General features: G+C 32.1%; 5 protein-coding genes, 2 long non-coding RNA genes and 1 pseudogene across 18 annotated transcripts in view; 4 read left to right on the plus strand and 4 right to left on the minus strand.

Annotated features, from left to right (window-relative positions):
- Positions 1-1,519, plus strand: part of LOC137820631 (outer envelope pore protein 21, chloroplastic) — a 1,949-nt gene extending 430 nt beyond the window's left edge. Inside the window, exons 3-5 of the mRNA XM_068624804.2 lie at positions 1-111; positions 185-283; positions 1,236-1,519. The exon at positions 1-111 is cut by the window's left edge and continues 42 nt beyond it. Of these exons, the coding sequence (XP_068480905.2) occupies positions 1-111; positions 185-283; positions 1,236-1,319 (294 nt within the window). The 3' untranslated portion in view covers positions 1,320-1,519. The remainder of the gene's footprint in view (positions 112-184; positions 284-1,235) is intronic.
- A 780-nt stretch (positions 1,520-2,299) lies between these two features.
- Positions 2,300-3,230, plus strand: LOC137820630 (RING-H2 finger protein ATL80). Its single transcript, XM_068624803.2, has one exon. The coding sequence runs from the start codon at positions 2,396-2,398 to the stop codon at positions 2,951-2,953; it is 558 nt and encodes a 185-aa protein (XP_068480904.1). The 5' UTR covers positions 2,300-2,395; the 3' UTR covers positions 2,954-3,230.
- Positions 3,231-22,399: 19,169 nt separating this feature from the next.
- MCD1 (multiple chloroplast division site 1) lies at positions 22,400-25,311 on the plus strand. 2 transcript variants are annotated; one of them, XM_068626162.1, is made up of 6 exons: positions 22,400-22,586; positions 22,671-22,853; positions 22,946-23,103; positions 23,355-23,742; positions 24,594-24,710; positions 24,824-25,311. In XM_068626162.1, exons 1-6 carry the CDS (start codon positions 22,542-22,544, stop codon positions 25,019-25,021), a joined length of 1,089 nt encoding a protein of 362 aa, XP_068482263.1. In that variant the 5' UTR covers positions 22,400-22,541; the 3' UTR covers positions 25,022-25,311. The 2 variants fall into 2 exon arrangements, with proteins under 2 accessions (XP_068482263.1, XP_090151710.1); XM_090295584.1 differs by having other exon boundaries at positions 22,447-22,586; positions 22,946-23,099.
- Positions 25,312-27,472: 2,161 nt separating this feature from the next.
- Positions 27,473-33,029, minus strand: TMT1 (tonoplast monosaccharide transporter1). Its single transcript, XM_068624805.2, has 6 exons — positions 32,541-33,029; positions 32,295-32,409; positions 31,446-32,006; positions 29,369-30,306; positions 28,561-28,748; positions 27,473-28,085 (listed from the first exon to the last, which is right to left on the minus strand). Exons 2-6 carry the CDS (start codon positions 32,371-32,373, stop codon positions 27,641-27,643), a joined length of 2,211 nt encoding a protein of 736 aa, XP_068480906.1. The 5' UTR covers positions 32,374-32,409; positions 32,541-33,029; the 3' UTR covers positions 27,473-27,640.
- Positions 33,030-39,841: 6,812 nt separating this feature from the next.
- LOC137820442 (calmodulin-like protein 2) lies at positions 39,842-40,399 on the plus strand (annotated as a pseudogene).
- A 122-nt stretch (positions 40,400-40,521) lies between these two features.
- On the minus strand, positions 40,522-44,106 carry LOC137820445 (uncharacterized). Of its 2 annotated transcripts, XR_011082634.2 has the most exons (4): positions 43,774-44,103; positions 43,509-43,660; positions 41,157-41,238; positions 40,522-40,852 (listed from the first exon to the last, which is right to left on the minus strand). It is a non-coding gene; the product is annotated as an uncharacterized LOC137820445 (long non-coding RNA). The 2 variants fall into 2 exon arrangements; XR_016515569.1 differs by lacking the exon at positions 41,157-41,238 and having other exon boundaries at positions 43,774-44,106.
- Positions 44,107-46,474: 2,368 nt separating this feature from the next.
- Positions 46,475-53,694, minus strand: LOC137820443 (uncharacterized). Of its 10 annotated transcripts, none has more exons than XR_011082631.2 (10): positions 53,184-53,634; positions 52,842-52,953; positions 50,025-50,109; positions 49,583-49,720; positions 49,421-49,501; positions 49,010-49,348; positions 48,284-48,445; positions 47,675-47,762; positions 46,991-47,104; positions 46,475-46,904 (listed from the first exon to the last, which is right to left on the minus strand). It is a non-coding gene; the product is annotated as an uncharacterized LOC137820443 (long non-coding RNA). The 10 variants fall into 10 exon arrangements; XR_016515564.1 differs by having other exon boundaries at positions 47,675-47,786; positions 52,842-52,976; positions 53,184-53,607; XR_011082629.2 differs by having other exon boundaries at positions 52,842-52,964; positions 53,184-53,590.
- Positions 53,695-69,373: 15,679 nt separating this feature from the next.
- CUC3 (NAC (No Apical Meristem) domain transcriptional regulator superfamily protein) overlaps positions 69,374-72,089 on the minus strand; it is a 2,774-nt gene continuing 58 nt past the window's right edge. Inside the window, exons 1-3 of the mRNA XM_068625815.2 lie at positions 71,634-72,089; positions 70,622-70,911; positions 69,374-70,133 (exon numbers count right to left, since the gene is read on the minus strand). The exon at positions 71,634-72,089 is cut by the window's right edge and continues 58 nt beyond it. Coding sequence (XP_068481916.1) covers positions 69,498-70,133; positions 70,622-70,911; positions 71,634-71,838 — 1,131 coding nt within the window. The 5' untranslated portion in view covers positions 71,839-72,089 and the 3' untranslated portion in view covers positions 69,374-69,497. The remainder of the gene's footprint in view (positions 70,134-70,621; positions 70,912-71,633) is intronic.

Consider the following 72,089-nt stretch of genomic DNA (forward strand, 5'->3'; position numbering starts at 1 on the left):
GAAAAGTTGCGCTACACAGTCAATGCCAAGAAAACCTTTCCTGTCACACTTGACGGCTTTCTCAATTTTAAAATCAAAGGAGGATGCGATGTTGACAAGGACTTTAAAGAGGTTTTCTCTAATCTTACCTTTCAATTCCTCATTTCCTTTTTCCTTCAAATGCTTAATTCTTTTTCTTTTCCAGCGCAAGTCCAGAGGAGCTGCCGAGTTTTCCTGGAACCTCTTCAATTTTCAGAAGGATCAAGATATTAGACTTAGACTTGGATACGAAATTTTTGAACAGGTTCTCCTTTCTCCTTCCAATTACTTTCCTCATGTCATTATGTTTTCTGTCTGTCTTCAGGGATTTTTTTTGTGAGCCCAATGAATTCACTTAACATTTTCCCTTCCCCACCCCTAGATGAAGAGAAATCCCTTTTCTGCCACTATTTTTTTTCCATCATTCTCTCAATCTCATTGCAGTTATTGTTGGATTTGGGTTTCTTGATTCTGTATGAAACTGATGAGTTGGAACTGGATTGAACTGTATTTAGTAAAAATAATTAGCTGCAAGGCCCATGATATTGACACTGCAGCCCAATTAAGGAGGCCTGCCTTCACCTATATGTCTAGAATATTCTCACTGCATTGATATCTAGAATATCAACACTAGTTTGTTAGAACTGGCATTCGTTTACGATTATTCCTTTTTCCTATATCTCCTTAGTTACCTACAAGCGCAAAAGGCATTGTATTGAATCCATGTGTTCTGTCGAGATTGAATGGAAAGGGGAAGAATCATTTTATTAGAATTTGTTCTGTTCTGTTAGTTAAGTAACCATGATTTAAGCCTAGATATCAAATGTGACTGCAGCTGTGTGTTAGTGCTTAAGCATTTTACCAAAAGCCAACAAGTGTATTAAAGTCGAAGTCATGTCCAATTTATACGGAACAATGGATGCATGTGTTTTAGTGGGAAATAGGTTTATTTAACTCCCATTAATTTAGTTCGGGTACAAAAATAGTAAAATTACTGTAGTTTGTTGTTGATGTTTCATCTGGTAGCAACCCAATGGTTTTCTGGAATTAGAAAGTTAGCATAATCCGTGAAGCTGCAATTGGTGTCATTTTGTCAAAGATATTTTTGATATTTAATGATGTAGTTCTGTGTACCATTCCCCAATTTTGGCATGCTGTTATATTATTCATGATGCCTTTTCTTAATGCTACATTCCATGTTGAAACTCTTGTTTCAGGTTCCTTACCTGCAGATTAGGGAGAATAATTGGACAATAAATGCCGATTACAAAGGTAGATGGAACGTGAGATATGACTTGTGAGAAGTGCAGAGAGCTTTTTCTGTATTCATCTTCTGCTTGTCATTTTTTGTAGACGTGTTCTGTTTCTCGCCCTAACCTTAAGCCTGCCTTATAAAAGGGACCATTCATAAATTTATGTTTAGTCATGCGCATTACTTTGCAGGAACTAAAGTGATTTGTTGAATATGAAGTTCGCGTATTATTTAATATTTATTTTACAATTTGTGTTGAAATTAAATTCTTCACTGCGTCTGTAAGATGTCATCAGCTGAAATTGGATGAGTTCACCTGTATTATTAAAGCGATAAAGAAATAGATGTATAAATTGATAAAGACTTTTAGGGAAAAAAGTTGGGAAATAAATCAAAATTCTTTCTTTAAGATTATTTTATATACTTCTAACATTTAAAAGTTGAGATGTAAAGTAGATTTATCTCGTAATGATTAATTTTGCTTTTTAATTTTTTTTCTGCAACTTTTTTGACAAAATGCTAAATTAGATTATCCAATAGTGATTTCCAGGGTGACATAAGATGATTGTGCCTTAAAGTCAAAGTCATTTATGCGTTTTTGCCGTGGGATTGCTGTTAAAGAATTGAAAAGGAGAGGGTGTGTAACACAGTACGAGTTCAAAATAAAAATTATTGCTAATGAGATTTTTAAGATGATTATTATAAAGGTTAATAAAGTTATGATATATGGTTTTTATGATTATATGAGTGTAATCATATTATAGGGTAAAATTATGTTATATTATTATTATATAATTTATTTTCTCGTCCCAATATAATTTTATTCATAAATTTTATCAATTTAATTGTTGTTAATGCAGGTTTCTTGTATGTACTTAATTTATATATAATATTTTTAATTCAGTCTTTATGTTTGAATGGAGGTAATTTGAAGTGGTAATGAAATTGAAATGAATTGGTGAAGTAAAAATAAAGGAGTGGGAGGAATAAGAATAGTTGGAAGGGAATATAGTTATAAATACGATACGAAGAGAGGTGTAGCGCAGTAGTAGTTAGTTATAGTGTAAGTCCAACCAAAGAAACCCAAAACTTGAAACGCACTCTTTTCCGTCTCTCTCCAAACACATGACTCGTCCCTTCAGATATTTAGGCGAGAGCAAGTCGTCTGACGACTCCTCCGCCGTTGTCGACTCCGACTTCGTCGTTATCCTCGCCGCCCTCCTCTGCGCGCTCATCTGCGTCCTTGGCCTCGTCGCCGTCGCGCGCTGCGGCTGTCTCCGCCGCCTCCGCTTCTCTTCTGCCTCCACTCCCCAGCCTCCTCCCGCCGCCGCCAACAAAGGCGTCAAGAAGAAGGTTCTCCGCTCCCTCCCCAAGCTCACCGCCAACGCCGAATCCGCCGTTAAATTCGCCGATTGCGCTATATGCCTCTCGGAGTTCGCCGCCGGAGACGAAATCCGAGTGCTGCCTCAGTGCGGACATGGATTCCACGTCAGCTGCATCGACGGCTGGCTCAGATCGCACTCTTCGTGTCCGTCGTGCCGTCAGATTCTGGTGATTTCTCGGTGTGACAAGTGCGGTGGGATCCCTGCTCCGTCGAGCTCAAGCTCCGCTCCCCCGCCGCAGCCGGAATCTGAGGCCAGATTCAAGGTAAGGGAGGATAACGGCAATAGGTTCTTGCCTTAAGTTAATTCTATTAACTCTAAATTCATGGATCCTTTTCTTATAAAATATATATAATATATATTGTCTATATATATAGTATGTATAATGTATAATATGAAATAGCTGCTCGTGTGTAGTTTTTTTAAATTCTGTTAGGAATTAGTTCAGTAGTGTCAGATTGATATGGTTAGGACTGTAACTATCAGTTGTATTATTGCATTTGTGCGCTCCCAGGGCAATTGTGTGATATCTTATTCTCTGCAACCTGCATCAGTATAGTTGAATCCGGTTTTTTAAATTTTCCCTGGTTAGATCGGACTTCGTTATCTCCTACATGTTATGGCACAGTCGTTGTCTCATTTTTTCTCCATGAAAATGTAGAGAAAACTGGTTCCAGAAGGCGTCAATTCCTCCGTGACGCCATTTTATCTTTTCAACTAACAGACCTCTGGTGTTGTGTTCAATTTTTTTATATACCGTGTTTTGTGAGTGTGTGAACTAGAACGTGGTATTTTTTTAATTTTTCAAAAACACTATAAAAAACTTAGCTAGAAGAGAGATTTCAAAAGGTGAAATGTTCATTTTTAATATAATTAAAATTAATAATAAATATATTTGAATCAGAAAATGAGGACAGAGAGAGTTTCTTTAACACATGTATTTTAATTGAAAAATAATACTTTACGTTATATAAAATAAATATTTGCTTTATTTAATTAAATTTTATAATAAATAAATTGGTAGTCTTAGCCTCAAGTACAAGTAAGAATAATGATAAAATATTCAAAAACATAGAAATAGGGAAATAGGTTGTTTGAAAGGTATTTTATTTTGCTGCATACTAAATTTTATGATTTAGTGATCGAGGAAGAAAATTATATGATTTATAAAAAGACAATATCTAAATGTATCCATTTTAAATTATAGAGATGTTGATACTTTTTCTTTATTAATTTGAGTGTAATATAATTATAAAAAAATAAATGAGGTAATTTGAAATGAAATAAAGTGAATAATGAAATTAGTTTTGATGTGTTTAAGTAGTGATCCAAAATAAGGGTTGGGTGGGATGAGAAAAGAAATGAAATTAATTAGAGAAGAGAATAGAAGAAAATGTGAGGTGTGAAGTGGAAAGGAAAGGTATGGAAAGTGGAACATAAAGCACACATGTTTAATAATGCCAATGCCCTCACTCCACTCTTATTTACATTCTTTTCTACTTTTCTTTCCTCTTTTCTCTTTTCACCCTACCACTTTCACCACCCAAACCCATTTTCATACCAAACGTTCTGCTACTAATTCATTTTAAACAACATTACATATAATCTTAAAATTAATGTTATTCATAATTTTATCATATAGTTCTTTTTTCACATACCAGACTATTTAAATTAATCGTATAAAATATATTGGTTGGGTTTATCTTCCCTATAAAATAAAATGTTAACAGAAACACAAATACTTTCGAGTTTGTGTATCCCTATTTTTTACTTTTTTTTATTATTATTATTATAATTATATTATGTGTATTTGTATTTTTTAAATATCACTAAGAAAAAAATAAGATAGAAACATTTTTTCTAGTAAATCACTAGTTTTGATTTTTTACTAATATAAAACTAAAAAAGAAGAATATAATAATGAAAATAAAAATAAGATGAGAAACTCCACCAACAAATCCTAAGAAAATATCTATTTTCTACTCATTTTCCTATTCTCCACAACAATATCATATTCGGAACACATTCATCTTCTCCGTCGACGTCCACATCAGCAATGACATTAAGATAACTCTACTTGTGCAAAAATCTGAATGTTATGTATTCAAGTAACAGTTTGGGATATTCTGCTATTTTATCTTCTTTCTCTTCTGTAAATAATTTTTACGGTTTACATTCATTTTTTGATGTTTCTTTCTTCTTGTTTGTGGAGTTAAAGTAACGGTCATTAAACCACCTTTCAATTCAAAGTTTTATTTGACTCATTCTTTTCAAATAAATGTAGTGCAAAACAGTTTCTTTCAAAATCAATATTAACTCTTTTTTTAGTTTTAAATTTAAGTAATTATAAAATGATGAAACAATCAAAATAAAATAATAAAATGAAATATTGATATAAGGATAAAATAGAAATAAATTTGTGTAGAACCAAAAATCGTTATAATGAAAAATCTTTTTATATATAGATATAGATTAACTGAATTTAAACTACGTATTTTATAATATATATTTAATTTTATTCTAATTTTAATTTGTTGATTTTTAATCAACAATTATAACTGTACTTTATCTCTTAATTACGTTTAGGGGTGATAAAGTGAGGCGGGTCGTGCGGGTTGACCTACACTAAAAAATGTGGGGCGGGTTGACGTTTTCAACCCGCTGACCCGAATTAGTTTGCCCCGCATAACTCGCGGCCCATGCGGGCCAGCAGCGGGGCGAGCTGGCACGCTAGTCTGCAAATAAAAAATAAAAAATAAAAAAATTAATTGACTTGACAACAATGATCCAGTAGAGGAGTGACAACTTTAAGTGAAAGAAAATTAAGTTTTCACTCAAAACACGAAGCAGTTACGTTGTTCCAAAAAACGCACATAATACATGACGCACTCTCCTTTGCAGCATCGCCACTCGCTCCGCTTGCGATTCTGCTACTGTCGATCTGCTGCTGCCACCGATACTGCCTCCACTCCTCCTCTACATTAAAAAAAAAAAGCAGGCCGCCTCGCAAGTCCGCATTTTGTATGCGGGACGGGCCAACCCAACCACATTTTGTGGACCTAAGCGGGACGGAGGGACGGGCCGACCCGCTTTGTCACCCCTAATTACTTTAGTTATTTTACCACTTGGTGATCTAATTATTGTAAATTTTATATAAATTTATTAAATTGCGATGATTTTCTTTTAATATTAAATATTGGAATATGTTGTAACATTAGTGTCAGTCTATTATCAATTAATTAATAATATCTATAAGTTTGAACTTGAATGTGATATGTGGAATTAATTGAATTCCGAGGATTCATGGCCACTAAGGACTTAAGACGAATGAATTAATGAATGTGTTATTTAAAATCACACACAATAGGAATAGGTATCACAATAATCCTCGTTTTGTGGGTTGCATTCAATATTCAGATATATGATAAAGATGCAATTAATTGCACATTGGTTGGACCAAAATTGGTCAAGTCTACTACCCACCACATGCTCCCAACTTTTTTTTTATTTCTAATCAATTTCTTAATTTTATTTATAACTATAAAACTAAAAACTGAAAATAAGAAACCAGTTTAATAATCACGTATTGTCATAATAACGAGTTTATTATATTTTTATCAAATAAAAAAGATTATTATTGTAATTATTATAAAAAATGAGCAGACTTATTAGAGAAAGCAGTGCTTGTTTGACTCTGTAATGTAAAGGAAATATTGTTCATGGTATGAACTAGACAGATAACATTTTTTATTACATGAATCCATACATATCTTAACTTTAACCATGTTTATGGGTGTGTTTGTGTTATTTTAAATTTATGGAGATTGTGGTGGTGGTTTTGCACACACCACACTTCCACAACCAGAGGTCACAAAAGACCTCTCTGGTAAATGAAAGGCCACAAGTGGATGGAGTGAAGATTGAGGCAAAGTCAATTCCATGCAGGAAAATTCTTGAGTGCTATTTTAGTGCTACCTTAGCCTACCAAATCAGACTCCTTTCGGTTGACTTTTTCTTTTATGCCATTGAAATTAGACCACCACATTATAGATGGATGTAATGGTGAATGTTTCTAAAACAGATTCAACACCCAAATCCATGTGTGGAACAGTTTCTGCACCATTTATGTTCACCTCTTCACTCCATAATGCAACTCATTCTTGTGTCTTTTTATCAAATGTCTAAAGTTTTTTTACATTGTTATAACTCATTATCAGTAAGACTAATTCAAATGTCTAATAATGTAATCTTTGGTTCTTTGATTATATTAATGTTCAATATGATGTAAAGGTAGAACACAGCAACAACATGAATACTCGGTGTGTCTTGTATATCAAGAATCATTATTGTTCTTACTAGGAAAATGAGACCTAGAGAACTATTGAAAGATTTTGTCTTCTTCTTTTCTTCGAGCAGGTTGTTAGAGTCTCGTTGTGATTCTTCTCGCCAGGTGTCGGTCTCTCAGTCTCATGGGGATGCCGAATGGAAGATACCTGCAGAAGACACTCTGACGCTCAAGTCAACAAAAAAGGGTATTTGGTACTCGGAGGTGTACACTATTTATATTATTTTAATGAGCTTACCTTATTGGGTATGATTAGTGGAATGGTAGTTTAACTTCACTGACCTTGGTTTGAACATTAAATGAATTTAAGTATGTCGATCAGGAAGATCGAACTATGGTAATGACCGGTCAGTCCATACTAGTAAAATTATATTTTTTCTTTCAATATAAAAAAAGAAAGAAAAAAAAATGCATAAGAGAAAAAGTAAAATTCTTGTTATTAATGTGTTGACAACATTGCATTATATTAGGACTAAAAAAAAAAATTAAAGTAAAATAATTTTAAATCAAATCACAATGGTAAATTGATGTTTTTAAATATGCAGTTACCAAATTAATATTTTTTTAAAAAATATTATTAGAATTTTAACTTTGATGAATTAAAAAAAAACAATATAACATACGTTAAAGAAAGGTTTTACTTGATGTGTCATATATATTCCTTTTCTTATTTTCGTTCACCTTTTTCTTTAACATTTCGTTCTCAAACACTTCCACTGCCGTGATTGCTTTCACATCATAACACTCCTTGTCAAGAATATATATGTTGAAATTTATCAACAAAGATTTTATATTAGAATCACAACACTCGAATCTTATAAGTCTGCTAATAAAATATAATATTTAAAATTGAGTTCAATTTTTTCAATAATTAAAAGAAATATGAATTAAATTATAAATTTGGATAGTAGAAGTGTGTGTTGAAGAGGGTGTAGTTTGGTTTTGTTCCAATTAGAGGATTGGAAATTTGATGCTCTTCCAACAGCACTATGCACTAGAAAAATAGAGAATAATTATAAGTTTTGAGAAGAGTATTATAAAGCAATTATGGTAATGAGAAGTTGATATCCCAGTTGGAATCAATAATTGGGGAATTAGGACAAAAAAGAGAGTTTCTAAGACTCCATGCATCGTTAAATAATTGCTTCACCTTTCTTAAAAGTGATTCCATCTCTGTCAGTGTACCTAACAAAACATCATCTTCCATTTCCTTTATTCACAACCATACATTTTCTTACTTTTTATTTTATTATATATTATTATAATAACTATCATTATTTTAAAAATAGGATCGAATATAGAAGTATATTTTTCCCCTATTACAGGTTATCGGGATTTTTTCTACAATATACAATAGTTTTGAACTTTTAAAAAAATTATAAATGAAACAAAATTTAAAATGGTAAATAAGTTTAATCATGGAAAACCATATTTATTGATGGTGTTTAAAAATTAAAATTAGGATTGGTTAGAATTATGATATTTAAATTTAAGTTATTGTTTAAAAGAAGAAAAATAGGTTGAATGTGTCATGATAAAGAAGTTTTAAAAATTAAATAATAGTAATTAAGATGAATAATATATTATCTATAACTATATATATTATCTATATCTATATATAAAGGAGATTCTCCTCTTAACTGCTCTTAATTTTTTTCCTATTTTATCCTTATATTAATATTTAATTTTATTATTGTATTATGGTCATTGTGTCATTTCTTATTTTTTCTACAATATTTGGTATACGTAGTGCGGCGATTTTGAATTGAAAGAGAGGTGGAAAAGCGGTTTTGAATTGAAAGAGAGGTGGAGAAGTGATTATGAATTGAAAGAGATAATTTATTTTGAAAATTAATTGCATAATGAGAGGGAGCGTCTGTTTTATGAGAGAGAAATAAATATTAGGAAATGTTAGTAGTGTAGGAACTAATTGAAGGAAATAAAATGATGAGGACATCCAAACCAAAGGGCATAGTGAGGAGGAACTTGACCAAGCCATTCTTAAAAAGACTTCGTTGATTACATGCACAACATGTTTGGATCCTTAAAAATATAAGGATATTATTATTTTTGCCTCAAGTAGGATTTGAACCCATAACCAAATGGAAAGTATCAACTTAACCACTGGGACAAATAATCCTTCTTGAAATATAAGGATTGTAGTTTCGTCTTATGTTCTTACAAACAAGAAAAGACCTTTGTAATTTATACACTGTTGAACCTCAGAATAGGAACGAATATTTTGATAATTTTAGAGAGTGTTTCTCTGCTAGGGTTTTTCCCTGTATCTTGCGATCTTATCAAGAATCCACTAATTCTTGTGGCGATCATCCTTAGGCTTATCAAACTTTGTTTGTGGCGCCTTCCTTTATCCAGGTTTTTATTGTTACTGTTTTGAATTTATTCCGTTCCGTAACCCTAAATTCCCAATTTTATTGTCATGTCTATTTGGATTCATATCATAAAAGAAGGCAAAAGGTTGTAGCAACTGATTGAACGTAATTGCACAAAATTGCAAATCTGATCTTATTCATTTTGATTTACTCAATCATATATATAATAAAATTACAATTACTGGAAGCTATAAAATAGGAATACTAACAGGCATGTAAACTAACCATTAATGCAATATAACGGTAAAATAGTTTAAGGATAATAAAATCAGAATTAATAATAATAAAATCTGAATAACTAACATCCTCCCTTAATTCTGATTTGGAACAACCTTCCCAATTTGAGTTATGATATTGTTTTTCTCAATCGCCATCAATTCTTCATTCATATCCTTTTGCCATTTGGGGTGTTGAATGGCATCGGCAAGTCTCACAGGTTCTGATTCTGCAAGAAAAACAAAGTGAACCAAATCTCCATTGTCATCAACTTCATCATCAAGATTTACTTCGCAATCTTGAAGATGTACAGGTTGTCGCTGCTGCCTTCTTGGTCGCTCCATCATAGTTGCAATTGGAGTTGCAACTTCAGGTTGAATTACAACTTCAAGTTGACCTGCAGCTTCAGGTTGAACTGCAGGTGCTTCAAGAGAGACTCCATCTTCTATATCATCGTTCAAAACATAAAAATATCATTTTTTCGAATCTATTTCAGCTGCTGCATTCCATTGCCACTCGGCAAATGTAACATCACGACTAACAATCACTTTCTTTGTCATTGGATTGTACAGTTTGTATCCCCATGCTTATATCCAATGAAAATGGTTTTCACTGCGTTATCACCCAACTTTGATCTTGCTGCCTTGGGGACATGAGCATAAGTAATTGACCCAAATACCTTCAAGTGTTGCACATTGGGTTTGATTCCACTCCATGCCTCAATCGGAGTTGTGTTAGGAACACTTTGAGTGGGTGATCTGTTTATCAAATATACCGCACATGTTACGGCCTCAGCCCAAAAATAATTTGGCATACCTTTCGCTTTAAGCATGCTCCTCGCCATGTCCATGATTGTTCTATTCTTTCTCTCAGCAACTCCGTTGTGTTGAGGTGTGTAGGGGCAAGTTATGTTATGTTGCAACCCAAGTTCTTCACAGTGCCTCTTGAATTCATTAGACTTGCACTCACCTCCTCCATCACTACGCACCATCTTGATTTGTCTGCGACTCTCTCTTTCAACAAATGCTTTAAATATTTTAAAGCAGTGGAATACCTCATCCTTGCTTTTCAATACATAAATCCAGGTTTTCCTTGAAAAATCATCAATAAAGGTTAAAAAATACTTATTACCTCCAACTATCGGGCCACAAACATCTGTATGAACAAGCTCCAAAGGAAATTTTGCACGCCAAGGCTCCTTAACAAATGGTGTCCTGTGATTCTTTCCAAAAATGCAAGCCTTACACAATTGATGAGGGTGATGAATATGGGGTAAACCATTCACTAAATTTCTTTTGGAAAGATTTTTCAAACTCTGAAAATTTAAGTGTCCAAAGCGTAAATGTCATAACCACGATTCATTATTCACTATTGCATTCTAGCACTTGAAATCACCCATTTGAATATCTACTGGAAACATGCGGTTTTTTGATAAAAAGGTTTTAAGAATCAAATTACCTTTTTTTATCAAAAATTGATAATTTATTTTCAACTATGTGCATCTCATAACCCTTCTCAGCCAGTTGTCTCATACTCAACAAATTACTTTTCATATCAGGTACATAGAAAACATCATAGATGTACCTATGATCACCATTCTTCAATGTGATAAGAATTCGCCCTTTTCCAGTCACCGGAACGAACCTGCCATCACCGAATTTCACTTTTGTGCGAAATAAGTCATCCAAATCTGCAAACAACTCCTTCTGACCACACATATGATTTGTGCAACCTGTATCCAAATACCAAGTCTGATTGTTTGGGGTTTCATTTGATGTGGCTGTTATTAGTATTGTATGATCCTCTTCATATTGTACGTGATTATTGTTTTCTTGAGCACAATTGGCAGCATGATTATCACCTTTTAATCTGCACTCATTTGCATAATGGCCACGTTTATGACAATTATAACACTCAACATTTGATTTATTATAAATGTCTCCTCGTCCTCCGTGTCCACGTTCACCACACCAAGAGTTATTTGAACTTGGATTGTGATTGGAACCAATGCTATTTTGCTCAGCGCCTGCATGATTCTGGCCACCACGACCTTTACTACAATAAGTACCATGTTTATGATAGGATCTACCAATTGAGACTTGTGCTTGTAAAGCCTGTTCAATTGGTTTTTCAATGTTATTGTTATTCATCCGCTGCTCATGCGCTCGTAGGGAACCAGACAATAACCTTACTGTCATTTTTGAAATGTCATTGGCTTCTTCAATTGCGGCAACAACATGTTCAATCTGGGAGTTAAAGATCTCAAAATCTTTTCCACCTTTGTCTGCTCCGAATGTGTTTCACCATTGGTCTTCATCTGATTTGTCAAGCAAGAACTTTATTTATATAGACATCAATAGTCTCTGTGGTTTCCATCTGCAGCAATTCATATTAGCGTCTTAGGGTTTGAAGACGCACCCTTTTGATCTTATCATCACCTTTATAATTGGTTGACAAAATTGTCCAAGCCTCACTGGCAGTTGTTGCTCCTTTTATTTGCTCAAACGTCTCGTCATTCATCCCTTGATGGATGAGATACAAAGCCTTATTGTCCTTCTTCTTCTGATCACGATGCGCTACTCGTTGCGCCTCAGTTGCATTATCACCTAATGCAGACACTCCACTCTCAACAACATCCCATAACTCATGATAATCAAACAAAACTCTCATTTACACACACCACCGATTGTAATTTTTTCCATCAAGGATAGGGACTGATAATTGGGTAGAGTTCATGATAACAGACTAGCTCTTGATACCAGTTGTAGGAACTAATTGAAGGAAATAAGAGAAGGCAAAAGGTTGTAGCAACTGATTGAACGTAATTGCACAAAATTGCAAATCTAATCTTATTCATTTTGATTTACTCAATCATATATATAATAAAATTACAATTATTGGAAGCTATAAAATAGGAATACTAACATGTTGAACCAAGTGGTGTTCAATGTTTTGAAGAATCCAAATCCTTTGAAGAATGATGAAGCCTCTGCTTTGCTTGATGCTGTTGTGCTGGTTTAAGCTTTGGTCTGGGGTAGTTCAATGTTGTAATCAACCCTTAGATTAAATCTTAAAGCAATTAGCATCTCAATTTTATCAAAGCAAAATGTTTTTCAAACTAAGTTGAAACAACCGATTGTTTTGTCGAAACAACCGATTGTTTACACTTAGATGTTTTTGAGAAAGTTTGAAAACTGTTTTTGAATGGTGAATTTTTTTAAGTAACAAAACAACCGATTGATTCGAGGAAACAATCGATTGTTTGTTTTGAAACCATAACAGAAAAAACTATTTTCTTTGACTGAGCTTTAAATGCTTTAAATGAATACGCTCCAGTCATTAAATGCTTTGACCAATCTGTTTTAAATGCAATTAAGAGTTTGTTAAGATTGGATAACAAACTATATTCTTAGATATATTCTGAAAAACTGTTTTTATGTTTTAAGAATCTTGAAACAAAGTTTTGATCTAAGAGTTTTTAAAAGAGTTCTGAGATTACTTAAGAGTAGAGAGATTGATCAAGGTGCTGAATAGGATTTTACTTGTATTGATTTCAGATATTCATCTGTAACAAGTGTAATCTTTGTAAACTGTTGAACAATTCGTGTGTTTTTTTTGCTGAGATTGGCTGTGTGTTCTTGAGGTGTTCAAGATCAGCAATCTTAGTGTTGGCCAAGGAGAGTGTGTTTCTTGAGGTGTTCAAGGTCATTCTCTTGGTTGTGGTGTAAGTGATCAAGTGGTGATTGCTTAGTGGATATCCTCAGGGTTTCTGAGAAGACTGGATGTAGCTCTTGTTTGGAGTGAACCAGTATAAACAACTGTGTACAATTTCTCTATCCCTATCTCTTTAATTCAGTTTTGTTATTTTGGAACTGGTATAAATAACCGATTGTTTCGCTAAAACAACCGATTGTTTTTCCAGCTTTGTGCTTTTGCTGTTTGCTTTGGAAAAACTGAATCCTTAATCAAGGTTCTTTCAAAGTATTTTCATTCTAAGGTTAAAAGTTTGCGAAAATCTTTCTTAAACAATTCACCCCCCTCTCGTTTAAGGCCATATATTCTAACAATTGGCATCAAGAGCTTGGGTCTTGAAAGTTATTCAAGTTGATCTAAAAATCTTTTTTTCTATGGCTGGAAAACTATCTTTTGAGGAGGGTGCTTCAATCTACAAACCACCTTTATTCTGTGGATTGAATTATAAGTTTTGGGAAGCAAGAATGAAAATCTTTATTGAATCCATTGATCAAAGAATTTGAGACTCCATTGAGAATGGTCCTTACATTCCAAAATTCAAAAAGGAAAATGCTTTCTTTACAAAACCTTTGTCCAAATGGACAGACGATGAATGTAAGATGGCTCAGCTTGATAAGTCTGCTCAAAATATTATAGCTTCTGCACTAGAAACTAATGAATTTTTCAGAATATCAAAGTGCAAAACTGCTAAGGAAATGTGGGAGACACTCAAAGCTGTTCATGAACCAAAGGAAGCAATGACAAAGACTCAAGCAAGAAGAAAGAAAAGGCAAAACAAGAAAAGCCTCAATCTTTGCTTAATGGCCAGAAGGGAGGATGACTCATGTAGTGTAAGTTCATCAAACTCTTCAAACTCTGAAAATTATGGACAATTGCTTCAAGCCTTTCAAGAAACTCATGAAGAAGCCAACCGATTGGCTCTCTTGAACAATCGATTGAAAGAAAAGAATAGCTGGCTTGAAAACAGAGTAAAGGCACTGGAAGAGGATTTAGAAAATTCAAAAATGGATTTTGAAAATATGGAAATCATTTACAAAAACTCCTCTTGCAAGTGTGATACTCTAGTTTGTGAAAATTGCGAAAATCTTGAAAAGAAGGTCCACTATCTTGTTAAAACAGTGGATAAGCTTTCTAAAGGCCAATCTAACTTTGAGAGTGTGCTAGCATCTCAAAATTGTGTTTTTGGAAAATCTGGATTGGGCTTTAATCCACAAAACAAGCAAGATAGATTTTCAAAATCTTTTTCGAAAATGCCAGAAAAACAATCGATTGGACCATCGAAACAACCGATTGTTACATGCTTCTATTGCATGAAAAGAGGTCATTCTGTGCGATTCTGTAAAATCAGAAAACATGTTGTTCCTAAAGGGCTTATGAAGTGGATTCCCAAGAAAAATAAAGCTTGTATTGATGAGTATAAACCAGATGGACCCACATTCATAAGGGGACCAAACCTATGTACTTGAAAATCTTTTTTGTAGGATATCTTGGAGGAAAGAAAACAACTTTGGTACTTGGACAGTGGATTCTCCAAGCATATGACAGGGGACAAATCAAAGTTCTTGAGAATATCCTTCAAGCAAGAGGGTCATGTCACCTATGGAGACAACAACAAAGGAAGAATTCTTGGAAGAGGATCCATAGGAGATGAAAGCATCTTGGTGATTCATGATGTGCTCTTTGTTGAAGGCTTAAAGCATAATCTTCTGAGTATTAGCCAACTATGTGACAAGGGGTATCAAGTGATGTTCAAGACAAACACATGTGAAATCTGTCTACCCAACACCAAAGAGGTAATGTTGGTAGGTAAGAGAGTTAATAATGTGTATCTTCTAGATATCTCTTCACCATGTTCAATTGGATGTCTTTTATCCAAGCAAGATGAATCTTGGCTTTGGCATAGAAGAATTGCTCATATTCACATGACTCATTTGAACAAGCTAATATCAAAAGATCTTGTGATTGGGCTGCCAAAACTCAAGTTTGAGAGGGATCACATTTGTGAAGCTTGCCAAAAAGGGAAACAAGTGAAAAGTTCTTTTAAAACCAAAAATATTGTCTCTTCATTGAGACCTCTTGAACTCCTTCACATGGATCTCTTTGGACCCTCTAGAACTATGAGTCTTGGTGGAAATTATTATGCTCTTGTTATTGTTGATGATTTCTCTAGGTACACTTGGACTTTGTTCTTGGAATCAAAGAGTGATGTCTTTGCTGCATTCAAAAAGCTAGCAAGAAGGCTTCAAAACACAAAGAACAACAACATAGGCTCCATAAGAAGTGACCATGGAGGAGAATTCCAAAATGAGAAGTTTGCAAAGTTCTGTGAGAAGTTGGGGATTCTACATAATTTCTCTGCTCCAAGAACACCACAGCAAAATGGAGTTGTAGAGAGGAAGAACATATCTCTTGAAGAGCTTGCAAGGACAATGCTTAGTGAGTCATCACTTCCTAAGTATTTTTGGGCAGATGCAATGAGCACCTCTTGTTATGTGATGAATAGGGTGCTTATAAGTCCCATCTTGAAGAAAACTCCATATGAACTTTTCAGTGGAAGGAAGCCTAACATCAGTCACCTCAAAGTCTTTGGTTGTAGCTGTTTCGTTCTTAACAATGGAAAGGAAAGCTTGGGAAAGTTTGATGAGAAAGCTGACCTTGCATTTTCATTGGTTATTCTCTCACAAGCCATGCATATAGAGTCTACAACAAAAGATTGATGAGGTAGATCGCAGAATCAGTGAGAACCCAAAGATCAGTGCTGAGGAAGACGAACAGAGCATCAGTTTGGAGAAGCTAGATATCTGTGCAGAAAAACAACCGGTTGATTCGCAGAAACAACCGATTGAAATTCTGCAACAGAGTGAGCTGCCCAAAGAGTGGAGGATTCCTAGAGATTTGTCAGTGGATAACATCATAGGGCAGATAAAGGAAGGTGTCTCCACACGTAGCTCCATCTCAAACTACTGCAGGCACACAACTTTTGTTTCTCAAATTGAACCAAAGTTAATTGAATAAGCTCTCAAGGATGAGATGATGGCATTTCATGAAGTTCTTCTTGAATCAAAGTAGAGCAAAGGGGCAGAAGCAATGGATGAGGTGAGCAAGATCCTCCTAAGAGTGGTGTTGATCTTGTAGGTGCATGTTAAGTGTGGGTATTGGGTGGTTCGGCCAGCCCAAGGGAAAAGATGAAGGAATTGAAGTTTAGAGCCTAGGATTCTAGGGAGAAGCAAAGCTTGGCACAAAATGGCAGCATAACTTTACTCACAATAAACTTGCAAATACAAAGAGAAGGCCTCCCTATTTATAAGCTAGATGGCCGTGATTCTTAAGCTAATACCTAATGAAATGTAAACCAAATGAAATGCAAATCATAGGCACATGTGCTATGACCGGTCACACATAGCAAGCTTCTAGAATGTTTCACTCAAATGTGCTTTCTACACTACTCTATCTACTAAGTACCCCTATTGGGCCTTGATGCAACATGTACAAGGCTTTCTCTCTTCCATCCGTGGCTTCATCTACTTGTGCTTGAACATGCTTGGCCATTGACCTTGTGAGAGGACCTAGACGGTCTAGTTCCACATCTAGACGCTCCATGGGCAGCCTCCCTTCTTCACGTCCTAGACGCTCATTCCTTGGAGCTAGACGCTCCCCTTGGTCTAGACGCTCTTCATGGTTTGGGCTTTGGCTTCCTTGGCTAGATGTGCTTGGCCCTCCTCCATCATGAGAAGTGGGTTGAAGCTATGCATGAAGAGCTAAACCAATTTGAAAGAAATGAGGTATGGTTTCTTGTCCCTAAAACAAATGAAATGAATATTATTGGTTCAAAATGGGTTTTCAGGAACAAGCTAGATGAGGATGGAGTGATCACTAGAAACAAAGCAAGGCTAGTTGCCAAAGGCTACAATCAAGAAGAGGGCATAGATTATGGTGAAACCTTTGCTCTTGTGGCTAGATTGGAGGCTGTGAGGCTGCTGCTGGCTTTTGCATGCATAAGTGGTTTTAAACTCTTCCAAATGGATGTAAAGAGTGCCTTCTTGAATGGCTACATCAATGAGGAAGTCTTTGTAGATCAACCACCGGGTTTTGAAGATCACAAGTATCCCAACCATGTCTTCAAGTTGAAGAAAGCTTTGTATGGACTGAAACAAGCTCCAAGGCAGTGGCATGAGAGGCTTAGCAACTTCCTTATAAGGAGTAGTTTTCACCAGTTGCATCCAAAGAAAAAAAATGCTCATAAATTTTGACACATTTTGAACCCTCTTCATTCACGCTCCATGTTCTTCTCCTACTCTCAGTCATCTTAGTCCCTCTTCAATCACCACTGTACAACAACCACCATTGCTTCCTCTTTCTCGCACTTCCCAAAGCGTTCGAAGCAGAGACGTGTCTCATTGTTATAGGATTTGAACACATTTTTGTTTCTATTGCTTTCTTAATTTTTTTTATATTTTTGTATGAATCCTAAGCCCAGCTTTGCGGGCAAAGTTTTTATGTCTACTGATGCTTTGATCTATTAGATATTACATAAGTTGGAAGTTTGGTAATTTGTATTTAGTTTATTATTTTATTTTTTTCAACTTCTTTGCCATGGAAGATGTGGATTCAATTGATATGGTGATAGATTCTACAACTTCCAACATACAACCATTTGCATTATGTTTTGACATTGTTTGCTGATCCATTTTTTTTAAACCTTAATTTTAATATGATAACCTTACAAAGTTCAAGATTACACCCAAGTTAAATCAAAATTTAATATTCAAAAACAATAAAATGAAAATATAAAAAAATTAACATAAAATTTTAATAAAACTATTATCAATGGTGCGTTTAGATAATTTACATATCTTCTCATATAATTTAATATTTATCAAAATTATATGAATATATAAATAGTAAAAATGAAAAATGCGGATACACAGGCACGTGAGTGCCTGTGTTCCCGCTAGTATATATAAGGGGATTCTCCTCTTAACTGTTTTTTCTTTTTACATAAATTACTTCTCCATTTTACCCTTATTTCAATATTTATTTTATTTTGGATATTTCAGTCATTTTGTTATTTTTTTTAGTAGTTACTAAATATACTACAATTTTTATGAGATTTGATTTTGAAAACTACTTTTTTTTTTAAAAAAAAAAATCAATTTCTGGTAAGTTTTGTTTTGCACATAAGTTGGTTCTCTTTTATTATTTTATTTAATTATTTTGTAACTACTTGAACAATTACAGCAGTTTTAAAATGGTAAAATTGAAAAATATTACTTAATGTTAAATTTGGAAAAAACGATTGAGAAACTAGAGGTTTGTTTGAACTTTGTATTGAAAACATGCTCATTTTTCTCTATGTTCATGTTTTTCTCTTTTTTCTTTTGATTTTTCCAATTCTCATTCATTTCATTTGTTGTTTTATCTTCTATTGGATGAAAATTAGTCATGCACTTTTCATTGATTGTTAATTGTGAGTTTTTGGGGTTTTTTTTGCAGTGGCTTTGGATCAATGATTGGGAAAATCTCGATAAACTATGGTGTTTTTGGTATGTTTTGAGAGCATCTCTCTAAGGTTTATTTGTTTGCAAAGAACAAAATATTGATTTTTTTTAATGACTATGCAGGTTTTGTTGTCTAATGATTATGAAGGTTTTGTTGTCTAATGAGGGGTCTAGCCTATACTCAAGATGGAAAAGAAGATTGATGTAAGTTCTTCAGAAGAAAAATTTGTCGAAGACCTTCTTGAGCAACATAATGAGATTGAGTTTTAGTTTAACATCATCTACCGTTCCTTTCTTCGTATCTATAATATAATTTTCTCACTTTTCTTTTTCAACTACCACTGTGAAGTCCAAATCAATGACATATGATCTTAACAACCTACTTTTACAAATGTTCTTTCTTTTCTTCTTCTTTGGACAATTCATTATCTACCATGAATTTGAATTTCATGGGTATAAAAAAAGTGCAACAAATCTAATATATATATCTCAAATTTTTATATCTTAGTTATTGTTTCTATGATCCTTTGATATTTCTTATTTTGTTTTTAAAACTAATATCTGTTGTGATTTTCTTTTGCATATCATAATTCTTTGTTTTTTTAGTCTTTTCAATGGATTTTCTCCTCTCTCATCGGATTTTCTCTCTCTTAGTGTTCGTCTTTGTAATTTGATAACATAGAACCTAACCTATATTTTCTCAATATTGCACTGCATTATAATTCAAACCTTTTTAACTTTTTTGCTTTGCTTTACACTAAATTATAAACAAAATGAAAAATTATAACTTCTCATACTCTAATTCCACCTCCGCAACCATATAATAATGTTTTTTCATCATCACTCTAATTCAAATTTGAACCGTAAGTTAATATGTAAAATGTTTCAATTTTTTTATTTTATGCATTATCTTATTTTGGTTTATAATTTTCTTTATGAAGATATGATTTTTCTTATGGTGTGGAACATGATTTAATGGGAGGTCTTTTAAAATTATTGTATAAACTAGAATGAACATAATTTTCCTAAATTTAATGAGTTTTAATAATTTTCAATCAATATGCATTTTAAAAAAAATATTTTTATGACATAATTTTCACAATCTATGTTAAAACAAAATGAGTATATATATGATCGTCTATATATTTGATTTAAAAAGTTAAATATTACTATAATCACTAAAAAAATTATTAATTAAGACCTAATTTTATTTTAGTTTGAAATACTAATTAAGATAAATAAAGTAATAAAATATTTAAATTAAAATTAATTGTTTTTAGTTGCAAAATTCATTCAAGTAATTTATCTAATATTAATTAAGATAAACATATTTGTTTATTTTTTTTACGATATCACAATATAAAAGTAAAAAAATAGATATAAAATTAAAAAAATCATTAAAAATATGAGAAAAATATGTGATAAGAATATTTTAATAGATTAATACTTCTTAATAATTTCAAAGTTTAAAAAGAAAATTTCATTCTAAAACATTTCAAGTAAGATCCAATATAAAAACCACACTAATTTAGGTTTAATTGAATAGCTTCATTTTAGAGAGTAAAATTGTTGTTGCATTTTAATAAAAAGTAAAAAATATTTAAATAGGTATAAATAGAATCATTAAAAATATGTGGAAGTTTTTATTTAAAAAAGGTATGATTTTTTATTGAAAGCTGAGCGTTAATCTTCAAAGATTCACTTCTTAATCCCCTTTATCTTTCTCTACTCTTTTAATAATCAATTCTAAAATTAATTAATCAAAGTAAACCACTCAAAATATACCGTTGCATCCATTTTTCTTATACTATTTTGGTAATCATTTCAAAGTAAACCAAAGTAAACCACTCAAAATATACTGTTGCATTCATTTTTCTTATACTATTAGGTAATCATTTCATTAAAAAAATACATTAACAAAAATTCGAAATAGAATTAAAAATAAAAATAAATTGTATATTATGTATTAAAAATCAATCAAATAGCCAAACTCTAAAGAAATATTATTTTTTATGGTCTAAGATTATACATATTGAAAAATCAAACTACTCTAGATTTAATGAATAGACAAATCCGTAGAAATAAAAAATGTTGATACATAATAATAATAATAACACTAATAGCAAAAAAATAAAAATACACAATAATAATAAAAATAAAATATTGGATACTTAAAAATATAAATATAAATAAAATATAAATATACATTAAAAACAAAGATAAAAAATGCGGATACACTAGGCGCAAGAGCGCATGTGTTTCGCTAGTAAATATAATGTTAGAAAAGAATCTTCATACCAGTGAGAATACATGTTCTTCCCCAAATGTCTCTATTTTTATAATAATAATAAAATATAATTAAAATAAAAATTACTAAAACTTCTATTAAAATTAACACAAAAACAATTCTCTGTAGACGTGTAATTTATTTTATTAAAAAACATTAACTACTACTTATCATGGTAGTTATAAAAATCAATCAAAATTATTAATGATTATAGGTAAGTAGTTTCTTAGAGATCATAAAAAAAAGAGTCTATTGTGTTCAGAGATGTAAAAATAGTAAAAGAATGTTTACATAAAAAGTTACAAATATTACACTGTACATGTGTTTAAATATAAAAAGTTACAAATCAATTCACATTTTATGTGTTGCATAATATTGATAAAGGAAGAAACGTAACTTAGCCATTGGGACGTTTTCTAATGTTACCTTCTTAAAATCTAAAAGACTAAAACTAATGTTCGTTTCTATAATTTCGATCATTTTTCTTTGTTTTTAGTTTTTAAAAGCATAATCACAACAATATGTTAGATTTTTATTGAATAAATGTCGACATTTGCGATTATAAGAGTTTTGTTTTGATAATATTTATATTAGTGTATATATATTGATATTCTTTTTATTGATGTAAATATTTCTATTGAAAAATTTAAATAATTTAGAAAATAAAGCATATGTAGCACAAACACTGACACAGACACTGATACGACGCGGATACAGACACAAAAATATGTAAAATCTTTAAAATGTAGGACACATAGACACAAATCTATATATTATATAATTATGAATTATATAAATTGACAATAAAAAATTATGTGCACAAGTATGTTTCAGATTATTTTTTTGGAGCAGAAAGATGTTTTTCATTACCTATTTACAAAGATTTATTTCTTATTTTTATAATCATAATAACAATTTATATAATAAAGTTTGAATTTTTAGAAAATTAATGTATTTTTCATTTTTAAAATTGTGTTGGAACCATACTACAATTGTCAGAAATCTAACAAATACTTTTTGAATTAGAGACTTCATGGATACGTGTTCTACAAGTATCATACGAGTATGGAACACCGATATTTAAGAAGAGTATTTAAGAAGAGTGTCTGAGTCTCATATACACCTACAATTTAAAATAATGTTACGAGGATCACAAATATTCAAATATAATAATTTTATTATTATTATTTAACCGGACCCTGAATCGAACCCGCAACCTTGTGTTGTGATATGGGTTGAGGAGAAGGTATATTTTGATTTTGATTCTTATATTATTATTATTATTATTATTTTTGAAAAATTGTGTAACCCTAACATCTTAGCTTGAAGGTCGGAGAAGAAGATAGAGAAAGGGAATGGAAATTGAGAACTGCAATTGAAGCACAACTTGGGTTCGCATGGCCTCTGTTTGGACACTGCAATTTCGCTCGCTTTCTCTTCGCGTAAGTTCTCAATTCCACTTCATCTTCTCTCTTCCACATTACTTTCTTTGTCACAATGCTGATTCAATAAATAAATAAATGCAGCCTTGCTCCTTCTCCAGTACCACCAGCAATAACAGTATCATCACAACTACAAATCGCATTGTTATCAGAAATGGGATCTCCAAATGGCGCTCCCGCACCCAACAACTCAAACACGATTCCATCAATTCCATTTCCAAATTTTACCATCAACTCGTTAATTCCGTCACCATCCCCTCCTTCCTGGTTTGCTACCCTTTTCATTTCATTTATTTTTCAATTTTCATTTTTCATTTACCATTTCTTATTACTAGTGTTATCATTATTGTTATCTGTAGCTGAATCGAAGCGGTGGAAACAATTTTCCGATCTGGATATGTGTTGCGCTTGTGGTATTGGTTGGAGCACTGAGGGTCGTGTCCAGAAAAAGAGAGCGTCCCGGTTCCGTGGCTGATCTTGTGAGACGTGGACAACTCAAATCTGATAGAAGAGGCATGTATGATTTTTATCCATACCCACTTTTTGTTACTCTTTTCTGCTTTCACTCATTCATTATTATGTATTTATCTATCTAATATGCGTATAAAATAAGTAGCAAACTATAATTAACATAAATGCACACATACGTACGTTAATACTACTTGATAAGGTTTGCCTAGTGAGATGGAGTTTCCACTTCCCTGCCTAACAAGTAACAATGATGATCCTCCCATTTGTCTATCTGCATTGTTGTATGCATGTTTTCAGTTCAAGGCCTCTCAAGTACGAAGACCCGTTCAATAATCCTTTTGTCAAGGTTGGCAAAAGCAAATCAACTGTTGAGATGTGTGGAAAGGTTTACCGCTTAGCGCCTGTTACACTTACCCAAGAAGAGCAGGCCACTCACCAGAGAAGGAGATCGCGTGCCTATCAGTGGAAACGACCCACCATTTTCCTTCGAGAAGGGGACTCAGTCCCTCCGGATGTTGATCCTGATACTGTCAGGTGGATTCCGGCAAATCATCCTTTTGCTACCACTGTTACTGATCTGGATGAGGACTTGGCGCAGAACAATGTGTATCAAAAGCACGGAGTTCCTTTCCGGATTCAAGCTGAACATGAAGCCCTGCAGAAAAAGCTTGAAGCCCTACAAAATGTAAGCTCTAGTTACAAGTAAATTCAATAGCTCCATGTTTTTTATATAGTTTTAGAATTTCTTATGTAAATGCTATCATCTCTTTATTCTAATTCTAAGCATGAGGAGCGGGGGGGTCTTTAACTTTAGCATTCTGGCTGACATTCTCTAAGATAGTAGTTTGGAAATCCTCCTGTGATTCAACCAATGTCCATTCTTTTACTACCATAACGCAGATCCGATATAAAACTAGGCAAAGAAGATACTCTCTGATTTTGGTATATTTAGTTCCCCCCCTCCAGTCTTGATGAGTACAAAACAAATTCACAATAATTAAGATAGTTAGTAGCATTTTAATTTAAAAAAACATTTTTCTTAAACTAGTCTTCCTTAAAACTTGATTTCAAGAATAACAGAGTTATTGGAAATAAAACTCCAATTAAATGAAGAGCATTTTGGAGATAGTCTCATTAAATATGATAAATTTGTTGAGATTTGTTTGTATTGGAGTTTAACATCTAAGACATCATATTTTTTGCTTATATTAAAGTCTGGAGGGAGAATATTGGAATGAGATTTGGGTTACAAGAATAGTTTTCTCTATGTGCTGCAAATGGTCAAACCAGGCTTTGTTTCTATCCCATAATGAGTCAACATTTTAATTCCTTTGTATCAGAAATTGGTATGTATAGACACCACACCACGTGTGACTTTTTTAAGTAGCTTTTAATTTTGACCATTTATATAGTCAAAATTTGGTCGCTCATTCTCATATAAAAGTAGTTCTCTCACTACACACGGAGATATATTGCTGAAGTGCTTTTGCCTAATTTGCAGCACCACTGAAACCTTTTGTATTATTTATGCTACAGGACCAAAAACTCAATAAACTAGCGATAGATCCTATCAATGCTAAGGAATTTGAGAGGCCATTCAACTCCCACGCCAGATTAAATGATCAAGCAGAGAAGAGCACTGTAAACAATCAGGCGAGTGGTCCTACCAATGCTAAACAATAACACACGCATGCAGACATCGCTAAAGTGTTTTTGCATGATTTGGTGCACCACTGAATCCTTTTGTATTGTTGTTTATGCTACAGGAGCAGAAAATCAATAAACTAGTGATAGATCCTATCAATGCTACAGAATTTGAGAGACCGTTCAACTCCCACACCAAATTAAATGATCAAGCAGAGAAGAGCTCTGTAAACAATCAAGTGAGTGACTCTGAATCCCCTAATATAGATAGTGACCCAAATCACTTTGAAAGTACATCATCCGAAGATCCAACTCTTTAGGTTCTTTGCACACAGCTTGTACCTATGTTGATACAAGTTTAAAGTGCTATGAGGTGAGCTATAGATCTCCAATAGCACTAAAAATATGGATTCGACCCAAAATTTTTGTACTATTCGTTTTGGAGTCTTAGAGCTGTCTAATTGTATAGGTGAGGACTGTAAATATAATTTGGTTGTTGCATATTGTCAAGTTACGCTGTTACTCAGATTTTACCGAACATGTCTTTGTTTTTTTGGGGAATGTTACACTTCCTAATTTATTCATAATGTTATTTGGTTGTACATAAAAATCATTCAGAATTTCCGGTTCTGCAACCTGATAATTGACTAACAAATTAGCCAGGAAGACGACGAAGAACGAAAACTGTTTTTTCATTGTATGTTGAAGCCCAGATACCTAATTCATGTCAGCTTAATTTAGATATTAGCTTTGCTACAACGCGTCGCTAGGAGTTTCCTTTGAAGTAGATATTTTCTATAGTTTTGTAATTTTCAACAAATTTATGTCTTCTCATAAAAGTTATAATTTCATTGATACTCAAAATAAGTGAAGAGGAGAATGTCTGTTATAATTCGTAATTTTAAATATGATTTTTTTATTATTGTTAAGTTGAAACATGATTTCGGTGTACAACTCAATATAATTATTGCATAACTAAAACCAACTTTCCTTAATTGCAACTCTTAATTTCACTCTTAAGATGCATAATTGCAATCTTATATTAATAATTCCCACAGGTTACTGTTAACATTATTATTGTTATTAATGCTCACGGGTTATTATAGTCATTATCACCACCCTCACTCAAGCATTTTTATATTTTTGGTACATAGGCATTTTTTATATTTGTTATCATTGCTATTATTATTATTATTATTATTAAATTATCCTCGTAGTTGTTTTTAGTATATTATTGTTTGTTACCACTCCCTACTGTAGCTAATCATCATTTCATTATCAGTATGTATTGCAGCCAAATAATTTTTTTTTATTTGTTTCAAATCTAACTCGTAGTAATCTTAATTAAATGTATCTTAACCTAAAATTATTGGTTTTTTTTTTCATTCTGTTTACAATACAAATATAAATATTATGTTCTAAACTATTTCCAACTTTGATAAAATTAGAATTAGAAATATAATTCTATCTTGCTTTTGTAATTTCATGCCCCCAAACTTATATTTATAGAATTTGCTTTTATAAATAGAAATTATACTGGATGTATTTCTTAAATGCAGTTACTTGTTTCTATTACATTTTATCGTATTTTAAAGAATTTAAATAATGAAATTTGTATAATTTATTTCACTATATTTCATCGTTCAATAATCACAACCTTAGTGTTCGTTGTAGCAACATGACTTGCCTCTCCAAAAGTTCGTAGTGTTGAAGTCGGTAACAACAAGAATATTAAATTAAGCATGAGAATTTTCCAAAAAGTTGGGAAGGTATGATAAATTAGTACAAGTGGAAATAAAGTTTCAGCACTTGCCCTTTTGTCCACACCCCATCGGCATAAGTGGAAACAGCGTACACGAGTTGTTGGAAAGTCAGTTTTCTTAGAATAAGAAACAAATATATATATTTTTTAAATGTTGTTGACTAGTATTTTAAAAATACCGATTTAAAAAAACTTTTATTAGAAATATGAAAGTGTTTAAAAATCATACAAGAAAACATTTTTACATGTTTCAATAAAAAATATTTTGAATTCTTTTGACCAATGTTCAGGTTAGCATGTAAAAAAAAATTATGCATCTAATTTTGATGTCTAAAAAAATGCACTTTCAGCCGATTATAATTCGTCCTAAACATGATTTTTAAATAGTTTTTTAAACAAAAAATGATCCCAAAATATAATTGCCGAGAGTGTTTTACATTTTCAGTATCTTTAAATTATTCATACAATATATTTTTATTTGTTTTTTCTGTCTTTCTTCACGATCCTTTTTCTTCATGACAACGAAGAGTGTTTCTCTTTGCTATACAAAATTTTCAATAGAGATTTGTGTGAACACAACTTTTCTCGGAAGAAAAGCGAGAAATGGCCAAAATACCAAAAGAAAAAGCAAAGTAAAACAGGGAATTGAGGCTGTCGTTGAAGGAAGAGTCCCCTCTAAAAGTTGCAGAAGTATAAAAAAGTAAATATACAGCAAGTGTAATTGGTCAGTCTTAAGTGGTCACTGGGAGAAGAATGCGCATTAATAATAGTTTAATGAGTAAAATTTGGAGTATTAACGGATTTTGGTCACTTGGCCAACGACAATTGTTTAATTGATTGATGGGCAAGGGCAGAATAATGGTACCTTAACAAAATCTGATCTAACTAGTGTATTTATTGGATCTGCACCACGTTACCTCTCTTACTTTTCATGTTTTATAACGTAGCAAACTCTTAAATTTTCATCACGAACGAACAGCGCAAACTTTGCATCAAAGCCTGATGTGGATAATTCTAAAATGCAAAAAAATTATATTTATGAAAGAATAATACATCCATATCATACGTTTGAACATATCCTCCTCCTCCTCCAAATATACTCACAGCAAGCAAAATTTATAAAGACGAGATAGGGTGGGTTTTAGAGACTAAGTTACATTGCATACATCGGGTGATGCTACTCATTCTTAGCCGTAGCAGCCTGCCTTGCACCAACAGAAAAGAATTCAGAGATGACTTCAAGGGGCATGCCCTTTGTTTCTGGAACCTTCAAAAACACAAATATCCAGGAGATGAAACAAACCACAGCATAAATGGCGAAGACACCACCAAGTCCTAAAGAGCTGAGCATCACAGGTAGCGAGTATGTGATAATGATGTCTCCAATCCAGAATACTAACGCACATATAGCAATGCAGAGGCCACGCACTCTAGTGGGGAAAATCTCTGAGCAAAGAATGTTTGGAATTGGTCCGTAACCCATCACAAAGCAGCAGAAATAAACCACAACGCATGTAGTTGAGATTGCCGCATGGACCACATTGCCAAAATTTACTAGGCTTCCAATGACCAAAATAATCAGTGACACTATCAGCACGGGAATTGTAGTAAGTAGCAATTGCCTGCAAGCGACGGAGTATTATCTTAATGACGACAAATGAACATAAGAAAATACTAAAATATGTTGTGTTTTGAAAAAGGATAAAAAATTCTGCAAAATCGTTTAAAGCAACCTTTAGAATGCATCTGTCTGGAATCTACTAGTGGTCTAACTTCTTGACTAATCTTTCAAGTAATTGACTGAAACAATTTTTAAGGTTCAATTTCTGTGAGCTCTGGAGAGTTAGTTACATAGTCGTAACACACTAAATTCTACAGGAGTTCACTTTCCTTGGTATCTATGCTTTTACTTGTGTTGTACAGTGAACGACAAATTCTATTTTTGTTCACCGTCGACCAAATAGACGTCATCAAATTAATGAGGAATCAATCTAATTCAGTACTTGTAATCACCTTACAAAATGCATGCAAAAAGAAGAGATCCTCGAATACAGGAAACATAAGCAGGGATACATCGTGAAAGAACAGAAAGCGTACCTTCTGCCTGAAACATCCATGAGCTTCATGGCTAAGGCTATACAAGGAAGCATCAATAAGGTTGTGAGAGCACTGATAAGGAATGATGCAGACTCTGAGCCAATGCCTATATCTGAAAGAAGAATTTCAACACCAGCCTCTTCGAGGATTTGAGGTGTGTAATATAGAACCCCATTTATCCCTGAAAACTGCAGAACATGCAGAATCGGGTGTCAATCATTGATAAGAGGACATAAACCAGTAAATTGATGCAGTAGACTGGAGAGATTTCAAATTCAGTAAGGACTGACAAGGAGATTATACTCGCTCTAGAAGCTTTGAATACTTGAAGAAAAGAACAAAGAATTCTAAGCCCGTCATACTCCAGTATGGCTAATCTCATGATTTCAGTTAATACTTTACTACATCTGAATTTTTTAACACAAACACCATTATTAAACCTCTTTTTAAAATGTTCTTCGTAACTTACTGGGGAACGCCAAACAGTACTACAAGATAAGTAACACAACATTTAAATGCTAGAACAATAAACACTAGATAACAACGTAAGCAGTCTTCAAAGCAGAAGGCTTGTGTTAGGATTTGGACTTAGGTTGAAATAATGCTATAGAAATCCTCTGCTTCCCAACATTACCAACCTAACCCCCTCGCCAAAATAAATAAAATAAAAAGAAGGAAGTAAAGCAACAGAAGTGTAAACGAGCATGGAGATTATGAATAGGAAAGAATACTAAATACCACTCTTTATTGTTATAATAATAAGCAAGGCCGGTGGAGAAGATAATAATGAATAGTAACCACACATTACCTGCTGAAGTATCTGTATTCCAACTCCAACAATCAATGCATGCTTAACCCCAGGTTCAAGAAGAGCTTTCCAACTTGGCCCCTTTGAAGCTGTCTCAGATGGGTGAACCATTGCAGGACCAACTGGATGTCCATCGATAAGCTCCTTGGAGTAAAGAGCAGGTTGGCTAACCAAGGCAGCAGCCTGGACAAATTCACCTTCACCAGGAATTGAAACAACGGATCCACGACGAGATGCAGAAACTCCCTCCTCATGTAAATAAATCCTTTTAAACTCTCCTTGCCTTTTTCCCTCCTCACCTTTATCAGTCCATTTCCATGCTAGCTGCCAGCCACCACCAATGCCAGTACTACCAACTTGCTCAGCTGATCCTTGCATAAGACTGCTGTGACGCCTCATGCTGCTCAGGATACTGCCATGGGAAGGAGGAGGAGGCATGTCTTTTTCAAGGCTTGTTGTTTGACGTGAGATTAAAGGACTTTGCAAATTATCGTCAGAGTCCCCACCGGCTGCATCTGACATGTAGTCCTCACCTTCCCTTTGTAAGCTCTCTTCATCCCACTGTTCATTTTTACCATGCGGCTCAGCAGTGCTGAACATGCTCCCAAAAGTTGGAAACAAAGTGCTTCGCATGCTTCCAGTTCCCGCCTCAGGGAGCTTCTCATGAATGCTACCGAACAGTGTCACCATAGGATCCATGAGGGGCATGCTTTGGTTGATGATGCTTCCATGGCGTGATGCAAGGCCAATAGAACTCTGTCCAGTGACAGGTTTTGCTAACCAAGAGAGACCTGCTTGGGATCCATATAATCGAATTTTATCTTTCTCTGTTGCTAGTTCCCGACCATCAGCAACCTCTTCAGCAGGGCCAATTATGTACTCTTCTATAGATGTATCACCTCCAATCTCGAGACCTTCAACCAGCAATGCCATCTCGCCTGCGTGAATTATAAATTCATAAATTGATTCATCATTGCATTGACAAATTTCAATACGGGTTGAGAATCACAAACTAATTTATGCAATGAAAAGTTTAGCATTTACATTGATGGTCTATCTGTACAGTATCATTTTAAGTTCTGTACACATACAAGGAACTTTTTTTTTCTTTTAAGTGAAAATTCGCCGTTTCCTTAAAAGCAGACATGGTTGTTACCTATAATGTTGTTAGCATCACAAAAATACAAAAAGGTGGAATCTCCACCTAAAACCCTGGCACTAATCAAGATTTTCAGTAGGGAAAAAATCGTCCGCAATAGAGTCATGTAACAAGTATAGTATCAGAAGCACAGGACACAAAACACACGAAATATAAACACGTGCTCACTATCCCTTGCAGATTCGTTTACTTTGTATGACCATTACTTGGCAGTATGACTAACAACGTAAGATACCTTCGATTTCTGACATTGTTTAATAGCAAAAAATCCAGTTGTTTTGAAAAGAGTCACGAACCGCGATTGCGGTCGCAACATCAAGTACGGTATTGCATCAGGCGCATTTATTGATAAAAGTCCACAGTATCAAAAACCGCAACAAAATGGCAACAGAGACTCTAATTTAAAACCTTGCACCTGTGCTCCTGGAGAGAAACCCCATCCCATGTCTGTTAATATGTATGAGCGAAAATTTTGGAAGAGATAAGATGCAGTTAGTAAACGGAGGATGGCATGAAGGAGATATGCAACTATGTAGCAATTAGCTAAGTGCCCCACAAATCTGAAGATGGTATAGTAGTGTAGTTTAATAAAAAAAATGTCAAAGGTTTTGAGTTACAGGTACAGTTGCAATTGTTTTGCAATTGTAGAAAATTAAAGACAAAGGTGGCAACAATTGGAGTCAAATGGAGTCCAAATACTTAATGTGGCGGCAAAATTGTGATAGTAGACTGTTATTTGAAAACCTTGATCATGAACATTACAACAGATTAAGATAAATCATAACTAGTGATTTCGTGTAAGAATTTAGCATTTGCCTGAAATATGCTAAACAGGACTCCCACAGTACATGAACAAGATAGATAGCACACCCTGATTCGAAAAGTTGAGAAAAATGCTTTGCAAAATAAAGCCATTACCTGACACATCCTCCCTTCCGCGCAATCTTTGGAGCACCTTTTTAGCCTCCAGCATCCTTCCTTTGCTGACCAGCCACCGAGGAGACTCAGGCAAGAAAAAAACTGTCAGTGCAAAATAGAGGAGCGAAGGAATAGATAGAACCCCAAGCATGAGTCTCCAGCTAGGCGAGGGAGTCAATGACATGCCAAAAACCATACAGTATGACAAAAACATGCCTCCAGAACCACTGAACTGAGGAAGCGTATTCAAAGACCCCCTTATTTCAGAGGGTGCTGTTTCAGATATATAGACCGGGATAAGAGTCACAGCCAGGCCAATCCCAAATCCATCAAGTAACCTCGCTAAGCACAACACATACACATTAGGGGACCAAAGCATCACCAAACCACCCAAGAAATAGAGCAGAGATGAGATTATCAACATGGGCCGCCGACCAAGCCAATCCGATACAGGACCAGAGCATGTGGTGATTAGCGTCGCCCCAATCAGGGACATGGCCACCACAAGCCCTTCCATAGTTGTTTGCAGCGCAAGGTCTTTCTTAATGTAAACAATAGCCCCTGCAGAACAAGAATAAGTGATCTGCTAAGCAATCTCGAACACAGACCTCAAAATTAACGGAGAATAATTACTCATCAGTGACACAAGAAGAAGAAAACAGAGCAGAAACATATCAGATTCGAATAATACAAACATGCATGTAATTAATCTTATGGAGTTCGGTCAGATGCAGGTCTCCGATCCAGATTGAAGTTTCAGGTCTTAAATCAGCATAAGAAAAAGGTACATCGAAAATCATGATAATGAATGGTAATTAGTAGGTACAGAAAGAAGAAGTGGAATCATACCGGCGATGGTAGCATTATCCCATCCCTGGAGAAAATTACCGATGGAAGCGGCAATAGCGACGAGAACAGCACCTTTCATTTGCGCGAGATGAGGAAGCAGCGTGCAGCAAGGTACCTGTTAAATATAAGATGCAAGAATCACGCAGCAAAAAGAAAAGAAAAAAAAAACGGTTTTCTCTCTTTATTGAATGAAGCAACGAGAGAAGAGAAAAGAAGAGAAAAGAAAAGAAAAGGGTGATGGCGTACTGATAGTTAGTTGGGATTGAGGTTGACGGAGTATGAATTATTGAGTTGGTTGAGTGAAAGCGAGAAGCAATTTAAGTATCCGAAATTTCAGATCACACTATCACACTCCCTCACTCTCTTCCTCACCACCACAGACTAAAACAAAGAAACAGGACTCAGATATTTCTGTTTGTTTCAGTCACAGTAATGACAATAATTATAATAAGAAGAGTGATAATCATAACAACCAAGGATTTGGTGGTAAAAGAGGCTTCTTCTCCTCTTGCATGTTGCAATAATAAATAAAAGTAAAATAATAATTAAGAATGAAAAAAAGAGTAATGATAGAGTGTGAAGTGGATGGTTGGTGATTGATGAATGGAATCTGGTGTGGTGTGAGGAGTGAGAGAGAGGACAAAAAGGGGTCCAGCCACTGCCAGATCACTTTCCCCAATTATGAAAAACGGTGATTCGCCATTCCCAACCCTCCAACACAACACACTAAACCCCATTCTTTCTTCAACTATTCTTATACACGTTTGACGTGGCAGACGTGACAATGATGTAATAGAGTGAGATTACACGCGAATAAGCAGCGCGAACTTTAAAATATGATAAAAAAAATATATTATATCGATTTTTAAAAACAATCGGTGTAATATTTTTTTTTTACTCATGACCCATATTACATCGGTTAAATCATATAACCGATGTAATATATGATTCAGATTAAAAAAAATGATTTTTTTTCATAAAGAGTGGATGAGTTATAAACGTCACGTAGGTAACCACTTACAGACAAACGGATAACCAATTTTGCGTGTGTCAGTATATGTGGAGGATCCTGTGACTAGGTAACCAGTTCTAGTAGGTTATTACATCGGTTAAGTCATCTAACCGATGTAATATATGATTTTTACATCGGTTAAGTCATCTAACCAATGTAATACATGGTTTTTATTAAAAAAAATTGATTTTTTTTCATGAAGAGTGGGTGACCATAAACGTCACATAGGTAACCACTTACAGACACACGTGTAACCAGTTTTGCGTGTGCTACGGATCATATATTATAATATATAGTCAGTGTCACATTCTCACCAAATGTCACGTCTACAGCGTCAATTAATGTCACACAAGAGGTGTCAAGTCTGTGTTAGTGAAAGAGGGTGTTAATAAAACATTTTTCTAATTATATTAATCAATTTCCATTTAATTCAATTATTTTACTTTACTTACTCATGCGTAGATTACTTTGGATAGATTATCTTCAAGGGTAAAGTTTGTTTGCGATAATTAGGTGGCGTACATGCATTTGCTTGAATAATGATCTGTTTGGGATGGTAAGCTAAACACGTGTAATCAAACCTCTTTAATTACTTACTTACACTTTCACCAACTTCACCCTTTAAGAACTAACCCTAATCATAATCATTCTCAAACCTTACATTCAAACACTACCTTCCCTCTCTCTTTAGGACCCACGGCTTCATCATTTCCATTTTCTCTCTAAATTTTATACTATACTTTCCTTTTTTTTAGAGTTTAGTCAATATTTTCACAAATAAGGTCATATTTTGTTAAAAAAATGTGCATGCATCTACCTCACACTAACTCATTATCATCGGGTTGGCAAAGACAAGTTACGATGTTCATCACGTGAAAAGAACATTTTATTTTATTTTCTATTGTCATCTCTTTAAGAAATGCACTTACTTTTTATGCTGAAAAGTAACATAAATTTTGAGATTAAAAGAAAGGGCTATATAAAATATTAGTTTTAAACCATGTGATATACGGTTTATGTGATCTTACTGAACCTTTGCTTGTTACCTTGTGTTTCGCTAAGGAATATAAAAAATAGGACCATCTTATTGATTCTACATGTGTTGGGAAACATGTGCTTCCTTCATCTTTAATCATGACTTATCTTTTAAGCATGAACGAATCACACAGATCCCTCTAAGTTACGACAAAAAATAAATAATTTTTTTTAGTTCTTATAAAATATATGGATTTTAATTTTGATTTTATAAAATATTTATCTTTTTAAATTTAAAATTACTAATATTCATTAAGACAGATAAATAACATATTTTACCAAATTTATTATAAACTTGCGTCATTTTTTATTTTTTCTAAAATACATTGAAATAGTAATAAAAACAGTTTTAAATATAGAACAATATTTTTTAATTTAATTTTTTAAATATTTTTTCAATTTTCAATTTATTAAATTTGAATTTTTGGGATATATATTCGTGCTTTTTTAGTCTATCGTACATTCAAATACACATAAATTTATATTTTATATAAATAAATATAAATATACTAATAATAATAATAATAATAAAATAAAAAATAAAAAATACGACACGTTAGTATTTAAGAATGTTAATACATATCCTTATCACATTAAATTAACTTCTATTTTAAATTAATAGCGAAAATAAGAATCCTTATCACATTAAATTAACTTATATTTTAAATTAATAGCGAAAATAAGTATAAGCTGCAACAATTAATGTGATTAAATTGAACTACAAAAATAACCAAAATTTTATAAATAATATCACAAATACAACAAGTAAAATAATTAACTTCAAGCTTTAACTAGATCCCTCCAATATTTTTTTCTGATAAATAAATCAGCATACAAAATAAAAAAAATGTATTTATCACTTAACTATCATTATTTTATTTTACGGATTTTATTATTTAAACATTTCTGACCCATCCTATCATCATAAGTTATGTAATTCTCAAGTATTAAATTTCTAATGGAGTAATTCTGTTACTAATTTTATAAAATAAAATAATTTTAATTTTCTAAAAACATTATCATTTTGTTAGAAGTTCAATAAATAGATAAAATATGAGAAAAGTGATAATAATGAAATAAAAGTAAAATAATAAAATTGGTAAATGATAAGGATGGAGTGATATAGTAATATAATATTAAGATTAAGCTTAAAAAAAATTATAAAGTGGATTGATTGAACAGTGGATGTGAGTAAATTTTTTAACTCGTTAATCTTATTCAACAGATTATTTTAATTTGATACGAGTTCGGACACTTCTCTTAAATAACGTGTCGGTGTTCGTTATTTGTATTACACACGAACACTCGTATGATACCGGTAGGGCATGTATCCGTGAAGTGTCCAATTCAAAAGGTATTTGTTAGATTTCTGTCAATTCTAATACAGTTTTAACACAATTTTAAAAAGAAAAAATACATTAATTTTTTCAAAATTCAAACTTTGTTGTATAAATTTTTATTATGATAATAAAAATAAGAAACAAATCTTTGTAAACCAGTCATGAAAAACATTTTTCTGCTCCAAAAAATAATCTGGAACATACTTATGCACATAAATCTTTATTGTCAATTTATATAATATATAAATTTGTGTCCCCGTGTCCTACATTTTTAAAGATTTTACGTATCTTCGTATCCGTGTCCGTGTCGTATCAATGTCTATGTCAGTGTGTACGCTACATAGGGTGAGACATGGTAGTTCCTCAACTCCTTTATTTTTAATATTTTTTTATAAAAAATTATATTTTTAGAATTAAAATTAATAATAATTAATATTTTATATAAATTTATTTATATTAATTTATAATTTCTATAACTTTGATCAACTAATCCAATGGAGCAACCCCTACAAAAATGAAGAATAAAAAAAGAAATTAATAAAAGTGTAATATATGTTTTGAGGTGTGGGAGCAGAATCCTAGGTAGTTTGATTCGCGGGTTGGGGTATAAATGTCACTTGTCACCTTGTTTGACATGCACAAGCACATGCAACATTAATTAGGTTATTTCTGCTGCAATTTCACCTGCCACATAATTCACCATCTATATTCTCTTTTCTTTTATTTTATATCACTCTAATGAAATCAAAGTGTAAAAGAATAAAAACAGAAAAAATAAGATATTTTTAATAAAAAATTTCCAATAAATAAAGCAATATCTAAAAAGCAATTTCCAATATATAGTCAATTATGTTTTTCGCGACAATACACATAAATAATAATAAAATATTTATAACTTTAATTATGTTTAAAACTATAATAAATTATATTCATAAATATTTGATCATTATTTATGTTTAAACAATAAGTTCTATAATAAAAATTGATATTTTTGTAAGATATATTTATGATATAGTAAAATAAATAATTAAACAAAATAAGTTAAACTAATTTAATACTTTATTAATATACATTTATATTATAATAATATAAATAATCAAAATAAATTAGCTAATTTAAATTTTAACATTTTGTAAATTAATTTATTTGAATATATTTCTAGTTTGAAATATAACTTTTTTATTCAGTAAAATTTTATAACAATTTTTTATTTTAATTTAAATTTGATATTAACCCTAATTTATATTTTTAAAAATTATTTTATTACGCCGTTAGATTTTTAAAATTATATTATTACAAACTTTACAAAATTTATTCCACCTTATTTTTCTCAATCCAAATAACTGAATTGTTTTATTTTATTTTTATTTCTTTTTTACTTCAGTCCAATCTAAATAAAGCATAATTTTTTTAATTTATTTTAAAATATTTATTAGTTTTTGGTAAGAATATTGAACTAGTTGTAATCATATTCTTATTTACTGATATATTATCTAAATACTTAATTTTTTGTTATATTCTAATTCTTTCTAAAATATCGTCAAAGAAAACTATTTTATTATAGTAATTACCATAATGCACAGTGCACCTGGACTCAAATATAAATAAGATAAATTCAGTAGTTAGATTTATTTAATGTTTTTGTTCTTAATACAGTAAACCGATAGTTTCCTTAATTATATTTTTTGGAAATGATGTTTAATTAACTTTAAATATGAGTATAATTTTTAATAGTAATATTAAATAAAATTTAGAAAGTTAAATATATTTACATTTACCAAACATAATTTTTTTTATCTATGTTTAAGTCGAGAAAGGGTCCTATATTTAAAATGAATTATAGCAGATAAATAAATAATTTAAAAATTCAAAAGAAAACCAAATTATTAAAAAAAAATTATATTTTTGTCTCCGTTTAAAACTTTATTTTATCCCACTTTAGTCATTAATCATAAAAGACATAAAATTAAATCATTCCAACAAAAGCATTTTTGGTACCTAAGTGCACGTGACAACAACTTTAAGATTTGGAATCCAAACACCTGTAAGTATTCTTCAAATGATTAACGAAGAGACACGTGTCTCATTTTTTATTACATTATTTATTTTGATTAAGATAAATTTTAATATTTATACTAATTTTAGTTTTATGTAATTTTCAAATAAAACGATTTATGTTTTAAAATTCAAAATTTAGAAAAAAAACACATTGTACCCCATAAAACAATAAATATCACCTATTACAATCCCATTATTGTTTTGACAAATCTAATCCCTCTCTTTTAAATTATACAATAAAGTTGCGCTTCATTATTTTTGTACGTCAAAATATCCCAAAAAAAAAACATAAAGAAAGGTAAAGTATGAACATACACAGTGTAAATTATAGACTACAGTGCCAAATTTCTACCAATAATGTTTAATTTATTAAATAGTGCATAATTTGTAATTTTTAAAAGTTATCAATCTTATGAGAACAAACAATTTCTATGAAATTAGAAAATGTTAAACATCTTACTCATAGAATTCGTTTTATCTCGAATAATTGTTGTTCATAAAAAAAATAGTGTAATTTTTAAAAGTTATCAATCTTATGAGAACAAACAATTTCTATGAAATTAGAAAATGTTAAACATCTTACTCATAGAATTCGTTTTATCTCGAATAATTGTTGTTCATAAAAAAAATAGTGTAATTTAAGCATTTAAAAGCAAATGATTGTGGAGTAATAATAATAAAAAGTATTGCATAGAAATTTGAATGTTTAGAGTGGGAAGACAGATAAGAAATAGGGGTAAAGGAAGGAGGTTTTAGAAATTGTAATAATTTGAAATGAATTGGTGATGTTGGTTCATTCAAAGTTGGAAGCTGGAATGGAGAATCCTATAATGGCAAACCAGATAATCTAGGAACTCTTCTTCACAACAATGGTAGGTCCTTTCTCCATGTGCCATCCCATATCCATATGCTTCATGTCTCACAATTCACATGCACTATTTATCAACTCTTTTTTTCTTCTCTTCTTCTATACTTACTACCATTTAAATGTTCAGTTATAATTCAACATGTTTTTTAAACCTTAACTTCAACATGATAGATTTTACACCAATAAGAGTATATTTGTGTGGGACACAAATGAGTTGTCAACAAATTTATGAAGAGATATTGAAGAGATTCAATATGAATGAATTGTAAATAAACTTATACAAAATTCGACACCAATAAGTTAATATACTTGTTTCAGCCGTCATTAAAATGCCAGTTCTATTATCATTGTTAAATTTCTCGAGAAAGATATAGGAAATATTCAACACTAATAATTATAAACAAAACTCGTAAAAGAACTAAGACATCACAATCAACCCAATAATTTATGAATCTTTATACTTATTTATTGTTTGTCGTACTCATTTTTATTTTTGTCTTACTCATTTTTATCTCACATTAAATTCTTAACCTTAATAAAAGCACAAAACCTGTAAGTGTAGAGATTTTTGTTTTGTTTATATACGGCTAAAGTCATGTACGACTTTTAATTGATAATTCGCACACGAAAAAAGAAGTGCGTGAATAAAAAAAAGTTACAAAATTTGAACTTGATTTGTAACACAATCCTTTCTTTTTGTTATTTAGAGTAATATAAATGGTGGAAACAGAAATTAGCAAATTCAATGTATATTAGTAGTTAGTAAAAATGAAATGATTACAGATGATGATTTGAGAAAAGTTACTTGCAATTAAATTGAATTAACATGTTGTGTAAATTTAAAATCACTGGGTATACGGGTTTAATGAATGAGCTTGCTTTAACTCCTACAAGTCTCAACTTTATCTCTTCGTCCCATATAAATATGGACCTAATATACCACTTCACCCGTTTAGTTTCTTATTCTTCGATAAGTCTGGTCCATTTAATTTTTATAAAAAGTATATAATCATATAATGTATTTTTTATATAAATAATTAATAAATTAAAATATATATTTTATGTTAGCAAGAACAATATCATATTAATTAACATTGTTAATAAGTAATTTAGTTTCCATTACGTGACATTTCATAGGTGTTTTAAAAGTTTTAGATATCTTATTTTAATAATGAAAGTCGAGTCTCTTTCTCTCTTATATACTTGTGTTGTTGTTGGTAGTGTATTGACTGAAATGGGGATGGCAGAAGTGTGCTCCAGGTTACTCGGGGACCTTTTCCAAGCATTCAAATGCTCCCCCCAGAGCTCAGTCTCATCACCAAGATCACAATCATCATGCATGCAAATCTGAGAGGATGGTGAAACTTGATGACAAGATGGTTGGTGCCCGTGTTACTGTTTTTGGCATGGAAAGCAATGTTAGAATAAAGAAGGAAAGTGCAAGGGAAGTGGTGGAGAAGTTTGGTTTGATGTGTGATAGGGGTTCAACAGGGTTTGAGCTAGGTGAGGGTGGGTTAATGGATGATGAAGTGCCTGTGGAAGAGGTGCTTAGTGAGTTGGAGGACATTTCAAAGCGCAGTGAGATGTTGCATGAAGCCTTCAAAATCTTTGATGAGGATGGAGATGGATACATAGATGCAATGGAGTTGAAGAGGGTGCTTGATTGCTTGGGTTTGGATAAGGGTTGGGATATGAATGCCATTGAAAAGATGGTGAAGGTGGCAGATTTGAACTTTGATGGCAAGGTTGATTTTGATGAGTTTGAATTGATGATGGGGTAGCAGTTAAGAAAATAATAATTTTTATATTTAGAATAATTATTCAGCACCCAACTGTATATTAATTAACTCATTGATTCCAGCTCTCTTAATCCATTTTGCAACGTGGCCTGCCAATTTCATCAGGAAACTCAGATGCTTAAAAAATAGAATTAAACATAATCAAATGAAAGCCACATACCTCCATTACATGGTTCCTAGTTTCAACTGTTAGTTTTGGTTCCACAGAGACCAACGTGGAGCAGGCACTAACAGCAAGGGCCTAAATATAAGAAAGACATTAGCAAGAAATATTCTCAGCTTTAAACGACTGTCTTCATCTTAGGCATAACTCAATTTTATATACTAATCAGCAAAACCATCTTCGTCATCCCGACCCATTAAAGCTAAACTATAATCAAGCAGTCGGTCCCTTCTTTTCAGTGGAAACGGTGAGCCACTTTCAGCAGCATTAATGACAGCATTACCTGCAATAAGTCAGTCACAATCAATCAAACAAAGTCTGTCAAAAAAAATTATTCATTAAACATAAAATCATGAATAGCATGATTTCTACAACTACTGTATATGGGGCAAAATAACCACAATTTCACAGGTTTACACTTTCTAAAGTAGGTTTTGTAGCAATCCATTTTTTGGCATAAATTTCCAGTCAAGTGACAAGAAAAACACAGAAGATAGTGTTGATGACAACAATATCAAAAGGTAAAAAATCAAAAGAATAACAATGAGAATAAATGATAATTCAATTCTGGAAAGATAACTATAAACCTAGTAAATCAATTGCTGTGATGACAGCCTGCATTTCTTTGGGATGACGCACATGAAGAAGTCGTCAGAGCACATTGGTGCCCTGCCCACAAATAATTGAAACAATCTAATCAACTTCCCTCATTACAAACATATGCATTGCAAATAAGCAAAAGAACACATTTACAGAAAGGAGACACTCAACCTGCACTTGCATAATTGCAACAGAAGATTAAACCAGGATAATATTTTAAAAAAAAAACTAGGTTCTGCTACAGACTAGTTCTTTAATAAAAAGCAAAATTTCCTTACAGGTCTAACAAAAAGCAAAATTTCCTTCCTCCTAACAAAATCTTTTAACAGCCAAGAAGCCTCTTGATCAAACAATTCAAGAGTAATTAGAGGTGTGCAGGTTAGGCCAAAGCAATCAAGGACCAAAGTTTAAACTCCTATCTTGTGACTCTCTGGTGCACTTTACTTACTATTCCGGACAAGCCTTGCTTATTTAAAAGTAGCAATTGCTTCATAAAGGCAGAAAATGCACAAACTCAGTGCAATTCCTTCTAGCACTTATCTTCAGTCTAATGTCCACGGAGCGCTAGATCTTAACGACACACCAACACATTGATGAATCTATACATATACATATTACATACCTACTTTGCATATAATAACCCAATACTATACAAACTGACTCCAATGGAAACAACTCATTATTGTTAAACATGTTTCCATCAACAGCAAAACTGTAATGACATACATAAACTGTTATTTACTTTTTTGAAAGTTCTTCCAAAAGACATCATCTAAACTACATTATTTTACTGTTCTTAAAGAACTCTTGGAGTAAGAAATAAGAGAAATACTTGATGATATCATAATGTTTTAGAGTATCCTAGATGATCTCTTAAAATTTACTCAATACTTTGATTTGTTTCCTTAATTAGAATTTTTGCAATTATAGGCATGTTTTGTTAGAATCTAACTTATCAACATATCCAATGATGCATATAGAAATAAAATCTTCTATAATACTCTGTATTTATTGCAATTGCAACCAACTTACATACAACGAACTCCATTGTGCAGTTCATATACACAGCTCTAGCATATCTTTTATTTGTTATTCTTTCTATCAACGTGGTATCATAACCATACCATCTTCCATGACTTGTTACATCACTATTCAGCTGTCAAGTTCCCAAAAAGAAAAATTTGGGAACTCCATCTAATCACACCTTTGTCTGGCAATGTTATCAAATCGCGCTCTCTATCAGGTTTGCCCTTCCATCTATTGCCCCGCTACCTCCAACAACCCCAAATGCCACTAGTCACCTACTTCTCTGACATACTTCGACTTTGTTAACAACTATTTTGGCAATCTCTGTACATTGCTGATAAATGTTCCAATAGCTGTCATTCAACACCAACAACTTTTCCAGCAACATGCATGCTAGTGGTTACTTCTTTCCCATTTATAATCATTCCAGTCATGACCATCTTTTCCACATATGAATTGTATTGGTGGTGACTTTTTGCCACCAACAATCACTTTAGCGGTGAATCTTTTCCTGCTTGAATCATATTAATGGTGGCTTTCTTTTTAACCAGCATTCACTATGCTGGTAACTCTATTGATTTGTAGTTTTCAAATGTAGAGCCTTGAGAAGGATGAACCTTCCTTTGCTTGCTGTGAATCTTCACTCAGACTAATGGTCATTTTAGATACTAGCTACGCCATCATTCTAGTTATTCTATCAGGACTCACAACATCTCTAGATTGCTTTTCCAACTACTGAAAGCTTAGTACGCTTCAACTTGGGGGTGCTAGAAATAAGACATATTTATAATGATATTATTTTAACATCTTTTAGAATATCCTATATTATCTCTTAGAATTTATTCTTTTATATTTTATGATTTGTTCTCCTTATTTAATTACGATCTTTGTAATTGTAGGGATATCTGATTAGACCAAATTTCATTAGCATCCCATTAATAGGCTTATCATATCATGTATATAGGAATAAAATCTCTATAGTTATTTGTATTTATTGTAATCAACTTATATAAAATGCACTCTGAAATAGTTTACTGACATGGTTCCACATCTCTAACATGGTTTTTCTCTCTTTCAACAGTACTTAGTTAAAACTGCATTTAAACAGAACAGAGAATGATTCCAAATGAAACATTGATTATTCGTTAGGTATCTGATCAGAAATAAAGCAAGACAACAAAGTCAAATGCAGAGAAAAAAGATGTGAGCAAAAATAAACAAATACAGGTTAACCAAAGCCCAAAAACGCATTAACCGATAAATTCAAGAAATTAATATATATATATATATATATATATATATATAATAAAAACCTGAATTCAGACGCAAATTGCGATCTTCGTGATAGAGCTCGATGGTGGGAATAACTACTTAGAAACCATGTTCCATTTGCACACTTGTTTGAAGACATCGCGCGTTTGGGGATCGTCGCGCCTCAGAAACCGCAGCAAATCTTTCAGGTTATCTAGTAATTGGTAACGAGTGTAAGCGATGAGAAACCGGAAATTATCATCGAATTCAAATGAAAAAGAAAAAAGAAAATCAAGAGGGGATATCGGAAATGCAAGAGAATCGTACCGAGACATTATTCGACTTTGGTAAAGTCAATTTGATAAACCGTGCATTCATTGAATAATCCAAGCAAATAGAACAGATAATAAGCACCAATGTGAATATGAACCTCGCCACCAATACAACGAACCACGAGCGCAAAACGAAGAATCATGAATTAGTAACAGAGCACGCATTTTTAAACTAAGTTCGAATTTGGTGTTGGAGATGAGAGATCAAACAAGTGTTTAGGGTAAGAGAAGATTGAAGGGAGAAGAGTGAAGGGAGAAAAGTGAACGGATTTAGAAAAGTACAGGGAGAAGAGTGAACGGAGAAAACTCTAGTAAGAAAAGACTTACCATATCACTAAAATTAAAATTCAGTAAATAAACTATTTACTATCTCGTTTAATTTAATTAACATAATAATTTTTATGTTTATTATACAAATATTATGATGTTTTTTATTAGTCTTAGCTTAAAAAGAGAAGTCAAAAAATATTAGAATATTTTATTTTAATTCATTAAAAAATTATTAATTTTATTAAAGGTTTGGAAAACCTCTAGAAAATGGGTGTATTATTAGAGATTTGGAAAACCTCTATACTAAAGGTTATAAATCTCTACTAAAATTAGAAATTTTATAGTAAGGTATATTATTATTATTATTGTTTAATAATTTTGGTTGAGTTAATTTGGATATAAAGGTTTACATATAATGGCACTCACCTAATCGGTAGAAAATTAATTTAGATTGAATTGGGTTGAGTTTAATATGAAAAGTACAACTTTTAAATTACTTTGGACTATCAACGTAATCAACATATATAACAATATGTTTTATGAAAACGTGTTATATCTATATTAATCTATATTGATCTAATTTTATATATATTAATGGTGACCGATTCAATAATGATAAATTAATAGTGATTGGATTTTCTTTTAGAGATATATTCCCTTTTTACAAAGAAATTTATGATATATAATCGATATGAATTTAATTAAAATTAAAAAAATAAATATTTTTTATTGGATTTTCTTTTAGAGATATATTCCCTTTTTACAAAGAAATTTATGATATATAATCGATATGAATTTAATTAAAATTAAAAAAATAAATATTTTTTATTGTGAGTTTATATTATTGCTCTTATAACTTGTGTCTTAAATTTAAAAAGGTGCTTATGCATACACTCCATACACTCCAACGGTAAAAAAAAACAAACAAAAAAATACTTAGTAATTCTTTTAATGAATATTAGATGAATGCTTATGTTCTAAAGGATTATTGTATTTTTTTGATAAAAAAAATATTATTATTAAAAAAATATTTTTAATGGGGATTGTATTTGACGATTTTAGCGGTTTTAACCCCGTTAAGTACATTATTCGCGGTTTACTTTTCTCGTTGATTTAGTCTCGATAATAGATTATCAGCAGTTTCTACTTATACTTGGACAATAATTACTTTCTCATTGTTCTTTAAAACCCCCTCATTACTTCCGACGGTTTTTAAAATTTTTGTTACTCTCGACAGTTTTGAAACCTCTGTTACTCCCAATGGTTTTGAAACTCCTGTTATTCTCAGTGGTTTTCAGACTCTCGCTATTCCCGACAATTTTCAAACCTTCGTTACTTCTAGGAGGTGCATATATAAAAAAATATGTGACAAATAATAAAAATATTGAACCAAATTAGTCCAACGATTTTCTCAGACCTTGTGTTTTTCTTCTACCACCAAACACTAATACACTATTACCCTTCAAGTTTTTTTATTTACTTTCGAGGGTTTCGTAATACTATATAGATATAACTTTTTTTATAATGAAAATATAGACATTGAATTATTAACGTAGAAAATGTGTATAGTATGTGATTAACATAATTTCGTATTAATACCAAATATTTATATTGATATAAAAAATACATATTACTTACTAATTCATTCATCTTATTTATTAAGATCCTAGGAGGTGTTGGAATAATAAACATAAAGATTTAGATTTGATTCTTATTGCCCACAACATTTACTAATGGTAGTGGTGACTCTACTTCGGAGGTTTACTGATGGAAACTGCTTTAGAAATCAGTTCTGCATTAGAACTCAAATAATTGTTGGTAATGTATTTTTGTTTCTGATACAACTAGTGTATTGGTGTATTTGCATGTTACTAGAGACTTGTCTCTAGGTGAGACAAACACAAAAGACAATTTGTGTTTGGTTTGTATAATTTATTCCATTTCAACTAACTTTTATATCTTCAATCAACTTAAACTATATAATTTCTTAAAAATTATATTTTATCAAAAAATAATCCTAACCGTGGAGTTAATGAAACCAATTTTCTTTATCATTGATTAGAATTGTATTATAAATTATATTGAGATACATTAATAATATTTTTAATAACAAAAAGATTACTTTCGGTCTTTAATTAGGATCTTGAAGATGCTGCATAATAACATACCCAACTTTTCAATGCACTAATCCTCTAATCAAAGTTATGTTATTAATTATTTAGTTAATGTGATTAGTTGTAAGTAAGATCTTAAGCCATGCTGTTAAAAATAAATATCTTAGGTCATGCATCAGAAAAACCAATTCATTTCCACACTCAATTCTTTAAGCGAGTGTAGTAAATGCTGTGGGCAATAAGAATCAAATCTAAATCTTTATGTTTATTATTCCAACACCTCCTAGGATCTTAATAAATAAGATGAATGAATTAATAAGTAATATGTATTTTTTATATCAATATAAATATTTGGTATTAATACGAAATTATGTTAATCACATACTATACACCAATACACTAGTTGTATCAGAAACAAAAATACATTACCAACAATTATTTGAGTTCTAATGCAGAACTGATTTCTAAAGCAGTTTCCATCAGTAAACCTCCGAAGTAGAGTCACCACTACCATTAGTAAACAATTATTTGCTTCATCATTTTTATCAAAAGCTGCTCTTTTGCGAGTCGCTTCATAGTTTGAGGTCATCTTGACTCCTCTTGCGCAGACTTTAATACAATTTTTCCCTTACATTTAGAAAAGTTAGTGCTTTTACCTTGAAGTATTTCCTTTGTAGATGTGTCACCTATATTAACATATCATTTGGATCTAGTAGAATGACCCAAAACTACTCCAATCACACTAGAAGAAAAAAAGTTAAAAAAATCATCAAGAAACCAACCAAGTGTGTAATCAAAGAAAATTTGAAATTGACCTATACTTGATACCCTTTTCTATTTATCCATAAAGATCACCATAGTGCAAAGTGTAAAGAGAGCAAATGTCATAATTCAATCCTTTGCTAAAAGTGGACAGACCTTCCATTATAAATCTGGTTATGCCTAAAAAGAAAAAAAAAAAATATAACCGACAAGTTCATCCAATAACGAATTAATGCAAAAGAAAAAACAATGTAAGAATAAAATACCAACTAATGTTTCACATTGCAAGTATGAAATACAAATAAAAAATTGTATTTATATATAATGCAATTTCTTTCTAAAATAAAAATAGAGAAATAGCAAGAGAGAATGAATGAAGTTTTTGAAATAAGTTATTTAATACTATAAAATATGATAGAAAAAAATACCTGTAAATGACATTAATTCTAAGCAAATAAAGAATGAAACACCAGTCATCCATTCTTAAAGTTCCTAGTCTCTTTGGATTTTCAAGTTAGTTTTTACTTCACCTTTTTTTACACCCACCATTAACCACCTTTACAACACATTAAAAGGTGCAAGTAGATGTACAAAGAAAATAATGCGAACTACACATTAGTCTAATTTGCAGTCTTAGAATTAGAGAATAATAATTTCTTTTAAGAAAAAACAATCCACAATCACATGATGACTCACTAATACATTCTTAATGTGTGTGAAGCATTTTGGTTGTAAATCTAAAAGTCTTACCTCATTCAAAAGTTTCCCGTTATGTGGTCACCGCAACAGAGTCAAAATGTTGCACTGGTTGTTGCTTCTTAGGATTTCCCCACCTCCTCTGAAAGTCATCGTGATAATGCACCTTAATTGTGTTTTCACCATTTTTAAGGGGAATTAAACTTTGCCTTGTAATCCTAAACATATAAAGAGTCTCAATGTGTTTCTAAACTCTCCTAACCTTCACATAATTTTTTTTCTAGACATATAATGTTAATGACAATTTTTTTAATATCATTTGACATATATTTTCAATTTTGAAGATTTAGAGTTAATACCTGCTCTCTTATCCACAATTTCAGTTCACCTTCACGATAAATTTCATCTAATGCAATCAATGTTCTCATCAAATTTTTAATCAAATTCTCCAGATATAACTATGGTATAATCCCACCTGTTGGAAGCATCATAAATTTCATCCAATGCAATCAATGTTCTCATCAAATTTTTAATCAAATTCTCCATATATAACTCTGCTATAATCCCACCTATTGGAAGCATCATAAATTTCATCCAATGCAATCAATGTTCTCATCAAATTTTTAATCAAATTATCCACATCTAACTTTACTATAATCTCACCTGTGGAAGCATCCGTCTCCAAAGTTGCATCCTGAACGACGTTTTTGAATACAAACATGTTAGGTTTCTTCCTTTGGTTGAGCGATTCGTCATAGGAAACTCTATCCTGAAAGGAGATCGAGGTCGTCTTCGTGACTTCTCATTGTAGCTAAAGCTCTACCTCTGCGTCATAGATCACAATAAATTAAGAGAAAAGAACAAAGAAAGGGTTAGGGTTTTAGTGATTTTTATTTTGATATTGTTACAATTACACACCAATTTCGTGTACATGATATTGCACATAATCAACACATAAAACACATTGACCTAAAAGCTGACAACATAAATTAAACATAAGAAGAACATCATTTTGTATAAGAATCGGGTAACTAATACTACAATTTTTTTTTTTAATTTTAGTAGAAATTTATTAATGGAGAATATTATAACTTTTAGTAAAACACAAATGTAGTAGAGATTTTCCAAATCTCTAAATACACACATTTATTAGAGGTTTTTCAAACCTTTGATCAAGTAAATAGTATTTAATGAATCAAAATAAATTATTTTAATTTTTTTTTTACTTGTTCTCCTTTTTAAGCTAACACTAATAAAAAATAGAAAACATAAAAAATTATCTGGTGATATTTTTATAATAAACATAAAAAATTATCATGTTAATTAAAATTAAATAAGTATTTTACTGCATTTTATTTTTAGTGGTAGGGTAAGTATTTTCTTAGTAACCTGGAGTTTTCTCCGTTCACTCTTCTCAGTGAGGTGTTGCATGAAGCCTTCAAAATCTTTGATGAGGATGGAGATGGATACATAGATGCAATGGAGTTGAAGAGGGTGCTTGATTGCTTGGGTTTGGATAAGGGTTGGGATATGAATGCTATTGAAAAGAAGGTGAAGGTGGCAGATTTGAACTTTGATGGCAAGGTTGATTTTGATGAGTTTGAATTGATGATGGGGTAGCAGTTAAGAAAATTATAGATTTTTATATTTAGAATAATTACTCAGCACCCAATTGTATATTAATTAACTCATTGATTCCAGCTCTCCTAATCCATTTTGCAACGTGGCCTGTCAAATTCATCAGGAAACTCAGATGCTTAAAAGATAGAATTAAACATAAATCAAATGAAAGCCACATACCTCCATTACATGGCTCCTAGTTTCAACTGTTAACTTTGGTTCCACAGAGACCAACGTGGTGCAGGCACTAACAGCAAGGGCCTAAATATAAGAAAAACATTAGCAAACTCAAATATTCCCAGCTTTATATACCTGAGTACGCAATAACTCAATTTTATATACCTGAGTACGCAATAGGTCATTGTAATCAGCAAAACCATCTTCGTCATCCCGACCCATTAAAGTTATAATATAATCAAGCAGTTCTTCTTTTCAGTGGAAATGGTGAGCCACTTTCAGCAGCATTAATGACAGCATTACCTGCAATAAGTCATAGTCACAATCAATCAAACAAAGTCTGTCATAAAAATTATTCATTAAACATAAACAAATCATGAATAGCATGATTTCTACAACTACTGTGTATGGGGCAAAATAACCACAATTTCACCGGTTTACACTTTCTAAAGTAGGTTTTGTAGCAATCCATTTTTTTGCATAAATTTCCAGTCAAGTGACAAGAAAAACACAGAAGATAGTCTTGATGACAACAATAACAACAGGTAAAAATTCAAAGGGACAACAATGAAAATAAATGATAATTCAATTCTGAAAGATTATAAACCTAGTAAATCAATTGCTGTGATGACAGCCTGCATTTCTTTGGGATGACGCAGATGAAGAAGTCGTGAGAGCACATTGGTGGTGCCCTGCCCACAAATAAATGAAACAATCTAATCAACTTCCCTCATTACAAACATATGCATTGCAAATAAGCAAAAGAACACATTTACAGGAAAGGAGACACTCAACCTGCACTTGTTTAACTATTTCGTCTTTCATGCATAATTGCAACAGAAGATTAAACCAGGACAATATTTTTTTAAAAAAAAAACTAGGTTCTTCTACAGACTAGTTCTTTTAATAAAAAGCAAAATTTCCTTACAGGTCTAACAAAAAGCAAAATTTCCTTACAGGGCTAACAAAAAGCAAAATTTCCTTCCTCCTAACAATCTTTTAACAGCCAAGAAGCCTCTTGAGCAAACAATTCAAGAGTAATTAGAGGTGTGCAGGTTAGGCCAAAGCAATAAAGGACCACAGTTTAAACTCCTATCTTGTGACTCTCTGGTGCACTTTACTTACTACTCCGGACAAGCCTTCCTCTTGCTTATTTAAAAGTAGCAATTGCTTCATAAAAGCAGAAAATGCACAAACTCAGAAAGTGCAATTCCTTGTAGCACTTATCTTCAGTCTAATGTCCACTGAGCGCTCGATCTTAAGGACACACCAACACATCAATGAATCTATACATACAAACCTACTTTGCATACAATAACCCAATACTATACAAACTGACTCCAATGGAAACAACTCATTATTGTTAAACTTGTTTCCATCAACAGCAAAACTGTAATGATATATATAAACTGTTATTTACTTTTTTGAAAGTTCTTCCAAAAGATATCATCTAAACTACATTATTTTACTGTTCTTAAAGAACTCTTGGAGTAAGAAATAAGAGAAATACTTGATGATATCATAATGTTTTAGAGTATCCTAGATGATCTCTTAAAATTTACTCAATACTTTGATTTGTTTCCTTAATTAGAATTTTTGCAATTATAGGCATGTTTTGTTATAATCTAACTTATCAACATATCCAATGATGTATATAGGAATAAAATCTTCTATAATAATTTGTATTTATTGCAATTGCAACCAACTTATATACAACGAACTCCATTGTGCAGTTCATATACACAGCTCTAGCATATCTTTTATTTGTTATTCTTTCTATCAACGTGGTATCATAACCATACCATCTTCCATGACTTGTTACATCACTATTCAGCTGTCAAGTTCCCAAAAAGAAAAATTTGGGAACTCCATCTAATCACACCTTTGTCTGGCAATGTTATCAAATCGCGCTCTCTATCAGGTTTGCCCTTCCATCTATTGCCCCGCTACCTCCAACAACCCCAAATGCCACTAGTCACCTACTTCTCTGACATACTTCGACTTTGTTAACAACTATTTTGGCAATCTCTGTACATTGCTGATAAATGTTCCAATAGCTGTCATTCAACACCAACAACTTTTCCAGCAACATGCATGCTAGTGGTTACTTCTTTCCCATTTATAATCATTCCAGTCATGACCATCTTTTCCACATATGAATTGTATTGGTGGTGACTTTTTGCCACCAACAATCACTTTTGTGGTGAATCTTTTCCTGCTTGAATCATATTAATGGTGACTTTCTTTTTAACCAGCATTCACTATGCTGGTAACTCTATTGATTTGTAGTTTTCAAATGTAGAGCCTTGAGAAGGATGAACTGTTACGGGCAAAAATGGCAGCAAAGGAAAAAGAACTAAAGAGCAGGGATTTTTGGTAAATGGCCAGACAGTTAGAAAAAGTGTACACGTGGATGAGGGCACGCACACTGAGGGCATCAGAAGAAGCAGCAGAATACGTACAACCAATAAGAGGCTCGCACGGTATGACCTAAGGGGCATGCATGATTTGGGTATGACCTCTTTCTGATATTCTTCTTCTTCTTCCTCTGAATCCTTCTTCCTATAATCACCCTTGAATATTCCTCTTCCCCTGCAGGTTGACTCTTTAGACAGTCATACAGCCACCATTCTACCGACCCTTTCACGAGCATTGTTATTACCTTTTATTATTGTTCTAATTCCGAGAATTTTGTTCGCTAGTTGTGTGGTTAGTTGAGAACCATACTTAATATATATATATATATCTTCACTCCCTTACATGAACCTTCCTTTGCTTGCTATGAATCTTCACTCAGACTAATGGTCATTTTAGATACTGGCTACGCCATCATTCTAGTTATTCTATCAGGACTCACAACATCTCTAGATTGCTTTTCCAACTACTGAAAGCTTAGTACGCTTCAACTTGGGGGTGCTAGAAATAAGACATATTTATAATGATATTATTTTAACATATTTTAGAATACCCTATATTATCTCTTAGAATTTATTCTTTTATATTTTAGGGATATCTGATTAGATCAAATTTCATTAGCATCCCATTAATAGGTTTTTCATATAGGAATAAAATCTCTATAGTTATTTGTATTTATTGTAATCAACTTATATAAAATGCACTCTGGAAAAGTTTACTGACATGGTTCCACATCTCTAACATGGTTTTTCTCTCTTTCAACAGTACTTAGTTAAAACTGCATTTAAACAGAACAGAGAAAGGTTCCAAATGAAACATTGATTATTCATTAGGTATCTAATCAGAAATAAAGCAAGACAACACAGTCAAATGCAGAGAAAAAAGATGTGAGGAAAAATAAACAAATACAGGTGAATCAAAGCCCAAACACGCATTAACCGATAAATTCAAGAAATTAATATATATATATATATATATATATATATATATATATATATAAAATAAAAACCTGAATTCAGACGCAGATTGCGATCTTCGTGATAGAAGTACTTAGAAACATTGTTCCATTTGCACACTTGTTTGAAGACATCGTGCGTTTGGGGATCGTCGCGCCTCAGAAACTGTAGCAAATCTTTCAGGTTATCTAGTAATTAGTAACGAGTGTAAGCGATGAGGAACGGGAAATTATCATCGAATTCAAATGAAAAAGAAAAAAAGAGAATCAAGAGGGATATCGGAAATGCAAGAGAATCTCCGAGACATTATTGGCCTTTGGTAAAGGCAATTTGGTAAACCGTAATAATATAGGCATTCATTGAATAATCCAAGCAAATAGAACAGATAATAATACCTAGATGGAAGCACTAATGTGAGTATGAACCTCGCTACAAATAAGACAAACCACGAGCGCAAAACGAAGAATCATGAATTAGTGAGAGGAAGGTACAGACAGAGCACGAATTTATAAACTAAGTTCGAATTTGCAGTTGGAGATGAGAGATCAAAGAAGTGTTTAGGGTTAGAGAAGATTGAAGGAGAAAAGTGAACGGATATAGAGTTAGAGAAGAGTGAAGGGAGAAAAGTGAACGGATTTAGGATAAGAGAAATGTCCTCCAACTCACTAAGCACCTCTTCCACAGACACTTTATCATCCATTAACCCACCCTCACCTAGCTCAAACCCTGTTGAACCCCTATCACACATCAAACCAAACTTCTCCACCACTTCCCTTGCACTTTCCTTCTTTATTCTAACATTGCTTTCCATGCCAACTCTAATTAAGCTATATAGTTGAGGTTCTTGTTTTCCTAGAAACCCTACAATATATTTGTATACATTCTATTTTTACTTGATTTTATAGTATTGTTATCTCTTGCTCCATATGTTTTATATAGGTAAGTTTCTTGGAGCCACACTTCCCACAAAGCTATAACTTAATTGGTGTCACTTTCTTCTACCTAATTGAGAAAGGTAACGCACTTTCCTTTAAATACCATTTGCTTCACCTTCACTTGAGTTTTTTAATTAATATACCAGCATTTTTATGCATATAACTAACTAGTTTTAGACTAAAATATATGCATGATTAAAAAGAGAGATGTAACGATAAGCAATTAAAAGAGGTAGCAAAATGTTAACGACAATGATAATTAAAAAAATATAAATTTAAAACATTTATTACTATCAATGAAATTAATTATTTTTTATAATAGCTAATTAATTTTTTTTACATAATGAGTAGTTCTTTTCATGTAAAATTCATGTTTTGCAATTCTCCGTAATATAATTTATAATATTAGGCCTAGACCGAATCAAACTTTTGAAAAAGATACTTTTGTGCAACCATTTTTAATGTAATTTAATTATGTGCAGAAACCGTGTTTTGTTGCTGTATCAATTAATGTTTAAATTTAAGTTAAAATCTTATTATATATTCTGCTTAAGTTTCTAGTTTGTTATGTTACCTCCTTTTGAACATTGTTTAACTTTAGAACCGTGCGTCCACCATGCATCATTGTAGAACTTTGTTATATTCTTTTAAGTATAAAAATGTTTCTCTCTTGTTAGACCTGTTTTAATTCCATCCTGGACTATAAGTTGTAATTTGTTGTTGGTGCCGCATCTTGTGCATTATAAACATAACATCATCTTTCGTCTTTCGTCTTTCATCACGTTCTTTCTGACACACCTGGCAGTCAATTTATGTCATTAACGTTTTTTGTCATTCATATTTGATCATCCTGTGTATGTAGAGTTACTTTTTGTTACTTGTACTAATTAGTAAAAACTTAATATGTAGTGGAGAAGATGGAAGAAGTCGGGCAGAGCTGCTAATGCTTATCTTGAGGCAAATTGATCAATTTGTCTGTTCACCCATTGAGCATCAGAGGAAAAAGAGGCTGCCTTGCTATACATGAGATGCTTCTAAAGTTTCGGATGATTTGTGTTATTGGGCATTGTGCACTGGGCTGCCATGGGAGTTGTGCACATAACGAGCAAATCGACCGAACTCTGTTTGGGAATTTTTCAAAGCTACCATGTAAATACTTGTTCCATTATACCTTTGAATTGCTCTTCTTTCATATATTATGAACTATATCTGCATTAGCTGAGAAAACATTATCTAAATTTTTAGAAGATAACATTGTTTATTTTCATAAATTTTATTTGATAAAAATTAATTTATTTTTTTTTATAATAAGAATCAAATCCAAATCTTTTATGTTTATTATTTTAACACCAGTCATTAATGCTATGTTTGGATTAGAGTGACGGGAGTGGAAAATTGAAGGTGTAGGGGAGTGGGAAATGTGAAAATTTGTGAGGAAAATGTGAAGTTGAGGGTGTTTGGATTGAAGTACGTTAAAGTGGATGTGTGCAAAAAGTTTATTGAAATATGCGAGTGATGTCATGGTTGTAACGATATTTTGAATTATTTTTAATTGTATAAATTGTAAGATTACAAATTTAATTTTTATATTAAATAAATAAATAAATGATAATTAATTTTGTGTACATTTTATATAATTAAAATAATTTAAAATTTCAATTATAAATAAAAGAATAAAATAATGTAGAATTCAAATAAATAAATAAAATATAAAATTTAAACATGTATATAAAATTTTACCCTTGTTTATAAAAAAAATAGCAAAATAAAATATTAATTAATTTAAAGGACATTTTAGTTAATTAAAATAATTTGTATTATATTATTTAATTTTTATTATGTTAAGTTATATATAATAATGAAGTATAATTTTATCTGTGTGTATAAAAAAAATATATAAAAAATTATTAATTTTGTCCATAATTTAGTTAATTAAAGTAATTGAAAGTTTCAATTATAAATTAAATTTAAAAAAATATAAAATTCAAATGTAGAAGGTGAAAAATAACAAAAATAATAAAAATAACAATAACAATGTTCAACATGAAAAATACAAATATACAATAACATAATGATAAGACAATCAATGGCCTTGATGACGATGCATGTCATTCAGAGTATTCTCAATTCAGTTCATCCTTTGATTAACCCTGTCAAAATGGGTATTAACGTTCCACATACTTTCTTTTATGTCTTGCATCCCTGCCCAAATTTGAGTTAAAATTTTGGTTTGACTGGGGATTACGGGCTGAGGTTCAACACTTTGAACATCTTATTCTGCCAATTGATTCTCTTCATCATCTTCTTCGTCCTTCGCTTGAAGCCTACCAAGTTGCCATACACCATTGACCTGAAATATATTTAATTCCATCATACTCTTTTTCCCGAAATAATGATCCATCCTAGCATTATTGCTTGCTCATTTGACAAGTCGAAGTCATACACCTGCAAGATGCGTGTTATCAAAATTTAATATGGCAGAGACATGTTGTTATCCCGATATTTCATCATGTGTTGCATGATGTAATTTGTCTAATTAATCATTATATTATTTTTTATGCACCACAACATGAAAATACCTTCATTTAATAGTTGTGTGAAGTTTCTCCCACCAGGGCACAAGATATGCACCCATGTGTAATGTAATAGCCAGTCATTCATTTTCAGACTACCGACATTTTTGACATTCTGACCTTGAACATCTTCACGAATGATGGACGATCATGCTAAGGCTTGATCAAAATTACATTCCTCAGGGATCGTCCCAGGGGTTAACTTAACACCGTCATACCTGAGATCGACAATGTTCATCCAATCCAATTGATTAATGTGTATTCGCTTTTCACAAATCTCAATGGCAAGGTCATCAAGAGGTGTGATCTTCAGATTTGTATAAAACACTCGGACCAAGTCCTCATAATACGGAAGTTTCATTCCAAGGAAAGGTTGTAAACGTTGGAAATTCATAAAGTTTTGGAATTCAAACCCTGGAGCAACAAAAAATGGAGAATGCATAGTTTTTGGAGATAAGACTGGTCTTCAATGAAACATATTTTCAAACATCATCATTTGTTGTACTAAAGTATCTTGAATAATCAAGTACTTCTTCAATCCCCATTGTTGGGGGAGGAGGAACAATGATATTCTACTGACGCTTTACCCTTACGCGTTCTGTGGCCTTTCTAGGATAATGATGTCATGTATAATGCAATTACTACAATATATAAAAAAATGAGATGTTCATGATATGAAACCCAATTTTAAGTAATGGAAAATTATGACAATATCATAAACCGAATAGTAGAAGTTATCAAACACAATAGTACAACTTCAAAAACAAAATATTACATTACCAATGAAAAGACAATTTTTTTTGTTTTTTTTTAAATTACTACAACATTTTTTATAATATTTTTAATTATGACATCAATAATTTATGTAAAATGTGATAAATAAACTATATATATTTGATAACATTATGGTTTGTCTATGTAAAATGTAAAAAAATAAAAATAAAAAAAATAAACATTAAAAATATCTATTTCCATTATGTAAAAATCTTAATTTTAAAAATAAAATTTATTTATTAACATCTTAAATGTTAAAAAATAATAACTATCTATACATTTTTAAATTTATTTATTAACATTCTTAAATTCCATTACTATATTAATATTTTTTTTATTTAAAATAATGCATATAATTATTTTTTATTAATACAATAAACTTAATTTATATTATAATAATCAAACGTAACATTCAATTTTCAGTTTTAATTACTAAAAAGTAAACTGTATACATATATAAATATATATAAATTAATATGTTCAACTGTCACTACAAGACAATCAAATATAAATCAATTTTTAGAAACCAAAATAATTAGTTGCAATAGTAACTAATTTAGAGACCATTCTAGAAACTAAAAAAAAAATTGGTTTCTAAATTAGTTTCTATTATTGTTAAATAGTTTCTAAATTGGTATCTAATTAGCAACCAAGGTTTTAGAAACCAAATTTAGAAACTAAATAATTGGTAGTTAAAACCTTGATTGCTAATTAGATACCAATTTAGAAACTATTTAACAATAATAGAAACTAATTTAGAAATCATTTTTTTATTTAGTTTCTAAACTGGTCTCTAATTTAGTTATTATTATAACTAATTATTTTGGTCTCTAAAAATTGGTTTCTATTTCATGATTTTCTTGTAGTGTGTATATAATATCTCAAATTAATAAAAAATATTTAAATTAATACTTAAATTATATTTTCCTACTGTCGAAATATTAATTTAAAATAAAAAAATATTTTTTTAACAAAGAATTAAACATTCAAAAAATACTTTTGTAAACAAAAAAATCTAAAAAGTAAAGCAATATTTTCAAAACTGAAAAGAAAATTCAATGTTTTATGACTAATATGAAAATAAACTCCTATTAATCAATAAAAAAAGATAATTATCTTAATTTGGTATATATTTAAATTGGATTTTAATTAATACAAACTCATTCAAATTATTCTCAACAATAAAGATATTTAATTTTAAATAATATAATATAAATTCCATTACTATCTTAATATTTCTATTAAAATATATATAATTAATTTTAAAATGAAAATAATTAATAATTTATGTAAAATGTAAAAAAAAACGATAAACATTACAAATTTATATTTCCATTTTGTAAAAATATTCATTTTAAATAAATAAATATTTTTCTTATAAACAATTAATTGTTAAAAAAATAATAACTATCTACACCTATTATTAAAAATTAAAAATTTCTTCACAGAAAAAAATCTTTAAAAATACAATAATAAATTATATAAACAACTTAACAGGAAAAATTAATTTACTAATACAATTATTGAATATCATATCAAAATTCACATCTAAAGTTACAAACTTATTAACATAAATAATTACTCTAAATCCTAAACAAATTAAATTAGAAAACCATAATCATCCAAACAGAATATAAATCTAAACCAAGAATTTAAAACACAAACCAAAAATACATATATCTGGAAAAAAATCAATTCAACTAAGATGAAGAACAACACCACAAGAACACAATACAAAGTTGTGTCTGAAAACAAAAATAAGCAACACAAAAATTCATAAATCTGGAAAAAACTTGAACATAATCGATTAACCCACCATGCCTTATAAAAACATCATATTTAATTATACAAAGATTTTAGTGTCATTCTCAATTATTTCTACAGTTTAAAACCAACATAATCGATTACCATCAGTTTTACACTGAGTACATAATCGATTATGCTCGAAAAAAAATAACAGATAATTGATTATATACTCTGTTCTTTTTCACTTATAATCGATTATCTGCTATACAAAATCAAGACAATGCTAACCTGAGATCAAGCAACCACTACGAAACTCACTCCCCTACCACTTTGATGCCTCACGAACCTCTCAAAGGCCAGTGAACCAATTCACAAGTCTATAAAGATAGTTTGAGTTTCTTTGAGTGAATTCTAAAGTTTCATAGCCATGATTTTATATACAAGTAAAACAACAATTTATGGCACACATCTACTCTCACCCGCTGCATTGATAGCATTCAAATGCACTCTATGGTCAAAGGATTCCTGAGCCAAAGTCAGGAATCTCATGCAATGCTTAAACAATGCAACAGTGCATGATAATGGCAGTGCTTTGGCTTTGTCATTGCATGGAAGACAGACTCGTGAAGAATAAATGAAGAAAAACAATGGTAAATTCGAAAGTTCACATGTGTGACGTGACTTTCCCTTCACTACTTTCTCCTTTCTCTTCATCTTTCAGATGAAACCCTAACCCCTCCACTTTCTCTCCATCACCTCCCTCACATGCATGCAACCTTGGAACCAAACGAGGGTGACACTCACACATCCGTCATCGACAACAGTGCCACCCCCAGAAGCAAACACGGTGTAAATGGATCTTAATGAATAAGATGAATGAATTAGTAAGTAATATGTATTTTTTTTATATCAATATAACTATTTTGTATACATATGAAGTATATCTGCATTAGCTGAAAAAGAAAACATTATCTAAATTTTTAGACGATAAAATTGTTTATTTTCATAAATTTTGTTTGATAAAAATTATCAATATAATGAATTTATTTTTTTTTATAATAAGAATCAAACCCAAATCTTTTATGTTTATTATTCGAACACCGGTCACTAAAGGGATCTTAATGAATAAGATGAATGTATTAGTAAGTAATATGTATTTTTTATATTAATATAATTATTTTGTATAAATATGAAATTATACCTATATAGTATTACAAAATCTTGAAAAAGTAAATAAAAAAGAGTTGAACTGCAGTAGTGTATTAGTGTTAGGTGGTAGAAGAACATAGGATTTGAGAAAACCGTTAGACTATTTTGGTTCAACATTTTTATTATTTGGCATATACTTTTTTTATTTATGCACATCCTAGAAGTAACGGGAGTTTGAAAATCGCAGGGAATAATGAGGGTTTGAAAATCGCAGGGAATAATGAGGGTTTGAAAATCACCGAGAATAATGGAAATTTGAAAACTGCTAGGAATAAAGGGGGTTTTGAAAATGGTCGGAAATAACAGGGGTTTCCAAATCGCTGGGAGTAACAGGGGTTTTAAAGAACTTTCGGCAAATAATTATTTTTCAGGAGTTTGTTAAAACTGCTGGTAATTCATCAGGGGGAAAGCAAACCGCGGGTAACATACTTAACGGTGATTAAAATCGTTGAAAACGTAAAATATAACCCCCGTTAAAAATAATTTTTTTGTAATACCTGAATAGGTTGTAAACACAAAATTCTTAAAACAACCTTCAAAAGCACTTCATCCTTCTTAGTCTTCTCTTTCGGTGACACCTTCTCCATTCTCTTGCTATCCAGACTCAACTTAACCTGAAAAATAAAGGAAAGAAAATTGAAAAACAAAGATTAAGAAGAAGAAGATGAGGAGAAAGAGAATGGTTGCTACATGATGATGGTGAAAATAAAAGGTGAAACAGAAAGGGAAAGAAGAGAATGGGGTTGTTGGATTTTAAAAGAACAAAAAATAATGTTCCAATTAAAAGGAAATGAGCACCTAGAATTAACATTAGAAAACATTGCTTTGAAGAAGGAACTCATTAGGTTAAAAAGAAGGAGAAACTAAGAAAGGAGAAAGGAAAAAAATTAAAATATTTTACTATGGACTCATTAAAACCTTTACTAAGTGGTGTGTGTCTTTCCAAAGTTTGAAAAATCTTTATTAAATGTGTCTTAAGGTTATAAGAACCTCTATTAACAAACCTCTATTAAAATTATAAATTTTTAGTGCATTATTGCATTGAAAGTGAGGAAGGAGTATATGTTATCTGAATAACCCTTTTTCCTAAAAAAAAAATTAATCTGTGAATGGACCATCCATCTTAGCATTTTCTAATATTTTTTCAGAACTATTAATTGTAAGAAAATGAAAAATATATATTCATCTTAAAAATGTACATTTTTGTATACATAAAGGTTCTTGTCCTGAGTCTCTACCGGTAGGTAGAACTCAGATCTATTAGCCTCTATTTGTATCCGGGTGATTACTGTTCATCCGGATTGAAAAGGAAGGAAACATCACGTTTGCATTTGGGTGTTTGTGGGTATTAGAGGGAGAGGAAAAGCGAAGAAAGTGAAAAATGGTTATGTGCTAGGTTGAGAAGATTTGGTAAGAAAGTATTTGGTTTTACCATATTACCCATCACCTACTACCCTATGTGCCATAGCAGCCTGTGCCATGCAGTTGCAGATATTCCCTCCACATGAGATTCTCACGCATGAGATTCCATCTGCATAAACACAGATTCGTACAATGTTCGTTGGGTTACTTCAAGTGTGTGGGTGATGAATAAATATGAGAGGGATGATAAATATGGAAGAGGAGAGGAGGTGAGTTATTTGTTTTGAGTTGAGGGAGTACCTTAGAAGTGGTCAGAGGTGCACAGTCATCGGAGGTGCGCGGTCGTCGGAGGTACGTGGTGGTAGGAGGTGTGCGATCGTCGGAGGTGCACGGTGGTAGGAGGTGTGCGATCGTCGGAGGTTCGCAAGCATTGGAGGTGCGCGATTGTCGGAGGTTCAAAAGCGTTGGAGGTGCGCGGTTGTCGGAGGTTCACAAGCGTTTGAGGTGTGCGGTTGTCGGAGTTGCAAGGTGTGGGTGAGGTTCCGTTTGTGGAGGTGTTCCGTAGGTGGCGTTGTTGGTGGTCGTAGGATGGTGAACAGTTTCGCTGGTGGTGGTGGGTGGTGGTTCTGCTGGTGGTGTTCGGTGGACGGTTGTGGTTCGCAGTGGTCGTTGGTGGTTCCGGCATCGTTGTTCTCTACGTTTTCTACAGGTAAATTTTATAAATAATGGATTTGGAATTTGGAGAATGAAATCTAAAGGAGAAAGAATTTGTAATGTGTTTACTTTTTTTTTATGTTAATAGATGTATGCTGCTGCCCTTTGATTTTCTAAGTTCTTTCCTTAAACACATTAATGAGCATATTAATGAGTATTAATGAAATTTTGAATGAATTTTACTTTTATCTCGTAGTTAAAAAAACTTATTAATATTTAAATTTTTTTAGTATTTGAAAATACATAAAGTTTATGTATAATATTTTTTTTTTCTAAAAATAAAGTAAAATAACTATATAAATATTCTATAAAATAGTTATAAGTATACAAAATATTTAAATATTTATTTTTTTCTAAAATCAAGTAAAAAACTTTATAAATATTAGTTTGAAGAGGGTTTAAAATAATTATAAGTATAAAAAATATTTAAATATTTTAAAATACTACTTTATAGATAGTTTACATATAATATTTAATTTTTTCCAAAATCAACTAAAAGAACTTTATAAATATTATTTTGAATTTATAAAATAATTACATGTATATAGAATATTTAAATATTTTAAACTATTACTTTATAGATAGTCTACATATAATATTTTTTTTTTCTAAAATCAAGTAAAAGATTTTTATAAATATTATTCTGAATTTATAAAATAATTATAAGGATACAGAATATTTAAATATTTTAAAATACTACTTTATAGATAATATACATATAATATTTTATTTTTTCTAAAATCAAGTAAAAGAATTTTATAAACATTATTTTGAATTTATAAAATAATTATAACTATACAAAATATTTAAATATTTTAAAATACTACTATAGTCTACATATAATATTTATTTTTTTCTAAAATTAAGAAAAAAAACTTTATAAATATTATTTTGAATTTGTAATACAACTATAACTATAGCACTTTACATTGTTTATATATAATATTTTATTTTATTTTAAAAAATTAAAAAAAAAATTTAGTACTATTATTTTTTTAAAATGTGGTTCTTTATACCTAATAGTTAAACTTATATGATTGTCAAAGATCTGTGACCATGGATACGATAAGCATTGGTCTATGTATTTCGAAAAATGTCGAGATGTCTAGCACGAATGACGTGAATCCTGATGTAGTTGGTGTTGATTTCACACTAATTTCACAAATATAAGAGCAAATCAATTTGTGGACACAAGTAGCAACAATGACAATCCTTTGCATGATTGTATATGGATTGAATCGGTTGCGTGTGTTAACCGAGACAAATAATGTTATATTGGAGTTTATTCTACAAAAAGAGCGTCGTCGGCAAGAATTGATATCGTACTTGGTCCTTATTGAAAGATGTCGTGACATTATTTGCATGAGTCCAGAAACATTTATTAATTTATGTCAACGAATAAGAGGAACGGGGATGGTTAAAGATGCATTCTGATCTACAGTTAAAGAACAAGTGGCTAAATTTTTACACATCATTAGTTATAACATCAAGAATCGAGGTGTTTCGTTCTTCTTTCATCGGTTTGGGGAAACAGTGTCTCGTCACTTTCATAATGTTTTGAAGACAATATTGATGTTGCATGGAGAGTTCTTAATTCAACCAATTGGGACTGAGGTTGAACCTCATATCTTAAACAACAATCAATTTTTTTCCATACTTTAAGGTATAAATATGAGAAACAATAGTTAAATATTTAATTCATGTTGTATGCAATGCAAGTTATTTATAAATGTGAAGTTGTTGTGTATTAGGATTGCTTGGGTGCTAGACGGCACTCACATCCGTGTTAAAGTCCCCCGAGCTGATGCCCAATGCAAAATGTATTTGCTGCTTGTGATTTTGACATGAAATTCACATATGTTCTTGCCGGGTGGGAAGGAACGATCTCTGATTCTAGGATATTGAAGGATGCGTTTGTACGAGAGGATCCATTGGTCATTCCGGAAGGTTGGTGGAATGTGTTTTCAAGTGCAATAAATATTCATTTGGTCACATGGCTTATAAGTAATAATTGTTAATGAATGGTTGTAGGCAAATACTACCTTGGAGATGCGGGTTTTATGCCAAAGCCCAAGTTATAACTCCGTATCGCAGAGTTTGATACCATCTAAAAGAGTATTCCTGAAGAGGTCCACAAAATTCCCATGAGTTGTTTAATCATCGTCATTCCTCACTAAGAAATGTTATCGAAAGAACATTTGGTGTCCTAAAAAAGTGATTTCCAATTATCGCTAGCGGAAGAGAGCCTCATTACTTTATGGACACTATTGTTGGGTTTATTAGTGTCTAAGTTCAAGAGGGGAGGGGTGAATTGAGCTTATAAAATTTTTGCAAATACAAACAATTTTCAGTATATCAAAGACAAATGAACAGATTGTTTTTCAAGGAAACAGATTGATTCTTCAGAACAGTCTTAGCACAATTTGAATTTTTTCAGATTAAAATTGCAATCAACAGAGAGGTGTCACAGAATCAGATTGATTAGATTTTATGAGTTTGAAGAATACAGCTATGCCAAGAAATCAACCATGTTCATCCAACACAAGGTTTTAAAGAGAATGAATCTTTCTCAGATTTTAATGAATAGACTATTTGTTCACAGACCAATTAAGAACATCATATACAAATACCTTGTTCGTGATTAGAGAACTTTAACAGATCAGGAAGAACAATTTTTATTAAACCCAGAATTAACATATTCAATTTCAAAAGAACAGATTTAGCTCTTGACAGAATTAAGCAAAACCAGAAACGAGTGCAGGGATGAGAGGAAAAGACAAGCAAGTTTTTATACTGGTTCACTCATACAGAGCTACATCCAGTTTCACCTTACTCCAAGGTGGAATCCACTAAAAACAGTATCAATCACTTACAAACACAACAGTTCTTGAACACTACAAGAACAATACAACCAATGCTGAAAAACCCTATTTCAGCACACCTTGCACTCCAAGAAACCCTATCAAGGAGTGACTAACACTTACACCTTTACAAACCAGAATAAAGGAAAGATAACACCTGAAAAGAAGATGCAAGAACTCAAAACCAGTAGTTCAATTTGCTGCAGAACTGCACCAGCACCTTCACCAAGATCAAGGTTTTCCTAGAACAAGCACACTTAAAAAATCCCTTCGGAAAACCTTGCAAAAAACTTTTTAATCCTTCTTCTCACATAGAAAGTGTTTGATCTCTGTCAAAAACGTAATTGCTCAGCATCCTTTCATGTGAGAGAGGCTTTTCTTTTTATAGAAAACAGTTTCTAACTTCTTTTCAAAAAACAGTTGAAAAGCTGTTATGAAAATAACAGATTCAGTTTTAAACTAAACAGATTTATTTTATGAAAACTGCCAACTCAGCTAACTGAAGTAACTGTCTGAGTTGTGCCTTTGGTGCCCTAACTAACTTTCGAAAATCCTTTCAGCAAACCAAAGAATAAACCTGTTCTTTTACAGAAAAACAGATTTATTTTTGTGCAGTATCCTGATTTTTGGAGAAAACTCTAAAAAGCTTTTGGAAAAACTTTTAACCACTTCATGTGCTTATTCTAGGCTTGGTTAGGCATCTAGGATAGATCATGTAGCAAAAGGCAACCTTACACATACAAAAGCCTACATACAAGATCATCTAAACCTATTACAAACTTCAAAACAAACTAGCTATTTTCTACATCAAACACACACTAAAGCTAGGTAGAGAAGAGGCTTCATCCATCTTCAACAACTATGACCGATATTGTTTTAGCATGTTGTATTCTTCATAAAAAATTTTCACGGGGTGGATAATGATGACTCTTTGTTGGAAGAAGTTGATCGTGAGTTGATGCAAGGAGATATAGATGCATCACACTCGCAAGTGAGGATGACTACAGGCTCGGGTCACAAATTAGGGATACTATAACGAATGAAATGTGGACATGTTATTGTAATAATTAACTTTATGTAACATCCGTGAACTTATATTTATATTGTTGTAAGAACAATTTCATGGTTTAATGTTGACATTCCACCTTTATTAATATTTACGTATGAAACTATTTATGTTATTGTAAAAGTTTAAACTTTTTTATTAGGTTTTATCATGGACCACGGGAAGGGTGTCCGTGAACACAAAAAATGGACTACCGACATGGATTTCCGATTGCTGAATGCCATGATCGATGAGGCATCTATGGGTAACCACATTGATGGTAGTTGGACGACGCAGGGTTACACAAACATTGTTAAATCCTTACATCAGAGTGGATTGGTAGGGATTATAAAAAATAATGTGAAGAACAGTCCGAAAAGCCTTAAGGACAGATGGCGTGAGAACCATGATCTATTTAGTGGATTGAGTGGTTTCGCTTGGAATCCAAGCACGAAAATTTTCGAGGCCGAGGATGAAGTGTGGGATATGTTGATAAAGGTAACGTATTCAATCTGATTTCACTTATCGCATACCCAGTAATTATGAATATGAGTGTATTTCTTTTCATTAATGAACAGGCAAAGCCCTCGGCCACAAAGTGGCGTGTTAATCCCATCAGGCACTACAAGTTGATGGAAGACTTATGTGAGCTTGATCGTGCTACTGACCACGGTGGGAGAACAACACTGCAATCATCAAGTCAAACTCAGTCTCATCATTTTAATGTAGATTTTAATGATCATAATATGGAGGACATCCCAAAGGAGCCAGAATTGGATGGACTCAATGTGAAACTCCTCGCGTAGCTGATCCTAATGTTGATTCATACAGCCCTGACCCTAATCTGACACCCCCATTGGTGCCACCTCAGCCATCCCAGCCATCAAGTGGTACTTCTTCTTCTAGAGGCTCAAAAAGAAAAGCCCCCATGGTGGACGTCATTGATTTGCAACTGGAAAGGCTTAACACAAGGTTTGAAGGATTAACTGATATCCTTGGGAGGGGTAGTGATAAGATATATAGGTTATGTCATATTGTTGAGCGACAAGCCATTTCATCTGAGGTTGTCACTTTGTCATCACAGCGAGTGGCTAATGGTACGGAAGAAAATATGCAATATAATAGATGCCATGTTGTTGCAAAAGAAGAACGAAACTCCATATTTCGTGAACACACGCGCACACTCTGTCGTACATCGACTTTCCAGTACTCTGAATCTGATATCTGAGAAATGTTAGAGGAGATGAACATAGAGGATGAAGATTTGTTTGATAATTGTTACGACTTCTCGTGTGGTCATCCTAATGCGGTAAAACAACTCTTTGACCTGCCTCTCAAGCGAAGAATGGGAAAGTTGATGAAGATATTGACTACAAATCCCTAAACTGCGTAAAAATTTGGTTGTATTTTATTATGCATGTGTTTTTCTTTTCGAATCTGTAATCTTATTTATGACACGAATCCCTAAACAAATTAAGAACTTCCATGACTCTTTTGAATAATACATATTTCAATGTATCATTCATATGCTTTTATGAAACATTATTATTATTATTATTATTATTATTCACAAAATTTATCAATGAATTTTGCTTTAATAAACTAAAATACTGCATTAATACACATTAATATTTATTTCATAAAAATAAAAATTCCTTTATCGAATTATAACTCCAACACATTATCAGAAATAATTTGTTCCAATACCGAAAATAATCTTTTAATTGCATACAACTATAATTGAAAAATAAATAATTCACAATTACAACTTTGTTCTAAATAAAGTTTATGAATCATAAATATGATCCAAATTTTTTATATAATTTATATTTTTCCAAAATTAGCTCGAACACGATATCAAAAATAATGTTTCAATTGCCCAAAAAATAATTTTAATTAAAAACAATTATAATTCACAAATAATCAATCCAATTAAATTTTTTTATCAATTTTTAAATCTAAGGATAAATGTGTAAAATTACATTTTTATCAATTAAAAAAATACAATTACACACATCAGATCACTCACAAACTTTTATAATTTTTTTCTACACTTTCACTTTATTTACCTTAATCTAAATATCCTAACTTTTTTTACGCTTTCTCCTCAAATTATCTTAAATTCACTTCCTCGTTTCCATTCCATAATCAAATCCAAGGTCTTGGATTTAGCATGTAAAAATTAGAAGTGCTTCAAGGAAAGAAAAGGAAATATATATAAATATTTTGAGAGTATGAAAAGAAGAAACAGTGACATTTATCATGACTGGTGAGGAGACAACCTCCTCACTGCTACTGGGCTACTGGCATGGCTGTGCTAGCATGATTGCTGTTCCTGGTTCTATGCCCCTTAAAAAAATGACATTATAATGATTAATAATTTGGAGTTATATTCTTAATAGTTATACAACAAAATTTTACTATACTAACATTTTTCTCTCTTTTGTTTTCTCTCATAACTCATTTCATTGTCATAATATATATATCGTTATGTTATATAAAGTGTTGGAGTTTCTTGCTGATAAAAAAAAAAGAAAAAGTGTTGAAGTGAGTGATGCTGGAATGTCATAAATTTTTTAGCTGTCGTTTTTCGGCTCTCTTTCTATAGCTCTTACGTTACTTCTCATGATGGATTAACTAATCATAGTTTTATAATTATGACATGATTTTACATCATTGAATTTAGTGATGATGCTTATAAGCGAACACCTATGTTCACTGAGTATTCTCTTATGCGCACTCTAGATTATAGTTAGCCTGAACCATCACCAACCAAGATTCCTTCAAAATGGCGCCTGGTGTCGAGAACGAGGTTTCACTAGTTTAGCAAACTTGCATGGAAGGTTAAAGTTCTGTAATTGGAATTTCTGGAAATTTTTTCTCGCATTCCCATTGTTTCTTCTTTTATAGCTTTGGTTTGGTGTGGTTTTCATTCAACCGTTCCAGTTCTAGTTTAATATATATATCTCTTAAACAAGCGAAAAGCTAACTCATGTCTGTAAAAATAAGGATGTTCACAAATAGCATAAGTTGCACGAACTCATACAACTTGGAACTTTCTTAGTTTAACTTATACCGGAAAGCTTTATGCACTGATAATTAGCCATTAATGGAGGAAAAAAAACCCAAGCTTTGAAATTGTTTACGTGCTGGTGTCTGTGTTGATAAAAATGAATTTATTACTATAAAATCTGTATATCCATACTCACTATTATTTGAATAACATACATGAAAAACTGATGACGTACAATGAATGGTGGATCAGACGTCCGAGAATGTGTTACAGATCCATGTTGTCGGTGTCTGAGGTTGTAGTCACGGAACGTAACAAATCTAGTAGAAGATCTAGCTTGACATAGGCAGGAATACATACAATAGAAGCAGTCATTTAATTAATTATATGTTATGCAAATACATAAGGTAGGAGACAAGGAGTCTGTGTATGTAGAGCAGTAAATATATATGAATATATATATATAACAGACACATTTTAAACATGCTGGGGCAGAGGCCAAGAATCTATTCCGATATGAGCAGCATCTATCACCTGCTGCAACCCTACCCTATTAAAGGCAGTTGAGGTGGACATGTCCCTAACTTCAGCATTTGGACCTCCTGAGAATGCCATCAGCCCAGCATCCACCTCAACATCAGGGAAAGGGTTTGGGAAATTGCTCGGATTTTGGTTCACCCGCAAGTTATTGGCGTCACCTAGTAAATGGTACTGATAGAATGCTGTAGCCTCCTCCGTTTTGACTACTTTTGGAGCTGTTTTTTCCTTGGCCTTGAAGATGCAGTTTTGTTGTGAGTTGTGCAGGGGCTTAAAGAACAGGTCAGAAAATGAAGGATGGTTTCTGGCGTTGGTGAGTTGTGGTGATGCATGCAATGGGAAAAGATAAGGGTGAGAGTGAGAGAGGTGGTTTTGGTCTTGGTGGTGGTGAATGAGAACCGGGCTTTGTTGGGATTGACATTCTAGTTCCAATGTAAAGCAAGTTGGGCTTGCAAGTAAAGGAGGTAAAGAATTTTTTGTTGGAGACGAAGAAGCATCTGAATGTCCTTGGACTTGGACCAGTGGAGTCCTCTTTTCCCCGGATTTATGAAATATCCTGCATATCACCCACTCCTCCTGTGAAAAACAAACATTGGAACTATTATCAACATGCAATGTAAGTTTTGATTAACAACTAATGGGGATTCACAATTTCACAGGTTGGTAATGATAAAAATCAATTCAATCGATCACATCAAAAGAACCACCCAGAAGGTTAGTAATAAATAAATTATGAAGGAAAGTGAAAAGGGTCATGTTTGGTTGGTGAAAAGGAAAAGACATGGTGCCATACTGTGCACATAGGTGGGTCAACTCAGAAGAAGACAAAAAGTTTAGGAGGGAGTAGGAATAGGAGCAGAGAGAGGGAGGGAGATAACTTGATTCGCACGTCGCACGTGCTGTAGATTCTGCATTGTATAATATTGTTTACACCACCATTCTTCAGACAAAATTGAAATTTTAAATATCTATTAATGAGAATTTATTATACAAAGAAAGGAGTGTGAAGAAAAATACAATAATAATTCAGAATCCTGTCTAATTTTGATGGTTGTGTTCCGTACCTTAGAAATGTGATGAGGGTGAGGGTGGGGAAGGGAAAAGTCACCGTCCAAACGGTACTCATGCATGACCCATTTGGTCTTTTCACCACGAGGGGCCCTTCCTTTGTAGAAAACAAGGGTCTTCTTCATCCCAAGTAGGGTTCCACTTGATGCACTGAACACTTCCTTGTCCTTCCCAGTGGCTTTCCAGTACCCAGCTCCGGTGGCCCTGTTTGTTCTAAGTCCAGTTGGATATTTTCTGTCTCTCAAGCTGAACAGATACCACTCTCTCTCCCCCATCTTTGCCACATCTGCTTCCACACCCAACATTTCTGACATCAATATTCAATGCATGTACACCAGGGCATGGAAGCAAAACATGTATAACTAATTTATAGAAACCTATAAAACATCATCTCATATTTGACTTGAATCTGTAAATTAATGTACATGAACCAAGTTGGTTAATAGGGTTCATATGAATCTTTCTCCCAGGTAGCTGATTTGTCTGGCACATTAAAAAGTTCACATTTCTATCAGGGCATATATAGGTGATGAAATAGGTTTATTTTCTTTTGCCTCTACTTAGTATATGTTGGATGGAAAACTCTTGGGACCAATTAAAGTTGCTTAAATTTTGTTCAAACTTTGTTGGAGTTATATAGCTAGCTGTCCACTCTCGATGTTCAGCACACAAAAATTAGGAACAGGAAAAACAAGAAGATCCAAAGGAGGGAAGTTGATGACGCCATTGAAAATTTGAGGTGACATGCTAGTGGATAGCCCACAATATATGTCTTAGTTTTCACGAATTAACCTAAATATGAGGCCGAAGACAGCAGGAACTGTAACTAATAATAAGATAAATTTCTAAAACTCTATTACTTCATCTGACTCTGAACAAACATAAAATATTATCTACTGTCAACATTTTTTCTCTTATAATTTGTTTGATGAAACTCAAGGTGCACACCATTCTTGTGAGGGTTTGGGCAGAAGAATACAAATACATCTATATATATATTGATGTTACCTGGAAGTTCCCACGGCTCACATCTATTGAGATCAACCTCAGCAAACTTGACACTAGTGAAGCTCCCATTGAAGACTTTTGAAGCCAAGTAAAAGGTTATAAGTTCTTCATCAGTGGGGTGAAACCTGAAACCCGGTGGCAGACCTTGCTCGTTTCTCTTTTCATGATCACTAAGTTCACACAGTAGGTCTTCCATTGCCAGCATGTCCTCCTAAAATATCCACTCAAACCTCTTCTTTTTTATGCAAAGAAAAGTGAAAGACTGAACCGATAGCTAGCTTTAAGAACAGGAAAATATTGATGAGGTAAAGGGATTGGAGTGAGATATATAATGAATGTTATAAAGGGAGTTCTGAAAACGAGGGGAGGAGTAGATCGAAACCAACAGCTAAACAGGTATACGTATGAACCTAAACGTGGACATACAGTACAGAATCAAATTTTTCGAAAGAGTAA

Source organism: Phaseolus vulgaris, chromosome 9 (genome assembly GCF_051622355.1).
Source record: "Phaseolus vulgaris cultivar YP4 chromosome 9, ASM5162235v1, whole genome shotgun sequence".
NCBI lineage: Eukaryota > Viridiplantae > Streptophyta > Magnoliopsida > Fabales > Fabaceae > Phaseolus > Phaseolus vulgaris.

What these genes read in the sequence shown, in the direction of transcription:
- TMT1 (XM_068624805.2), bottom strand. Translation starts at nt 32,373, where the DNA reads ATGAAAGGTGCTGTTCTCGTCGCTATTGCCGCTTCCATCGGTAATTTT. An exon ending in GGATAATGCTACCATCGCCG is followed by an intron (nt 32,007 to 32,294) that starts GTATGATTCCAC and finishes CTTGTTCTGCAG; the next exon opens with GGGCTATTGTTTACATTAAG. An exon ending in GAATACAGATACTTCAGCAG is followed by an intron (nt 28,749 to 29,368) that starts GTAATGTGTGGT and finishes CATGTTCTGCAG; the next exon opens with TTTTCAGGGATAAATGGGGT.
- LOC137820630 (XM_068624803.2), top strand. Translation starts at nt 2,396, where the DNA reads ATGACTCGTCCCTTCAGATATTTAGGCGAGAGCAAGTCGTCTGACGAC.
- MCD1 (XM_068626162.1), top strand. Translation starts at nt 22,542, where the DNA reads ATGGCCTCTGTTTGGACACTGCAATTTCGCTCGCTTTCTCTTCGC. An exon ending in TTCGCTCGCTTTCTCTTCGC is followed by an intron (nt 22,587 to 22,670) that starts GTAAGTTCTCAA and finishes AAATAAATGCAG; the next exon opens with CCTTGCTCCTTCTCCAGTAC. An exon ending in TCACCATCCCCTCCTTCCTG is followed by an intron (nt 22,854 to 22,945) that starts GTTTGCTACCCT and finishes TGTTATCTGTAG; the next exon opens with CTGAATCGAAGCGGTGGAAA.